At 36.1% G+C, this 72,089-nt stretch overlaps 1 protein-coding gene and 1 long non-coding RNA gene across 4 annotated transcripts; both read right to left on the bottom strand.

The window, feature by feature from the left end:
- Nucleotides 1-3,028: 3,028 nt before the first annotated feature.
- LOC105475525 (Bet1 golgi vesicular membrane trafficking protein) lies at nucleotides 3,029-46,718 on the bottom strand. Of its 2 annotated transcripts, XM_071094842.1 has the most exons (8): nucleotides 46,560-46,718; nucleotides 41,921-42,045; nucleotides 39,165-39,221; nucleotides 37,271-37,304; nucleotides 15,085-15,284; nucleotides 14,253-14,351; nucleotides 4,790-4,907; nucleotides 3,029-3,466 (listed from the first exon to the last, which is right to left on the bottom strand). In XM_071094842.1, the coding sequence occupies exons 1-5, from the start codon at nucleotides 46,576-46,578 to the stop codon at nucleotides 15,136-15,138; spliced, it is 384 nt and encodes a 127-aa protein (XP_070950943.1). In that variant the 5' UTR covers nucleotides 46,579-46,718; the 3' UTR covers nucleotides 3,029-3,466; nucleotides 4,790-4,907; nucleotides 14,253-14,351; nucleotides 15,085-15,135. The 2 variants fall into 2 exon arrangements, with proteins under 2 accessions (XP_070950943.1, XP_011729151.1); XM_011730849.3 differs by lacking the exons at nucleotides 3,029-3,466; nucleotides 4,790-4,907; nucleotides 14,253-14,351; nucleotides 15,085-15,284 and having other exon boundaries at nucleotides 36,172-37,304.
- Nucleotides 46,719-50,209: 3,491 nt separating this feature from the next.
- On the bottom strand, nucleotides 50,210-59,241 carry LOC105475523 (uncharacterized). Of its 2 annotated transcripts, XR_011622147.1 has the most exons (4): nucleotides 59,091-59,241; nucleotides 53,933-54,052; nucleotides 53,402-53,484; nucleotides 50,210-50,523 (listed from the first exon to the last, which is right to left on the bottom strand). It is a non-coding gene; the product is annotated as an uncharacterized lncRNA (long non-coding RNA). The 2 variants fall into 2 exon arrangements; XR_011622146.1 differs by lacking the exon at nucleotides 59,091-59,241 and having other exon boundaries at nucleotides 53,933-54,626.
- Between the last annotated feature and the right edge of the window lie 12,848 nt (nucleotides 59,242-72,089).

Genomic DNA, 72,089 nt, shown 5'->3' on the forward strand with positions numbered 1-72,089 from the left:
TAGGTGATCCCACCGCCTCAACCTCCCAAGGGATTACAGGCATGAGCCACAGCACCTGGCCTAGGGTAATCTTAAAGAAGAATAAGAAGCTGGAAGATTTGCGTGACCAGATAGGGGAAAAAATGTGTGAGTCAGGGCTTTTACATGCAGTTAAGCTATTCAAGTCTGAAGACTACAGGTATATGTTTTCAACATACAAGAGGAGAGTACAATATTATTAATATGATCTTTTTTAATCTTGTAATTTGATCTCTTTTGCACCAAAGAGTAATAAACATTGAATATATTTGGCTGTATGACTATGCCTAAAACAAATGAAGAAAATAGTAGGACAGAACAAAATAGAAAAGTATGTGTATGTATAATATAAAGTACATTTGCAAACACAAGTATAGTATTTGTGTTTGTATGTATAATTTATATATGTATATATGCATGTGTGTGTTTATATATTATGTATATATATACACTCACACACACACACACGTACACACGTACCTATGTTCTGACAATGTAGGTACTACAGGTGCATGAGGGTATCTGTATTTCCATTTCTTCCACCAATGTCTTTCATTTAGTAGCTGTCTAATTTTGCCAGAAAAATAGGGTTTAAGACATTCTAAGTGATGTTCTAATTTGCATTGCTCTGATGTTAGCACCTCTCCTTAAGCTTGTAAACTTGTGAGATTTCATTTTCAAATACTCAATAGCTATATGGGTTTACTACCATATGGAGAGATTGGGGGACCATCTTGGAGGCTGTCTACCACACTAATAATACAAGAGGATAATACTCCTCTTCACTGAGAAAACACTATTTTTATATATCCATACATACATATATGTGTGTTACATGTGCATCTATATGTTTATAAAATTTCAACTCAATAGGTATCAAATGATGGACCAGTGTTATGAAAGTGTTTGATAAAGTTCTATAAAATTTCAAAGATTTCTGAGAAGTTGTATGCTTTTCATTGGCATGTATTTGTTTTTAGAAATTTGTTAACAATACCATAGTTCGTTAGTTGTGGTGAACGTCTTTTTTCACACCAAATATCACTCTTTAAAGTTAGTATGGTGTTCTATGGGAATGATTCGAGTTCTAGTGAGGGTACTAAGAATTACCTCAGTATTTCTAATCCTATTCAGAAATTGTTCCATACAAATGTAATTTTTCAATGATCAATCTCCTAGTCTTTTTATAGATCAGTTACATGCTACTGAGTTTAAATACAAGTTTTTATAATAAGCTTGACCTATGTACAAAATATGACTCATCATCTATATTCTGGATTTATCTTTACCTCAACAGTAGATTTCTAGTCTTGTCAAAAGATTGTCATTGAAAAGAAATCAGAGGGAAGATAAATGATGTCAAATGGAATATATGAAAATTCAACCATGTTACAAAAAAAAGTCTTTGTTTTAGTGTTTTTCTACATTTACCCATAGTCTGAAACTATATCTGAACCATGCAAACCAACTCTGATGAGCCTGGAAGTCCAGTTTCACAATAAACAAAAATGAAACTAAGTTGAATCTCTTGAAAGCTAATAGAAAACTCTCAAGTAATGTTTAATAATACAAATTGAAAATCACCAGTTACTAAGATAAATTCCTAAGACTTGAGCTTATTTCTTTACACACAGGGTTCAAAGCTTTCATAATTTAATGGTAAGATAAACCTTTATTTAAAAAAAAAAAACACACACAGGATACATTATCTGAAGTTCAAAATACTGAGCTAATAGATTCCCAACAGTTCACAGTACAGAACGTCTAATAAGATTATAAACATCTTGGCTACAATTAAAAGTGGACAGGTTAGACTCTTTAACTATTGGAAACGAAACTTACTTTCAATTCTGTGCATTTATGGAATGTTTGGAAAAAAATCCTCTGCAATTTATTTGATCTAGTATAAACAATAGTTTCAAACTTATTTAAAGTTAACATTGGCCATGACTTCCTCAAGTCCATGTCAAAAATGCTCATTCCCTAACAAGTCAAAAGGCATAGTTATTGCCAACAAAAAGACTAGAGGCAGTTATAGATGTATTTTTTTTTTCTTTTAAGACTAAAACTGAAACTCTGTCTTGTCTACTTTCATTTCGCATTCCACCATAGTTGTAAGTTTTCTGAGGCCTCCCTAGAGGCCTAAACCTGTATAGCCCCAAGAACCATGAGCTGGTTAAACCTCTTTTCTTTATAAATTACCCAGTCTCAGGTATGTCTTTATAGCAGTATGAGAAGAAAACTAATACAGTAGACATTTCCTAAAACTCCTAAAATTTAAAGAGCAGGTCAGGATCATGCATGCCGAATCTAGTAGTCATTTTTTCTTTCATAGCACTTATCATTTGACATACTATGTATTTTATTGGTCTAATTTTTGTTCTCTCCACTCAAAGTCAAGTCCTCACTGAGGGAAGGAACTTAATTGACTACTATATCTGTAGAATTTAGAACAATGATAGCTATGTGGCAGCCAGTTAATAAACATTTGTTGAATGAATAAATAAACTGATCTTTAAGTTGCCTTCAATTTGTTAAAGGTATTTTTGTTAACTTAAGCTCCCGTGTGAATGGACAAGAAAAGGCACCTGAGCCTGGTTGGTTTTAGTAATGACAAATTTCCTTTTGGGTTTCTATTTTATTTGTTTCTGTTGCTCTGTCGAGAATTAGACTTTAAAAAATTTGAAAAAAGGCTTTATATCAAAACATACTTTTTTAAAACAACTTCAAACTCCTGACCGCAGGTAATCCGCCAGCCTCAGCCTCCAACCAACATGGTGAAACCCCGTCTCTACTAAAAATACAAAAATTAGCTGGGCATGATGGTGTGTGCCTGTAGTCACAGCTACTCAGGAATCTGAGCCAGGAGAATCGCTTAAACTCAGGAGGTGGAGGTTGCAGTGAGCCGAGATCGCACCACTGCACTCCAGTCTGGGCGACAGAGCGAGACTCTATCTCAAAACATAAGTAAATAAAAATAAAAATAAATAAATAATACAAAAATACAAACAATTTCAACTTTTACTTTGGACTCAGGGGTTACATGCGCAGATTTGTTACGTGGTTATGTTGCATGATGCTGAGGTTTGGGATATGAATTTCTCACCCAAGTAGTGAGCATAGTACTCAACAGCTAGTTTTTCGACCCATACCTTCCTTCCTCCCTTCCCCCTTCTACAGTGCCTGTTGTTCCAATTTTTTGGCTATGGGCACTCAATGTTAGGTCCCACTTAAAAGTAAGAACATGCAGTATTTGGTTTTCTGTTCCTGCATTAATTCGATTAGGAGTATGACCTCCAGCTGCATGCATGTTGCTGCAAAGGATATGACTTCATTCTTTTTTATGGTGTGTAATATTCCATGGCATATATGTACCACATTTTCTTTATCCAGTCCACCGTTGAAGGGCACCTCAGTTGATTCCATATCCTTGTTATTGTGAATAGCACTGCGATGAACATATGAGTGCATGTAACTTCCAGAATCTTTAAGGAACTTAAATCGATACACAAAAAACAAATAACCCCATTAAAAGGTGGGTAAAGGATGTAAACAGACACTTCTCCAAAGAAGTCATTCAAGCAGCCAACAAACATATCAAAAAAATGCTCATCATCACTAATTACTAGACAAATGCAAAGCAAAACCACAATGAGACACCATGAGATTGCACACCAGTCAAAATGGCTATTATTAAAAAGTCAAAAAATAACAGGTGCTGGCGAGGCTGTAGAGAAAAGAGAACACTTATATACTGTTGGTAGGGATGTAAATTAGTTCCGCCACTATGGAAATCAGTTTGGAGATTTCTCAACTAATTTAAAACAGAACTACCACTCAGCCCAGCAATCTCATTACTGAGTATCTATCCAAAATACATCATTCTACCAAAGAGAATGAGCTTTTTAAAGAGTTTCTCGGCCGGGCGCGGTGGCTCAAGCCTGTAATCCCAGCACTTTGGGAGGCCGAGACGGGTGGATCACGAGGTCAGGAGATCGAGACCATCCTGGCTAACACGGTGAAACCCCATCTCTACTAAAAAATACAAAAAACTAGCCGGGCGAGGTGGCGGGCGCCTGTAGTCCCAGCTACTCAGGAGGCTGAGGCAGGAGAATGGCGTAAACCCGGGAGGTGGAACTTGCAGTGAGCTGAGATCCGGCCACTGCACCCCAGCCTGGGCGACAGAGCAAGACTCCGTCTCAAAAAAAAAAAAAAAAGAGTTTCTCATCTCTCAATCTAACTGGAAATCCTGTTAACATCCAGTGAATACAATAACACATGCCCGAAGCAACACATGTTGGCTGGTTGACTACGAATTACGGTCATTTTTGCTCTGCCTCGTTCATTTCTGGCCTCCAGAAGCCTAAATGTTGATCCATGTACTTTGAGGAATTACAGATTTGAAGATGAAGATTCTGGAAACTTCTGTAGTGTGTGAAGCATAGAAAGAGTGTAGTGCTAATAATTATACTGCTCATTCCAGACTAGTTTCTTGCAGCAAATCAGGATAAGAGTTAGTATTCACCATTTTGTGAATGCTAGTTCCCAAAGATAAAGATTCAAGTGACTTTAACAGTGGCAAAATTGAAAAAAGCTCAAGTCCTATTTCTTCATTTTTATAATGATGTATAATATCATATGTTAATATATAACCTATACAATTTTAATTAATCTATAACTTCATCCATAATAAGGACATGTTTGTATTTATAAGTACAATATCATTGACAGGAATATATAGTGCTAGAAGTGTTGGAAATACAATTCGTACCCAAAGCGAGCTTGAAAACTTCTGAGCCATCACCAACAGATTCTTGAATAGAGTGTGTGTCCTGGGGTCTGTGGAGTCTGGAACTGATTGTCCAACTGGGAGTTCTCTGCATTAATTTCTGTGTAAAATACAGTGTTTATGAAAGTATAATAAAAATATACTAATTTGAAGCTTAAAATATATTATTGAAATTCAGCAGTAACCAAAGCAATTTAGAAATGAAATCAATAAATAACTTTTTCTAAGAGAAGTACTTTATTACCAACATCTAAAATATTTCTGGCGGATAGTGATGAGAAAACATCATAGACCTTTACTTAGTTTTCTTATTGCTTTTAAATTTTTTACAGATGGTGTGTACTCTTAAGTCTGCACCTGGAGTAGCCTGCTACCACTACTCTGACTTCCTAAGCCACCACTGACTAAGTACTCATCTTATGATTAGCAAAAATGAAGTCATTTTTCAAAAGTGAACAGGGTCAAAATAGCCAACAGGGGAATATTAATGGTGGTCACTGAGCTTAAGAAGTCACTTAAGCTACCTGGAATCACTAAAATCACTGATATGATTCTGATATTTACGAAGAATCCACATCTCTCCTATGGAGAATTGATTGATTGGTCCCAAGTAAAAGAAGCAGAGAGAAGGGAATGCTTCTCAACTCTTCATATCATCCCTCTTCTCTTCCAAGAAGTGCTTGCTTTGAGTTTTTATTTATGTTTAAAATTTAAAACAATAAAAGAATATAAACTGAGAGATGCATGTTTTTGTTCTGAAAATGCAAATTTTGGTTCATACATGAAATACATCTAATGAATTTGAACAATATTTAAATAGAATTAAAACCTGGCATGTATATATTGCTTCTATCATAGAGCCTCTCTTTACTTGCAGGGGGCAAATCTTAATTCTTTTCAACAAATGAAGGTCATGCCATTTCCTTTTCTAGTGCTTGTTTTAGAAATAAGCACAAAATGCAATTCTAGCCAATGCCACTCAAAAATCTAATGGAGGTACCGGGAAAAATTCCTCTTTTTTGGGGGCAGCTAGGGGAATAAACTATCTTTTAGTCCTTTAGTTCCTTTTAAGAATGTCATAATTAGTTTGTGCAGACTTCTCGAGGGCACATTAATATGACAGAGTTATCTGGATATCTACCCAAAGGATTGGCAGTTTCGCAATACAGAGGGAAAAAAAGAATTTTTGGTAGCATCCTTGGACCACTGAATCAACCTTTCCTGGGACTTTTCTACCTCTGGACTTTGGGTTATAGCTGGACCATCTGGAGTTGGTTCTTCTGTTTTAGTCTAAAGCATCCCAAATGAGATGTTTCTTATGCTTCTAAATATACTCTTTTTAACCATGTTCCATTTTGGGTGGGCATTGTAAGGGTAATATATACAGACTTACAAAGAATGTTCCTATGAATTAGGAAGCTTTAAGCAATGGAAACTATTTTTCATTCACTGCCATTCCACTATGGTAGCAATTCCTCCTATGGTAATTCCGTTTGTTACTTCTTAGTAATAGGAAGAACCATTCGTACAATTGTGTAAGGTACTTTTAACGAATACATATCTGTATTCTCAAACCATATGGCAACTTCTGGAATGCTTTAGATTTCTATCCCATCTTCATAATCTCTTAAAGAGTCTCTTGTGCCTTACTCAACATTGCAGTAGATATTCATAGACTGGTAACACTTTCTTCTAATTGATCCAATGTGGTTTGGTGGTCACAGTTATTTATAATAGTGGTAGTCTTCATACTACAAGAGTATACCATATTGTATTTAAATACCTCACTATTGAGAAACTCTTAATATAGGGCCATCAACTTTAGCTGTGAAATTCCGGCATCATATGATATTACCGAGATCAATTCTCTTAGGAAGAGATCTAAGAATTAATAAGACTGAAAGGAAACTCTTAGAATATGTAAATGACAGGTTTTTTTGTCTTTATAATTGTTAAGAAACTAAAACTAGATTTTATATCTATTTTGAAAGGCTGAAATGAGTTTTATATTATGAAGTCTATTAACAATTCAAAGTGTCTATTTTAAAATCTTTAACAATTTCTTAAAAAATATCTTGTACTAGAGGACAAAAATGGCTCTGTTATTCATAGATGATTAAGTACTGCATTTCTCACTTCAGTAAAGTAATTCCATATAATTTATTACATAAACCATCAGAATAATAGAATCCAGTTCTATTTGTGACATCTCTGCAGTTATCACAGTGTATTTTGAAAACCCAAAGTAACAATGGGCATTTCCATTGAGTGTGTTTCTTTGCCCATAAAGGAAACAACCAAATTTACTTCTGGCAGAAACTCATTTGACACATTCTAACCAGAATATATTAAATCAATTATTTGTTTCATGTGGGATGTTAAAATGACATCACATTTTATCCTTCCATTTTCTTAACATAATAATGAGCACATTCAATTCACAAACATTTCAATTTGGTTATGAGCTCACTTCCTCCATACTACTCCTACCACCTCTACTTCAAATTTAGCATAATCACTCTCTTGATGATTTATGCAATTTCTAAACATTAGCAAACATAACTAACAAAATATAATTTATTAATAAGTCTTCAATTATTTTTAGAAGGAATTGCAAAAGCGTTGGCATTGTCTTACAGAAATACACCTAATTTTAAAAGTAGATTTTTTTTCTAATTTACCAGACAGGAATATCCAAACACCGAAACGTATAAATATTTCAAAATCACACATACAAAAGTAGTATCTAATTTGTAGTGACTTATCAAGGCAGGGAAGTAGGAATTTAATATTCATTAAGTCATTTGACATTCTTAACAATGTGCAGAAGGTCATGCTTTGTGCAGAGTTCAAAATAGATAACAAATGCCTTCTTCTGTGGGAAAAACATGAGCATCAATGTGTCTAAAGGGCTGTTCAATACATGTTTTGTGTGCACCATTATTTGTATGTTTTATGATAATCCTCAGCATTAGGCCCATTTTATAGATAAAAAGACTGAGCCTCAAATGTAACTTAGCCGAGGACTTATATACCTAGTAAGTTGCAGAACTAGTATGTGCACCCAATTATCTAAGAATCTAAAGCCCACATGCTTTTGTCACACTACACTATCTTTCTTTTGAAATTTATAATCTATTATCAAGGAGGGAGAACTTATATACATATAAAGTTCAAAGAAGCTACATACACTCATACTCATACATACACACACACACACACATATATACATATATATAAAGTTCAAATAAGGTGGAGATGAGTAGAACATAGACAAATGTAATTGAAGAAGTTTTTGATTCTTATGAGTATTATACATGTTTTAGGGGATCTGTGTTTTACAATATCTATGAATTTGACCGTCTTTTCTTCTCACATTCTTCCCCATCCTTTCACCAGTGACTTCACCCTTCTGTGAAGGATGAGAAACAGCTACTTTTCTCTAAGAGCATGATTTATCTAATTGGTGTGATAGCAAAAGAATGAAAACTATTGGCCTGCAATAGGCAGATTAAGATGTGGAATGCTTGTGTCACTGGTTGCCCAACGACTTTGCCCTTGACTGGGTGAAAAGTGAGGAGTGAGAGGGGGAAGAATGAGAGACACATTTTTGTTCTTAGGTCCAAGGAAATGCTCTAATCCAGTTTTAATGAAATTTCTGTTTTTATCACCATCTGACTTTTGAGTTCATTTATCAATTTGTTAATAACACAGACAGGAGAAATATGTGATTTATTTGTAACAGGGTAGTCCAACAATGAACAGCTCTGGGAAGGATCTGGCTTCCCCGGGGAAAGTGTTGCTTCCTTAAAGAACGCTCCCTGTCTAGTGAGTAATTGTAACTTGGTAGTCACTCTCAAACTATCAATTTAACCAGTAAACTCACATTTTTCTACTGTATGCTGGTGGATATGAATGATCGAGAAGGAGACATAGACGCTGGACTTTTCCCCTAGGAGAGGAAGGTTCATTTATGACCTGCTTTATTTTTTAGAAAAGCAGAAGAAACCCAAATTATTATCCATAAGGCATTCACCTGAGCACATGTGGACTTCATGTAAGTGTTTTTGTACTTATTTCAGTTTACAACAGTTAGTGCAATCTCACACGGCATATATTTCTATATTCTTTATTAGTGGCTATTTAAATTGTTCATATGTTTAATTTTTAGTCTCTTCATCCTTGATTCTTCAAGATTCTGGAAATGACAATTTGTTCTATTCTCACCTGGCTTATGATGATTTCAAATGCCCTACTTGGTCTCATTGAACTTAGTTATAAATTTCAACATTGAATTGCAGAAAACAATGTGTATTATTTGAAATCAATATTGGATAAGTCATAATTACCCAAATATGTATTAATTTGATGAATTTCTATATGCCTTTTTTGGTCTTCACAGAGAGAGTATCAATTGCTAAATGTTTTCAGTCAGTGGCTCTTTGTAAATGAAATACCTAAATTCACAATACCTCATACAAAATGTATTACATTAGAGTATTTGCATTAAAGATATTTTACTCTGAAATAAAATTTTGTACAATCTAACATTCATGAAAGAGGGGAATAAGTGGATTTTGCAAAGAATATTCACCAAGACCTTTGTTTAATAGAGGGGAGAAAAAGAAATAATTAAATGCTGGCAGAAAACAGGGTTGCATCTTTGGGAAATGTACCCATTCAGGTAGCCCCTGGAACATTAGGTAAGTATCTCCTCTTGTCTGGGTAGGTGACAGTGTGTGGAGAAGCTAATGAATGCAGGGCCAAATTGCACCTCTCTGTTTGGTGGATTTTTCTCCATCTCTATTAGCTCTTGAGAAGAAAACACTTTTTTTGACCTTTTAAGTAGCTAGACTTCAAAATAATTTAAGAATTTGCATATTTTACACATTTTTTTCCTGAACCCTGAGCACGTATAATGTAAATATATAGTTGTAATTCTTACTCTGTTACCTTGTTCTAAATCATGAAAGTATTAAAGTCAACTCTTTGAGACCAGGCACATCTTACATTGACATCCCAAAAGTGGGAATAGTGTACAATAGTAAATAGTTTAAAAATATTATTTGGATTATAAAATGAATTAATTATATAAAGAGAAAATGTGTTTACAAATGTAATTGGGAATAAATGTGTTAAATATTACATAGAATCTGGTTTTAATCCAAAAACAACTCAAACTTATTCGATTTGTATTTTAATTCAACCATTTAGTTTTTTCTTTAAATATTTCAGAGTCTTAGTAATATACTAGCTGGAAGATGTAGCTAGATGGTGAATTGTCAGAATGAACGTAGACATCTTGGAAAAGACAGACACAGATGAAATAAATATATCTTGCCTGGTTCCTGAATAGGGGGACATGCTATTATCAAAAGTTTTAAGTAGCTGTGAATTACTTATAATAGCAAGTACTGAAGATTGTAATTTATGTTATTATGTTATTAAGCAAATTGCCGGACAGAAAATACTGCAGTATATTAAAACAACTTCTACTGCACCTAACACAAATTCAATAGATTAAAATATATACTGTAAATACTTAAGCAGAAATACCTATAGAATATAATATATAAATAGGCACCTTTGTTTCCCTTCATACTTCATTGAAAAGCCCAGACATACCTTTTAACAACATATCTTGCTAAAAGCAATATGCCCTTTTTGGTGAAACAGGTACCATACAATGAAGCTCAAATCTAATAGTCATAAGTTGACTTACTGTTGTTAATGCAATAGCAAGTGATAAATCCAAGTCCATGCAATCAACGCAGGAATTCTGTTCCTGCCTTAAAATTTGAGGACAATTTAAGTGTACAGAGTTTTTCTTGGAATAACAGTTAATGCTGAAATGAAAGTGGCATGCAAATCTCCCAATTCAGGAAGAAAAATAATCATACTATGCTTCTGCTGAATCTAAACAGCTCTACTTCCTTTCACAGAACCTTGTGATCATTCTTCTTAGGTATCAGTAGTAGGCCTAGTAAACATTTTCTGTCCAAGGCTGTCCCTATGTGGCCCCACTTATGTTCCATTATGACCTCAGGATAATAATTAATAAAGCCCACTTTCACTCTCCAAAGTGTCTCAGTCTACATAATAAATAACATAGTTATTATATTATAGGTTAAGGTAATACATATGAAATTGTATTATGATATGGATTCATTACTAATGAGATTTAACTAAGAAAGTTTAAATTATATGGTAACTTTCCATGAAGTAATCTGACTTTTAAAGGAGCAGATAAATGCTTTATTAAATGGAATGCTTTTTGATACTGTGCAGTTCTTTCCAGAAACTGCAAGTTAAAAAAAAAAAAAGCCATTGGATATGAAAAAAGAAGCATACTTGAGAAAATTCCCTAAGGAGAATTTGTTTTTTTCTTAAAAAGGAGCTTTATTTGAGGTGTCAAGCTAAGATTGTGCTCCTTCCCACCTGGAGAATAACATTCAACATCAAATATTTGGCCAGAATTTTGCTATAGACATTAGCAAGTCATTCCTTTCATTTGTGATTGTATATGAAGTATTAGCTCTACAGTGTGAGCAGCCATCCATCAGAGACAACGTTTGCTTCTCCTGTGTAACAATGTCACAACACTGTAAGTTCAGTAACATTGCCTAAGTAGTTAGGCAACGAAACCAATATGCACGAAATGCTATCATTGTCATTGGCTTAAAGGCAAAATATGTTGAACCACGGCTATTTTCTGATTCAATTAACATTTATGGAAAACCTATTATGTGCCACACATCTTGACACAATTTTTTTATTTGTTCTTAATAACAACTTGTGAGGTATGTGTTACTTTCCAGATGGGGAAATAGAAAGCCAGAGAGATTAAGTGACTTTTTAAAAGTCACTTAGCTGGTAATTGATGGTAGGTTGATTCAAATCAAGGCTGATTGATTCAACATGTGAGCTCTTTCTGCCCCATTTCTGCTTACATCTCTGGCTCCAGACTTTGATGTTTGGCCAATAAGAGACTTTTTCAGAGTGGTAGAAAGCCATTTTCTACTAATCTAAAATAAGGATTCCTGCATGGAGATAAAATTGAATATTATTTTTTCCTATTATTTTTGATAGAAAGTCATTTCCTACTAATCTAAAATAAGAATCCCTGCATGGAGATAAAATTTAATATTTTTTCCTATTATTTTTGAAACATCTTCGACACTTTCCTAAGGGAAAAATGTGGGTAGACAGCATCATTCTTATCTTTTTTTTTTCTTCTACCATCTGCCCTTCACAATTCAATGAAGGAAACTGTACATTTCAGTGGGAAGATTCTATTTTTCTACTACTACAAGACAGCCTTATCTTCTGCATATCATTCATTTTTGAAGCTGTAAACTGGCTGAATTATTTAGTCTTTTCAATGTTAAAACTAGAAATTTTGCTCCCAAATTAAAGAATATCAGGAATACAAAGGAGAACAGGAAAATCTGAGATTCTTTTCATTTAAGATCAATGAATTATTTGGTTATACAGATATTTGAAATATAGTTAACAGATATCAAAAAGAAGTCCTGGGTTGCATTCAGTCATGGCTGCCACAGATGTCAAAACTTCACATGTAGGATTAAAGATTGTCCACAGTAGGGAACAAGAGAGTTTGGAGTTCTTTAAGGATTCTGCGGTCTTACTATTAAGCAAAAGTCTGGCATTTTAGAGCTCTTATAGCTGTTGAGAAGAATTGAACCATCATTCTTGAATCATATTTGCTACAGTACTACCTGATGACTAAAGTAAAGGCTCAAAACTTCAGCTGTATCTAGGAAGGTTTTGGGATCCTCGGTTCCTTGAACTTTTTGAACTACAAAGTGCATATTATTCCCATTCACCAGAATTTAGCTCTGGGGAAACAAACACGGGAGAAGGAGTTTTCATGAAATAGATTTTCCAGGTTAATTACTTGAACTGTTGTATAAAGAACTCAGAAAAAAAAAATGTGTATGCATACAAAGCATACATTTTAAAAACCTAGTGACTACTGATCATGGAGCAAGAACACAGAAAGAGAGAAGACAGTTCTATAGGCTTCCCACATATACCTCAACACCTGGCCTCTGGGCCCTGTGATGAGAACGCTGAAACACAAATGAATCTGAACAGGGACACTACATACAAATACTGAATTATATGCTACATAAAGGTTTTTAAATGCACCAGGCCTGGGAAGAACCCCAAATGAATAGAAACTGTAGCAAATGTATCTAACTGTATTAAAAATGAGTAACAGAACACTATAGGAGGTGTAAAAGAACTAACCTAAGTTATTTTGGAAAGCAATATTTTGATTGAATAGTATGAGGCTAAAGACAAAAAGAACTGCATACAAATAATGTACTTTCCTTAGTAAATTTGTTCCTAAATGGGTACAGATTCATATTTCAGAAGCTATTTTCTTTGTATGCTAGGGTTGAAAAAATACATGCATGTACTGAAGACCATGAGAGCCAGTTTTCTCTTAGTCTATGATAGAAGTTATATATAAGAAAAGGGATAGCTAGAATAAACCCTGTAGTATTGGATTGGAGTTGTAGATATCAATATGAATTCATAGTTGTTAAAAATAAATGCAGATATAAACAAACATATGTGTATACGTGAACCAGTGTAATATACGTATTCTGAAATCATGTTCACTGACAGGTACTAAAAGTAGTGACACTCTGTTAGTAGTAAGCACACCTACACCCAGATTTTTGTTTCTAATGCCATTATATAATAAAAGGAACCAGAACTCCTTGGAGATATAGTTGATTCCAGGACTGGTACAGAAAATATACAAGATAAGACTTTAGCCTCATGCAGCAGCAGGAAGTAAGACAGTACTCAGAAAAGAATAGGGCACGTTGAAAGGGCACAGAGCCAAATGGAAAAGATCCCAATGCCCAAAGCTAGAAAAATTTACAAAAGGAAAAAATATAATTGGATTATAATCCATAGAATAAAATAAATATCTGTGGTGTCATAGTGATAAAGATAAGTATTTGAGTAGATACATAAATACAGGAGAAGAGGCAGCTCTTCTTTAGAAAAAGATTCCAATTAATAAGTAAAGAAGGAATGAGGGAAATAGAAAATCACCATTAGAACACCATTAATGAATACTGAAATTGTTGGCTAAAAGTATGAGGAGAAATAATATTTGCATTTGAAAGGAACTCTTACAAAATATTTATTAATTAAAAAAGAAATATAGTAACTTTAGAGTAGAGAAAACTGGGAGACGCCACTTTTAGAAAGTGATCCAGGTCAACACAACCAATAATTAGATATATTGACATCATACATGCTATACATACATTGACCTGATACTACACAGAGAGGGGCACATTACTTCTGTAGTATTCTTGCCAAAAATGCATAATCTCAATCTAATCATGAGAAACATCAAATAGAACCAAATTGATAGAAATTCTACAAAATAGCTGACCTGGACTCTTCAGAAGTATCTGTTGTATCTGATGTCACAGATCAGAGGAAACCATAAAGACATAACAAATAAATGAGACGTGATATCCTGATTAGGACCCTGGAACATAAACATAACATTAAAAGAAAAATTGATGAAATTTGAATAATGTCTGTAATTTAATTAATAGCAGTGTAACAATGTTAACTTTTTGGTTTTGACCATTAAAGCAACTGTATTTTTCTATTTTTATAACTTTTCTGTAAGTAATGTTCTTACAAAACAAAAAGCTTTTAAAAATTGAAATAAAATGTACCAGAATATTGAGAATAGGTATCTTTGGAAAGTGAAAGTGCAGATGATTCTTATGTTTTCCTTAATTTTGTTTTCCAAAATCTCTACAATAAGCATGTAATATTTAGAAAATGCATTACTATTTTTATTTTAGGCCAGAAAATCCCTTATATATGGCTTTAGTTGTAAAAAATTAACAAATTGTGTTTTAATTTTAAAAAATAATGCAAAAATGTTTATATGACATATTAGAAAGTGTCTTAAGCTTTAACAACAAAGGAGATTCCACTCCAGTTAATGCTATTTTTTGCATAGATACTTAAATTGTCATTAAGTCTTCCTTTATGTTTTAATTTTTACAAGCATACTGCTTACCATTTTTGAAAACCAAGATGATCCCAGATATAATGGGTATAAATGGAAAATGCTACTTTCTGTTGAGTAATTGAAGAATGTCATGATGTTCTCTTTTAATATCATGCTCAATCACACCTACCAGATATGATTTTTAATTTTCAAAATATTATGAGACTATGAAATGTACTTGTTAAAAACTTACTTCTTTCTTGGAAGATTTGGAAGGCTTCAGAGTCATTATTTTGACATGTCATTATATAATTCTGCAGCTGTGATAGATGGCACTGAAAGTAAGCCTGCTTTTTTTTTTAAAGCTTCTGGACAAATGCTGAGCAACAGTCAAAATTAACAGAAGAAGACTTTCATTGCTATTGGTGAAATCCCTGGAACCTGAAGCATTCACTGTAAAAACAGATGGAGATCTTAGTTTCTAAATAATTTGGAAAAAAATTAAACTTGAAGTAAATGTACTCTCAGAAGAGTTACAGAAAAACTGAGCAGGTATTCAGAGAATTAATGGAAGGTTTATGTGATAGAAAACTTTCTAAGTCATTATTTTATCCTTGCTTCCCTCCAACCCCTTCACATCCAGAACTACTTTTCACAGGATACATTTTAAAGATATCTATTTAAAGTGTGTGTCTGTGTGTGTGTGTGTGTGTGTGTAAACATACATTCAGCATCTGCAAAGCACAATAAAGCAAAACATAATAAAATGAAGTATACATGTACTCACTTAAAGTGGCACAGTGACCTTTTCAACATAAGTATGTTTGATACTGTCATTTTTATTTAAACTAGTAAAGCTTGAAAGCCGGCAGGTTCTCCGAACAATAGTTTTCAGGTAAATAAAAAATGTAATTTTATCGTTCTTTAAAAATAGCAATGAACATAGCATTACAGTGCTGCTTTTTTGCCTCATATTTCATCTCACCTCGACCACATGTGTTTAACAAAACATTGCCACATCAGAATCATAGTTTTATTATTTCTAATGAGGACAGCTAAACAAAAATGTTAAGTGTGACCCTAACTCTTGCTGTGAGATTTTTGGTTGTTGCTTTGTTTGTTTGTTTTTTGGGTTTCATCATGTTAGGAGTTCAATATTATAGTTAAATGAATTACATCTTCTGTAGTAATGAGTAGATAATATTTCATTATTGTATATTGACACAAATTTATTCAATCATCTCATCGAATATTTAATTTTTCATGTCATAGGACTATATATTTCTTCTGCATTTTACAGTGGTTAGAAAAACCTGACTTTAACAATTATTCACATAAATATATTTTCTAAGGAACTGTGGTATTTTCTACTGTTTTTAAATTTTTAGGTAAAAGAGGTGATAAGATTTTACTATTTGCGTCCAATTATGGCTCCAGAAATTTCTGTATGGAAGGAACTAAGGGGAACCCATCTGACTGGAAAGAGGGATTGAGTGAGAACCTGAAACTATGTTTGCATAACACTTTAAATAAAACTGGAGAAATACCAAGTGCCAAATTTAAAAATTGGCTTCTGATATTTGGAAAGCTTCCATAACTTGTATAAGGTTAAATTCCTATCTGGGCTCCATCCTTATAACTGTAAAACCTATGAGCTTATGTTCCTAGTAGGATGTTAAGGGAATGTTGGAAACCTCCTATTATTGCTGGAGGAACCCGTTTCCCACCCTATGACTACAGGAGGGCTCAAAGGAGAGCTTCTCGGAATCTGTTTAGAGCTGTGACCCCTAAGGAAAGGCCCCATGAGGCCAACATCATCCTGATACCAAAGACTGGCAGAGACACAACAAAAAAACAGAATTTTAGACCAATATCCCTGATGAACATCGATGCAAAAATCCTCAACAAAATACTGGCAAACCGAATCCAGCAGCACATCAAAAAGCTTATCCACCATGATCAAGTGGGCTTCATCCCTGGGATGCAAGGCTGGTTCAACATATGCAAATCAATAAATGTAATCCAGCATATAAACAGAACCAAAGACAAAAACCACATGATTGCATTCCCTTTGAAAACTGGCACAAGACAGGGATGCCCTCTCTCACCACTCCTATTCAACATAGTGTTGGAAGTTCTGGCCAGGGCAATCAGGCAAGAGAAAGAAATAAAGGGTATTCAGTTAGGAAAAGAAGAAGTCAAATTGGCCCTGTTTGCAGATGACATGATTGTATATTTAGAAAACCCCATCGTCTCAGCCCAAAATCTCCTTAAGCTGATAAGCAACTTCAACAAAGTCTCAGGATACAAAATCAATGTGCAAAAATCACAAGCATTCTTACACACCAGTAACAGACAGAGAGCCAAATCATGAATGAACTCCCATTCATAATTGCTTCAAAGAGAATAAAATACCTAGGAATCCAACTTACAAGGGATGTCAAGGACCTCTTCAAGGAGAAGTACAAACCACTGCTCAGTGAAATAAAAGAGGACACAAACAAGTGGAAGAACATACCATGCTCATGGATAGGAAGAATCAATATCGTGAAAATGGCCATACTGCCCAAGGTAATTTATAGATTCAATGCCATCCCCATTAAGCTACCAATTACTTTCTTCATGGAATTGGAAAAAACTGTTCTAAAGTTCATATGGAACCAAAAAAGACCCTGCACAACCAATACAATCCTAAGTCAAAACAACAAAGCTAGAGGCATCACACTACCTGACTTCAAACTATACTACAAGGTTACAGTAATCAAAACAGCATGGTACTGGTACCAAAACAGAGATATAGAACAATGGAACAGAACAGAGCCCTCAGAAATAATACCACACATCTGCAACCATTTGATCTTTGACAAACCTGACAAACACAAGAAATGGGAAAAGGATTCCCTATTCAATAAATGATGGTGGAAAAATTGGCTAGCCATAAGTAGAAAGCTGAAACTGGATCCTTTCCTTACTCCTTATACGAAAATTAATTCAAGATGGATTAGAGACTTAAATGTTAGACCTAAAACCATAAAAACCCTAGAAGAAAACCTAGGTAATACCATTCAGAACATAGGCATGGGCAAGGACTTCATGTCTAAAACACCAAAAGCAACAGCAACAAAAGCCAAAATTGACAAATGGGATCTAATTAAACTGAAGAGCTTGTGCACAGCAAAAGAAACTACCATCAGAGTGAACAGGCAACCTACAGAATGGGAGAAAATTTTTGCAATCTACTCACCTGACAAAGGGCTAATATCCAGAACCTACAAAGAACTCAAACAAATTTACAAGAAAAAAACAAACAACCCCATCAAAAAGTGGGCAAAGGATATGAACAGACACTTCTCAAAAGAAGATATTCATACAGCCAACAGACACATGAAAAAATGCTCATCATCACTAGCCCTCAGAGAAATGCAAATCAAAACCACAATGAGATACCATCTCATACCAGTTAGAATGGCAATCATTAAAAAGTCAGGAAACAACAGGTGCTTCAAAGAGAATAAAATACCTAGGAGAGGATGTGGAGAAATAGGAACACTTTTACACTGTTGGTGGAACTCTAAACTAGTTCAAGCATTGTGGAAAACAGTGTAGCAATTCCTCAAGGATCTAGAACTAGAAATACCATTTGACCCAGCCATCCCATTACTGGGTATATATCCAAAGGATTATAAATCATGCTGCTATAAAGACACATGCACACGTATGTTTATTGCAGCACTATTCACAATAGCAAAGACTTGGAATCAACCCAAATGTCCATCAGTGACAGACTGGTTAAGAAAATGTGGCATATATACACCATGGAATACTATGCAGCCATAAAAAAGGATGAGTTCGTGTCCTTTGTAGGGACATGGATGCAGCTGGAAACCATCATTCTCAGCAAACTATCGCAAGAACAGAAAACCAAACACTGCATGTTCTCACTCGTAGGTGGGAATTGAACAATGAGAACACTTGGACACAGGAAGGGGAACATCACACACCGGGGCCTATTTTGGGGGGGTGATAACAATAGGAGATATACCTAATGTAAATGACAAGTTAATTAGTGCAGCACACCAACATGGCACATGTATACATATATAACAAACCTGCACGTTGTGCACATGTACCTTGGAACTTAAAGTATAATAAAAATAAATAAATAAAATAGATAAATCAAAAAAGGAAAGGCCCCATGCCTTGAACCAGGATAGAATCTCTCTTCACAAAGCCCACAATGCTGGTGGTGCATAGTAGAATTGTGCTGGGCAACTCTGCTGCCTAAATGTTGCCTAAATGGTAAACTCTAGGGTGCATGCTTCTTCTCTCTCTTCTCTCTCATCTCTTTCTTTTCATACTGAATTTGAAAGCATATATTTGCTGAGTTTTTTGCCTGCCAGTCTAAGTCATTGTTTAGCCTTCATTGACTTTGTTACAGAATGCATTCTAATTAGATAAACCCCAAACAGATGTTACAGATCACGAGTAATAGCTCTGTATAAGTGTAACTAATTTGAGAAAGAATTAAAAATTGGTTAATAAATGAATCCTCATATTTTAAATTACTTACTTAATAGGATTTAAGGGTTAGAATAAAAACCCTATGTTTTGGTCATTTACTCACTTCTGTCTGGCACAAGATTCAGACCTCAGCTCTCCATTCCTCTCTCTCTAGCTCTTATTCTTGGCCATGAGACCAATCCTCACAGGTCCTTCCACAATTTAGGAAGGATGCAGAAGCTTCCTTCCTAAATTGGAACTCCCACTTTGACCACTCTCCTTTGTAAACAGAAATAAAACTGAATTCTGCATGTTGTCCCAGAGGCCAGATGCTTGTGTCAGTCTTCCATTCTTCCAGCTGGAAAACATCCCTGAAACTTTCTTTACTGACCACCCCATCAAATTTATTGACCAGGACCTGTGGAGTCTTTCTTTGTGATGGTTTCATTGACTCCTTTACATGATTATATGCCACTTGCCCACTTAGGAACCTTCAATTCCCCATGTGTACAGGCTCAAATTCCAGCTGATTACTAGTATGGGAGGCCATAATCGAATGTTTCTTTTACTCAAACTCTCTGTCCTAGACTCTTTGTTATTGTCTCAAAATGTAGCATGTGCAACTTTGTCTCTTTCTTTCTTCCCCGCCCCCAGGACAGGGTGTCACTCTGTTGCCCAGGGTGGAGTGCAGTGGCATGACTGGCTTACTGCAGCTGTGACCTCTGAGGCTAAATGATCCTCCCATCTCTCAGCCTCTCCATAGCTGGGGCTAAAGGCGTGTACCATGATGCCTTGCTAATTTTGTATTTTTTTGTTGAGAGAGGTTTTGCAATGTGGCCCAGGCTGGTCTGGAGCTCCTGGGCTCAAGTAATCTGCCTACCTTGGCCTCCCAAAGTGTTGGGATTACAGGCGTGAGCCACTGTGCCTGGCCTGCAATCTCATTTCTAAATCTTTGCTCAGACCAGCACTTCCACTTGGAAAGATCTCTCTGGTTCTCTTCATCTATCTCATTCCTGCATTTCCTATACAATACTGCCCACGTTTCATTTCCCTCTTGATGCATTTCTCGTTACATTATCATACATTGTTAGAGTTTCTGAACTCTGTAAGAATTTGCCTTTACTAGTCTGCTGGCTTGTTTGACTGTATTCATATGCTTCCTTTTTCTATTTAATATCTTGTTTAAATTTTCAGTTTATAACTTATTTAAAGTAAAAAACCATGTGCCCATTTCTTGAGTTTTAGTAGTTTAAAAATTACTTTAATATGCGAACTTACATCATGAAAATTAAGGGATATCAGTCAGAGTTTGATGTTAGAAAAAATGGCTTTGACAAACTTTTACACAAAATGAATCTGTCTGAAGGGAGTCCACATATTCATTCTGGAAGCTTGCAGATCAAGAATAAAAAATGGATAAGGACAAATGAAGGTTGGCCAGAGAATAAGAAGCATAGATGGCCATGGCTCAAGGCCACCCAATCACTGGAGCTTCCACTAGTGGAAACTTAGGATACTGTCTTCTCATGTCTGCCAGACTGTTCAGCACTAAATGCTCAAGGCCTCTGCCACTGGATGCCACACCTATCCCTGCAAAATAATTGATGCTGCTCCTTCTGCCATTGATAGTTTTTCAGATTCCTGAATCTTTGGAAGTACAGTTGGTGGTATCCAACTGGTCAGGTCTGCATTCTGAGCCTACATCTGGCTTTCAGGAAGACAGGAAGGGAGGATCTTCAATCCCTTTGGCTTCTGGAGTGGGAAGGGACACACACACAACCAGGAAATGTCTCATAATAGGAAGGATTGTCTGGATGCTGGGTACCTAAAAATAGCCAATGTCTAACACACAGGCCTAGCTGTGCCACTGTTCAGTGCAATGACAGGGACTTACCACCAACTTTAAAATGTTTTATACATACTTTTCTATAAAAGTATATTTTTATTTACTGAAAGCAGTGACATTTTCCCAGTAGTGTCATATAATAAATTAGTGAACTTTAACATTCTATCCTAATCTTCATAACCTTGTCTGCCTTTAAACATGACTGATAGATGGGAATGGTAATGTCAGCAAGAACCTTCCTTCTCCCCATGGCACATCAGCAACCACATATGAACCAATTCTTTTTGTGAGAACTTCAGAAACTAATTGAAGGGCTCCTGCACTCCAGGCAAGGATGAGACCAGCACATTGAAGCCAGTAAGAAAATTTGACTCTCCTTCTCACCATAATCCCTACCCCCAGCATACTGCCATATGATTGGGAGGAAGTTTCCATCTCCCAGCTTCTCCCTGGGGAGTTAAGGAAAGGACTGGATCATATATTCAATGTTCTAATTCTTCTGAGGGTTGCTCAAGGAACTGGCTTCTGTATCATTGGTCTTAAGGTTCTGACCAGACCCAATGTACTCTAGATGCCTGGGAACCACTGAGAAAGAACAAAGACTGTGATTCAGTGCAGCCCACATGCACTTGCCATAGCCCCTCCACCTGGTTCAGTGCAAAGCAAGTGATAATAATAAAAAAAATTTAAAAAAAAACAAACAAACCCAGATTCCACCTTCTGCCTGAGGAGGGAAAGAGTTGGACCATGTGAGCAATATTCCAAATTTTCCTACCTATAAGAAATAGATAAATTCCTAGAAACCTACAACCTACCAATACTGAATCATGAAGAAATGGAAAACCTAAACAGATCTATAACTTGTATGGAGATTGAATCAAGAATCAGAAACCTCCCAACAAAGAAAAGCCCAGAATCAGATGACTTCACTGGTGAACTCTACCAATATATAAAGAATTAATGTCAATCCTTCTCAAACTCCCTCAGAAAATTGAATAGAAGGGAAGACTTCCAAATCCGTTTTGCAGGACCAGCATTATCCTGACACCAAAGCCAAAGACACTACTTTTTAACAACAGCAAGGAAAAACAACTATAGGCCAACAATCTTGATGATCACAGATGCAAAATTTCTCACCAAAAAACTAGCAAATTAAATTGAACAGCATATTAAAAGAATGAATCATACACCAGGATCAAGTGAAATTTATCCTTGGGATACAAGGATGGTTCAACATACAAAAATCAATTAACATGATACACAATATTACCAAGATGAAGGATAAAAATCACATGAGAAAAGCATTTGATAACATTTAACACACTTCCATAATAACTCTCAAAGAACTAGCAGTAGAAATAAATTACTTCAACTAATAAAGGCCATACACGGAAAGCCCACAGCCAGCATTATATTCAATGGGAAAAGTTGAAATATTTTCCTTTAGGATCCAGAACAAGGCCAGAATACCCACCATTGCCACTTCTACTCAACATGATACTGGAAGTCCTAGTGAGAGCAATCAGTCAAGGAAAACTTTTTAAACGCATCCGTATCAGAAAGGAAGAAGTAAAACTGTCTGTGTTTGCTGATAATGTGATCTTATATATGTTGGAGTTCTCGTTTTACCATTTTTTTTTCTTTGAAGTGAAAGGCAAAGAAGTTTTTACTGCAATGCGAAAGTACACACTCAAGAGTTCAAGTGTAATTGAGAAAGTCGCCATTTACCTATCTTAGTATCACTTTTAGTTTTCTGTTTTTTGTCTCTGGGTTTCATTTTAGATAGTTTCTTCAATTCTGCCACCTGGAGATGTCCCCTTCTTTCATTTATTCCTATATGAATGTTTTGTTAATATTTGTAGTATTTTATCTGTCACTTCTGTGTGTTTGCTGTTGGGGGTGTAGACACAAATTCAGCCTACCTTTGTAAATTTCTCCTAACTGCTTTTCATAGTGACCAACTCTTCCTGGTCTGTGCAGGATTTTCTCAGTTTCAGCACTAGAAGTCACATGCCCTGGGAAATCTCTCAGTCCTCTGCAAACTGGGATGATTGGTCATTGAATTGCTTCTATCATTCCACATTGTGAGAGAAGCAAAAGGTCATTAATTGTTTGCATTACTTCAGTAGTGGATTGTCTATGAATTCTTATAAATAGCAAAAAGCTATCATGTTCTCTCAAGTAAAATATTTTCCAAGTACTGCTTTGGCCCACATTTCCTGAAAAACAAAGCCTGATTCAAAAGCTTATTGGGAAGTAAATCTCGGAAAACAGCAGCAAGGCAGAGAAGAAAGGGGACCAAAATGCAAAGAGAGCATACTACTAAGCTGTCCATAGCCTCAAAGGAAACACAGTAGGTTTCTGGTTCTCATATAAATTCTCCAGAAGGGCAATTCCTGGAATCCAAGTAATGTATCAACTGGCTGCTGCCTGTCTCTTTGTCTTTCATTGGTTGAAGTCCTCCTAGAAGTCATTAAATCCATCGTACTTCCAAGTAGCATTCCCAGGCAGCCACTGGAGAAGTAACACCTTCTCTTTCCCCAGTCTGGTGATAGAGCAGGTGTTGCCGTCAGTAGTGACAATGGGAACTGATCCAAGGGTGTGCATGGCAGTGGCAGAAGTCACAGCATTAAACTGTAAGACCAGTGGTCAGTGCCAGGGTCCTTCCAGCTGGGAAACAAAGGAAGTGAGGGATTGTGGGGAGAGTGGATAGGCGAAGCTGAGTGGCTGTGGTATGACTCAGAGTCTGGATCTGATACAGATATTAAATAAAAACTACTCCCTCTTTATCCCACCACACATCTATTCGCATCTGCTGTATTGCTTAATTGTAGTGATGAATGTAAACATCTTCAGCCATGTCACAACCTGCTAAAGGCAGGATTTTATATATATTTTTCTATGATATCTAGTAGACTATTGACAGAAGCTTAATAAATATTTTATGAAATCATGGCACACTGCTTGAAATATGACTCTATATAGATCAGTCTATAATTATGAAGCTCATTGTAATATGTGACTTTCTAGCAAATAGAAACATAGTATAAGATGATAGTTCCAATGGTCTTGGAAGCCAGGAATTCTCTCTCACTCTGGCATCCCATTATAATTGACAACTCTCAGTCATAAACAAATTTACTTACCTGGGTGTCTAGAACTCTGTAATTTGGTGATTCTGGTTCAGCTGCCCCTTACTTTATGAATTTATTTGTTCATTCAGTCCACTGGGTTTCTACTATGTGCCAGATACTATATTGGGCTTGGATAATAAAGATTAAATGTGTATACATCCTGTCCTTGCCCTCAAGAGACTGAAAGTATAGTTGGGAATTTATTCTCCACATGGAATGCTCCGTGTCTTTGTGCCCATCAAATGTCCTTCTTCTTGTAAAGATATTAGTCGTTGGATTAGGGCTCACCCTAATCCAGTGTGGCTTCATCTTAACTAGATTATATCTGCAAAGACACTATTTCCAAACAAGGTCATATTTTGAGGTTCTGAGGACATAAGAAATGAATAAATAATACAGAATTTTGTCCCTTGTCTCCAAGAGAGGGGATAGTTTTGCTTGTTTATTTAAATTGTGCTTAATACTATAAACACCTCTACATATTTCAGTAAGAATATTTTTATTACTTCTGCTCGAGAAAAGAGTATATATATTTCTCATAATATGAAGGTTCTGATGTTCTTTAGCACTGACGTAATTGAGCCTACATTAGGGAAAGAACAGGGCAGATAAGGCATTCTTCAGACAATTCCCTCTTCTAGATCCAAAGTTGGTCCTGATGCCAAAAAATCAGTACCAGAAGGCCAGAGGTGGCCCAGGCCAGGAATTAAGAGAGTCATGGGGGATTCCCCATTTAGCATTCACTCAATGATTAAGGCATGACCCATGGCTTGATGATTATTTTTGACCTGTGATTTTCTGTTTTCCTATCACTAATAGAAAAAGTTATTTGGTGTCACGTTATTCTTCCCAATTCTAGTTGGAACACATCCTCCCTTTCACTTCTTCATGGAGTACATCTCTATTAATTATTTATTCATGCCATGGCAAGATTAACTCTTGTCTTTAAAACATTATTGCATTGGTAGTTCACCTCAATATATTGAATTCCCTAAAAAGACGTGAACTGGTCTCTGATTCATGGGAAAAAAAATCGCCAAAACTTGCAATATTGTAGGGGACTAAAATTTATAATAGTTCCTCTACATTTAGGGATATATAATATGTTTTCTGAATCAGTGGCTAAGTTTGATATACATTCATGGACCTAAAAAAATTTAAGATGAAATTAAGATGAGCCATGACTCTGTACAAAATTGTAGTAGAAGAAAAATGCTTACAGAATTACACTATATCATTTGGAAAGGGTTAGTGTCTTCTTATTAGTGGGCCCTCATTTCAGAATATTTTCCTTGATTTTAGCCTCATTTCAGGTTCTTGCTTCTACTAATCTGGGTGCATTATTTACCCAATTCAATTCTTCAGTCACGCATTGCAAAAATGAAAAAAAAAAAGGAAAAGAAATAAAGTCTTTTGAGAAAATATTCCCTAGAATAGCCACAGAGCTGACTGCATTGGCTTTAGTTGGCACTCAGGAGAATGTGGTAGCCAGAGCCGTGTATTTTGCTGTCCAGAATCTCACTCTTGTGCATCTGGATTTTCATCCCAGGCACTCCTAGCCAACCCATGATGCTGCAATGACTGATGTCTTAGTTTCCTAGGGACTCTGACAAATTGGTGGCTGAAAACCACAGAAATTTATTATCCCACAGTTCAGGAGGTTAGAACTTCAAAATCAAGGTGTTGACAAGGCCATGCTCTTGCTGAAGGCTCATGGGTAGGACCCTTTCTTGCCTTCTCCTAGCTTCTGGTGGTTGCTGGCAATCCTTGGTGTTGCTTTGCTTGCAAGCATGTTGCTCAGTCTCTGCCTCTGTCTCCACATGGCATTCTCTGTGCCTCTGTGCCCATCAAATGTCCTTCTTCTTGTAAGTACATTAGTCATTGTATTACGGCTCACCCTAACCCAGTGTGGCTTGATCTTACCTAGATTATATCTGCAATGATGCTATTTCCAAATAAGGTCATATTTTGAGGTTCTGGGTGCACATGAATCTTTAGGAACCATTATTCAACTCAGTACATCTGAGAAGAGTTGGTGGACAACTATGTCAAACCTCTCAGTACTGTTAAAATGTCATTCTGCCAAATAGGTGAACATTAATTGTAACTTATTTGAGACGAAATTCCTTCTACTGAAAAAGGCCACTTCCTTTCCTGGAAATTGGATGAATCAGAAACAAAGATAAATGTCGTGGGTTAAAGAAAAATGTTGTAATTAGAGTAGCAAAACATAGCACTGATTAGCTTGTCATTCTTTCCTTTTGTGCTTCAATATGCCTATTTGTATAATGAACTACAAAATAGCTTCCAGATTGTGTTTGTAAATGCTTGATGGAAATTTAAATCAGAGCACTATAAAGCATTGCACGATTAAAAAAAAAAGTTTTCAAAGAAAATCCAGATATAAATATGGCTAAATGAACAAATTTTTCTACCTAGAAAACTTAGTCATGTATTAGTACTATATTGCCTCACAGGACAAAAGAAAATACCAGGTATCATGGAGTTATACAGATTTTTTTGTGCCTAGTACAGTCTCTAGCCAAATTCAACTACTGATTTACACATCAAATTCAGAAGATAGGAGATTAAAATAGTTTGCTTTTTTCAGAAGCTATAAAGAATAGATATTCCCACTGTATATTTTGAAAATTCAAAATTTTTAATCAGGCTCAATTCCTAGCAAAATAGTCTTACTATCCCATTCTCTCACCTCTATAACTCTGCCCTTCCCCACACTGTCTCTGCCACCTTCCCCAACCATGCTCCCAACTCCAGAAAGTTAGAAATATGGCTACTGTTGCTGGTCCTCTTTCAACTTTATAATCTACCTTGAGTGTGGGAAGACTTTCTATAAAGTTTCATGCTGAGTTACAAAAACTGTGTGTGATTAAGAATGCAGGCTTTGGAGATAGACTGCCCGAATTCCAAACATTATGTGACTTTGAGTTGTTTAATGGCTCTGGGCCAGAATTTTATGCGCAAAATAAGGCTATTACTAATATTCACCTTAAGGATATTATGCAGGTTAAATGAACTAGATTACATAAAGTGTTCAGAACTGTCTCTCACCTAATAAATTGTTATTATTATTATTAACCTGTGTGATGCTGGTTTATAACAGAATAGTTCAAACTAAATAATGTATTCAAACTAAACTGTATTCAAGCTAAATAATGGAGAGTTATATTCAAACTAAACTATATTATAATGTATTCAAACTATATTGTAATGTATTCAAACTGTTTTATAATGTATTCAAACTAAATTGTATTCAAACCAAAAAATGGAGAGTTTTAAGTACAAAACATCACCTCATATACTTAATATAAATGTGTTTTTAACAGAGCAATGATCCAGCTCTTATGAATGTTAGGTTGAGCTCAATGGAATAGGACTCAATGAATATGGACATGCCAACTAAATAAAAGACACAGTCATTCAAACACCACCCTCCAAACTGATAAGCAACTAAGGGATCAAGGCAGAAACACACAGCCAAGGACCTAGAGCATCTTAAGAGTTGGTGGTTGTAAAGTTAGCAATGGACCACAGTGGTCCTCCTGTGATATTGAGATTTAAATGTTTTATCTTTTTTCTTGCTCCCCTCACCCTATTATTCTGTCCTTACCATTTCTGTTGTTATCTTCTCAGCTAAAGTTAATGGTTAGAAATAATGAGAGTTGATGGTAGCCAGACAAGAAAAACAAATCTGTTCGATTTTGTTATTCTACCTATGTGCATCCTCTTGATTCAGTTTGTCCTCAGTTATCTCTCAATTATACCTGTGAACATGTGAAGGCCAGAAACTTGAATTTATAAAATAATGTTTGAATTAAATAGTGTCTCATTTTCAATTCAAAATTCTATAATCCATTGCATAGACTGGAAAGTTTTAGCTCTGAAAATCCATGGTAGACCTAAAGAGCTGAGTTTCTAAGTTGTTAATATTTGTTACTTGCCTTTCACAAACGAGAATGGATTGCCTGTTCTGAAAGTTGAAAACTGAAACTTTTTTCTCTGATTCCCTTTTATCAGCATAAGAAATGTGAAGAAAGGTGATGACTGCATCATCAATGGCAGCAAAATGTGAACTACTCACGGATGCTAAGCTAACTGGGTATGCCTAATTGCCAACACCAGGGATATGACCCGCCTGTTGCTTGAATACATTCTTAATTTATGTGCCACTGAAATTCCCTGGTAAGATGTCACCACTTACATTGTGGGCTAAGTGGATTACACATCTTGCTGTAGGGCTTTGAGTAAAATGCAGACTTCTTGGCTAAGGTCCACAATGGACAACATATATGATGGTGGTCCCATAAGATTAATTGGAGCTGAAAAATTCCTTTCCCCTAGTAATGTTGTAGCCATTGTAACATTGCAAAAATTCCTATAATCTAGTAATGTTGTACTCATTGTAACATTGCAAAAATTCCTATAATCTAGTGATGTAGCCATTGTAACATCACAGTGCAATGCATTACCTTTTCTATGATTAGATGTGTTCAGATACACAAATACTTCCCACTGTGTTACAATTGTCTACACTATTCGGTATAGTACATGCTGTACAGGTTTGTAGCCTGGAAGCAATGGGGTACACCTCATAGCCTAGGTGTACAGTAGAACATACCATGTAGGTTTGTGTATGCACACTCTAGGATGTTCTCATAAGGACGAAACCAATCACCTAACAATGCATTTCTCAGAATGTGTTTCTGAAACAAAATAGAAAAAAAAAATAGTTTTGTATCCTGAGACTTTGCTGAAGTTGCTTATCAGCTTAAGGAGATTTTGGGCTGAGACGATGGGTTTTTCTAAATATACAATCATGTCATCTGCAAACAGGGACAATTTGACTTCCTCTTTTCCTAATTGAATACACTTTATTTCTTTCTCTTGCCTGATTGCCCTGGCCAGAACTTCCAACACTATGTTGAATAGGAGTGGTGAGAGAGGGCAACCCTGTCTTATGCCAGTTTTCAAAGGGAAAGCTTCCAGTTTTTGGCCATTCAGTATGATACTGGCTGTGGGTTTGTCATAAATAGCTCTTATTATTTTGAGATACGTTCCATCAATACCAAATTTATTGAGAGTTTTTATAATGAAGGGCTGCTGAATTTTGTCAAAGGCCTTTTCTGCATCTATTGAGAGAATCATGTGGTTTTTGTCTTTGGTTCTGTTTATATGCTGGATTACGTTTATTGATTTGCATATGTTGAACCAGCCTTGCATCCCAGGGATGAAGCCCACTTGATCATGGTGGATAAGCTTTTTGATGTGCTGCTGGATTCGGTTTGCCAGTATTTTATTGAGGATTTTTGCATCAATGTTCATCAGGGATAATGGTCTAAAATTCTTTTTTTGTTTTGTCTCTGCCAGGCTTTGGTATTAGGATGATGTTGGCCTCATAAAATGAGTTAGGGGGGATTCCCTCTTTTTATATTGATTGGAATAATTTCAGAAGGAATGGTACCAGCTCCTCCTTATACCTCTGGTAGAATTCGGCAGTGAATTCTTCTAGTTCTGGAGTTTTTTTGGTTGGTAGGCTATTAATTATTGCCTCAAAATCAATGTGCGAAAGTCACTATCATTCTTAAACACCAATAACAGACAAACAGAGAGCCAAATCATGAGTGAATTCCCATTCACAATAGCTTCAAAGAGAATAAAATACCTAGGAATCCAACTTACAAGGAATGTGAAGGACCTCTTCAAGGAGAACTACAAACCACTGCTCAATGAAATAAAAGAGGACACAAACAAATGGAAGAACATTCCATGCTCATGGATAGGAAGAATCGTGAAAATGGCCATATTGTCCAAGGTAATTTATAAATTCAATGCCATCCCCATTAAGCTACCAATTACTTTCTTCACAGAATTGGAAAAAGCTGCTTTAACATCCATATGGAACCAAAAAAGAGCCTGCATTGCCAAGACAGTCCTAAACCAAAAGAACAAGGCTGGAGGCATCATGCTACCTGACTTCAAACTATACTACAAGGCTACAGTAACCAAAACAGCATGGAACTGATACCAAAACAGAGATATAGACCAATGAAACAGAGCAGAGCCCTCAGAAATAATACCACACATTTACAGTCATCTGATCTTTGACAAACCTGACAAAAACAAGTAATGGGGAAAGGATTCCCTATTTAATAAATGGTGGTGGGAAAACTGGCTAGCCATAAGTAGAAAGCTGAAACTGGATCCCTTCCTTACACTTTATACGAAAATTAATTCAAGATGGATTAGAGACTTAAATGTTAGACCTAAAACCATAAAAACCCTGGAAGAAAACCTAGGCAATACCATTCAGGACATAGGCATGGGCAAGGACTTCATGTCTAAAACACCAAAAGCAATGGCAACAAAAGTCAAAATTGAGAAATGGGATCTAATTAAACTAAAGAGCTTCTGCACAGCAAAAGAAGAGCTTCTGCACATCAGAGTGAACAGGCAACCTAAAGAATGGGAGAAAATTTTTGCAATCTACTCACCTGACAAAGGGCTAATATCCAGAACCTAGAAAGAACTCAATCAAATTTACAAGAAAAAAACAAACAACCCCATCAAAAAGTGGGCAAAGGATATGAACAGACACTTCTCAAAAGAAGACATTTATGCAGCCAACAGACACATGAAAAAATGCTCATCATCACTCGCCATCAGAGAAATGCAAATCAAAACCACAATGAGATACCATCTCACACCAGTTAGAATGACAATCATTAAAAAGTCAAGAAACAACAGGTGCTGGAGAGGATGTGGAGAAATAGGAACACTTTTACACTGTTGGTGGGACTGTAAACTAGTTCAACCATTGTGGAAGACAGTGTGGAGATTCCTCAAGGATATAGAACTTGAAATACCATTTGACCCAGCCATCCCATTACTGGGTATATATCCAAAGGATTATAAATCATGCTGCTATAAAGACTCATGCACACGTATGTTTATTGCAGCCCTATTCACAATAGCAAAGACTTGGAACCAACCCAAATGTCCATCAGTGACAGACTGGATTAAGAAAATGTGGCACATATACACCATGGAATACTATGCAGTCATAAAAAAGGATGAGTTCATGTCCTTTTTAGGGATATGGATGCAGCTGGAAACCATCATTCTCAGCAAACTATCACAAGAACAGAAAACCAAACACCACATGTTCTCACTCATAGGTGGGAATTGAACAATGAGAACACTTAGACACTGGAAGGGTAACATCTCACACCGGGGCCTGTTGTGGGGTTGGGGGAGGGGGGAGAGATAGCCTTAGGAGATAAACCTAATGTAAATGATGAGTTAATTAGTGCAACACACCAACATGGCACATGTATACATCTATAACAAACCTGCACGTTGTGCACATGTACCCTAGAACTTAAAGTATAACAAAAAATAAAAATTTTTAAAAAATAGTTTTTTGTTTTTTTTTTTTAATCTAGGCTTTCGGGAATGAAATGCCTGACTCACTGGATCAGCTTGGGTCAGAGATACTGATAAACCTCTTATGCCTTGAAATTGTAATGGAACGCAAGTTCAGACATTTGCCACTTGAGAAGCCGAATACACAAGAGGTGAGGTATAGTGGAAGGAAAGCAGCTGTATTAATCAAATGCTGGCAGTTGAGGAAATGACTGGGTTTATGCCTCTACAAAACCATTTCAAATTTTTGGGCTGACTGTGGGGGTTTAAAAAAAGAAACTTGCAGGAGTTGTGCAAGGTCCAGGTCTGCACGTCTTGTTCCAATGACTATCTTGAATTATTGTCTACCTGAACAGAATCCAAGCTGGTATCATCTTCACTGTGGCTGGGTCATAGATTATCCCCTCTGAATTAATTTCTAGATGGGGGAGAGTTCTACAGCTGGGTTTCCATATCTAGTTTGCTTCTAGAGTAGTCCCGGAAGTTTCTAAACAAGCATATCATTAAATAAGTGTGATGGTGCTAGGGAGCATCTGGTGGGAAAGGGAGAGAAACAGAGTTTTAAAGTCATTTCAAGGCTATGTTCTGAGTTTAGAGAAAAAAAGGTTTTTAAGTGCATTTTAAAACTAAGATACTTGATTACAAAATGTGAATTTTGATGGAAGAGGAAGAATATTAAACAGCTTTCTTCAATTGTTCTTCCACTTGTGCCTGAGTAAGTGGCATCCATACTTGACCCTATAGACATGGCATTCAATTTTAACCCATCTTCCCTCAGCTTTACAGTAGGGAAAATCGTAAGAAGAATTTTAATTTAGCAATAATTTTTGGCCCCCAATTAATCGAATGGCTAAAATATTGTACCTCTAATACTCAAAGAAGCTCAGCTAGTAAGTAAACTTGGTATGTTATTAATCAAGCCATACATTTTTATTCAGGGCTTTTTATGGTCTCAGCACTGGAATTTTAATGAGAGGTGATTAAAAAGATATGTTCTCTAGTAGAAAAGATGAAAACCAAAGCATCAATTTATTCAACAAACACTTGTTGGGATCTACTACTGTGCCAAGTGCTTAATGGAAAACATGGGTGTTTAACATAAGGTCCTTTATGTTGGTACACACCAAATATGTCTTTCCTAAATGAATTAAACACAAACATTTTATTTTTTATAATAAAAATGTTCTTTTCTACATAATTGTTATGTTCTTTATTAGGAATTCATATCTCTAAAAGAATTGAAAAATTGTTTATGTGCATATGCCATCAAACACCGTATCTTCAAAAGAGATATCTTTTGAAGACGTTAACAGTTTAAAATTCCTCACTGGTGAAGAAAAACATGAGTTTTACATAGCAGATGTTACATTTTAGGATGGATGTATGTGTATAACCTCTCTAGGGAAGTCCTAGAACAAAAATTTAACAGTCATGAGTAAATATGCATGCATATATATATATGCATGCATATAATATTTGCATGGCAAATGGATTATTAAATAATGTAAAAGCTTACTAAATTACCAGCTGGTTGGACTATTTATTAATTGAGATAAACTTGAGGAGAAAGCAATAATTATAAATATTCTTTTAAAATGTAAATTGACGACCTAACAAGGTTTTCCATTATATATTAATATCTGTGGTACATTTTTATGCTATGTATTTCATTTTTTTCCTGCTCATTTCTAAATTAATTACAGGCATTAGAGAAGCCATAAATACTAAAAGTCAGATTCAGCTGTCTGCTTTCAAGTGTATCACACCACAATCATAGATCTTTGAGAAAGCATAGTAGGAACAATTCTTTACATAATTGTATAATTATAACCCATGTTGAAATTAGCAAAGTTAGTCAAAAGAAACGTTAAACAGGTTTTCTTTTCTAAGTGTCACAAAGACTTTGTAGAATACTTATATTTATAATGGATAATATGGTTACATTTTGCATTATACTTTAGCTACTAAAGTTATAAATGATCAAGCTTGAATGAATTTTGGAGTCTCACATCTAGTATATGCTTGTTTTTCTGGTCAGAAACATTTTATGTTTATTTCTTTCTCTTCATTTTGAAGATTAAGGAAAGATTACTTTAAGAGTTGAACTTGGCACTTTGCATATCTCTCTGGTTTTTGTAAGAGTCTTTCCAAGTTTTGTGAAAAATTCTTCTAAAAGGACAAGGTGAATTACTTGGCTAAGATATAGATGCCAATATATGTACAAAGAGAACAAAGCTATATGAAATGCACAGAAGGATCCTGCTCTCCTGCTTGAACATTTAGCCGAAGGGAAAAGCACGGAGAGAGCCAGAGTAACAATAACCACGTGCCTTTTTCATATATGATTCTTAGACAAGATTTCAAACACCAGAAGATGGAAGGTCAATAAATGTAGGAAGATTTTATCCATACAAGTTGAGAAAAAGTTAACATATGCAAAATGTGTAAATGATCTTCTAAGTGTCTATTGCCTTTGAAAGGTATCATTCTCAAGTTAATTCACCAGTTAATTTCATGTCATCTGAAGTTTCTCTATTAAAATTTAAGTAAGAGGTTCTCATTTAGGAAACAAATAACTTCTAAATATTTCTGAAGAACATTTATCAACATAACCACAGTGTACTGAATTTAGTTTTTACCAACTCATGAGAGCCAATTGTGCATGTATTTTCACAACTCTTGTGTTTCAGTGCTGTCACAATAGTGCTTGGAATCAAGTGTGGTGGGAGATTTTACACCACAGAAATAAAAAATTACTATTTTTTAATATTTAATTTAATTATTCCTATCAGCCTATGTGTGTATTTTTATATTTTTATACACTTTTTATTCCTGTTTCACAAATAGAGTAACTGAGACGGAGAGGTCATCAGCCCAAAGTCATACTGTGAATGGTGGAGCTAGGATTTATGCTCAGGCAGTGTAACTGTACAGCCTTCGGACTTAGCCACGATGCTACTCTGCTTCCCAGTAAATATTTAGTCAAAGTTTATTCATCAGTATAGAATGATGACATTATTTACTGACTGCATAAACCCAAATTATCAAGCACTTTTTCAACATTGTCTCAAAGAAGTAAATTCAATATATCTAACTTGAAATTTAGGAGCATTAAAAAATCAGGAAAGCTATTTTATAGAACCAGAGCTTTTCATGGGGACAGGTGCTAGTGTTCTCTGCTCCAGAATTCTGATGCTTAAAATGTTGCATATTTGTTTTAGATGGGAAAGGAGGGTGTTGGCAGAAGGATGCCTGGTGGGCAGGGACATGCCAATTTGCCAGGAATCTCAGCAGACACAGTGATGTGAACGAGCAAGACAAAATGCCAGGTAGAGACCTACTTTACATAGTACTTAGAAATAAAAATCATAAGAAATGTTGAACCATGCGGTGATGAGAATCACTTTTATACCACCCCAAATCCCTTTTCCTGAAATCTCTGTTTGATGATACTATCCACATTTAAAGTTTTTAAATATTTTACAAAGTACTTCCATAAGATAGCCAAACAATCCTGAAATCCATCCTTCTCTTGCCATCATTGGTTTTCCTAAAGCTTTGATATCCTCTGCTTCCATTGTTGATTATCCTGTTTTCATCTTTAAGTCATTTTCTTTGGCCTTCTGCTCTTCCCGTTTTTCACAACTTTAATTATTGACAGTGATTTCTGAGTCTCCCCTGAGCTCTGGTGTCACATACTTGGCACAAAGTACAGTTAAAAACTTCTTGAATGAATGAGTCACTCTCCAATTGTCTGATGAAAATACCTACTTGGAGGAATTTCATCACCTCAAAGCCTGAAAACAACCTATTGTCTTGTCCTTAAAATAACTACCTTTTCTGAGAATTTCTGTTAGTGAGAACCAACATTTATTGTGATTATCACATGCCAGACACTTTACAATACATTATCTACTTCTCACAATTATCCTATGAAATAGATGGTGTAATGAAGAAATCAAGGACAAAAGCACTGAGCAAGTGAAGGAACAGAGATGTGAACCCAGGTCATGTAACTCAAACCAGTGCCTCTCCCATCACACCTCAGGCTTGTCTGTTTAAGTCACTTAACCACACTCAATTCCGTTGGTTTTAACCTGTCAGGTAGAGGCCCAAATAATGACAAATGCAGCCAGTAAAAACAGGACCCAAATTGACAGGTTATTGGGGATGAACAAAAAGAAATGAAAACTCAACAAAATCAAAGAAAATACATTCATAACCAAAAATATAAAGAATTAAAGAGATTTTTGAAATACAGTCAAGATTTGCTTATTTGTTTGAAGCAAATTCCAACAATACACATATTAGCTTTGCTTGATTTGGGTTGGAATCTGAGTTTTCAGGACCATTTCTCAGATCCTATTAAGAATGTAAAAGAGGCTTAAACAAGGAAGCAACACAGTCAACTAATATATTTTATTTAAAAATTTATTTTCAGAGCCTATAAATGGACAAATTCCAAAATAGTAATACAGAATATTAACAATATTTTAATTTTTTTTTTTTTACTCAACAGTCTGCCTTTATGTTTTTCTTTCCATTAACAAATACACTGGATTAAAGCAACAATATTCTTATCTTCAAGTTCAACGTCTGAGTTTCTTGCATACTATTTCCATTTAGAGTTCAGTAATTACTTAACTTCACATTATTCTGTCACAAATGATAATCAAATATCCTACCTACATAGTAAAAATCATAAAACTATTATAAGCCAAGAGAATTTATAAAGTTAATATGAAACAATAACTATATTGATACACATGTGCAATAGGCCCTACCAGAAATATGCCAAAATAACAAGCTTTATTTAAAGAATGAGGTCTTCGGGCAGAAAGAAATGAGGGGTCATTATCATCAAAAATTATTAGGAAGATTGTAAGTAAAAAGAAATCAGCCTACGATTTTAACTAAATAAAGGAGGAGAGGGAGTATATCATTAGAGTTGATGCAGTTAGGAAAATTCAATTACCATTCTACCACAAACTGGTTGACTACTTCATGAGCTCAGAGTTAGGCTCTCCAGGTATTCTGTTACTCTCCCACTAAGTTTCCTTACATGGAACATAAACCTGCATTTATGCTTACAACAAAATATTATAATGCTATTTAATCTGACAGTTGGCAAATAATAGAAAAACAAACTGGAAATCAGTGGAGCCATACCATCTCACTACCCCTGAAAATAGGGGCTAAAATGAGTCATTAAGAAACAGTATTCAAAGAGCCCTGTATTAACTAATGTGATTTGTAAAATAAGCAAAATTCAGCAATTTTCAATGGAAAATGCCACAGTATTTGAACACAAGGAATGTTTTGATGCTGATTTTTATCAAAGTGGTACTCCAAGCCATTAAGTTGGAACAAATTCCAAATGCACAATTACATGCATCACCTCAGTTTAATAATCCAATAAATGATAAAAAAGACAAATAAAGAAAACAGCATCATATAGCACAGCAGCTTTGTTTGGCTCCCTCTGGATAAAATCTTCAGTTTGCCCATAGTTTTACCTAGAAATCCAGTTGTGGAATCAAATTGTGAATCCTATCAGAGATAAAGGCAAATAAAATATAATAGTTAGATTTTAAGTCTACATATGCACATCCAAGTAACTGAATAACTGTTACCATAGTACATTTGTAATGACAGTTTTGTGTTTAATTAATTCAGGAGCCTGTTGATAACCTTGGATAATCAGCCTGATTTCTCCATGCAAAATACAGTAATACTCTCAGTGAATAAAAAGCTCTTTCACTGTCCAATAAACACTTCCTTCAGCCCCACAGAGTAATTCAACAACTCAAAACTATTTAGGTGTTATTCCAATTATGTGGATAAAAAAGAATTAACAATAAATGTAAGTACTTTGTGCATTATCATACAGATTTTTCTTCCCATTTTTTGTTGTGTCATTGCTCCCCAAGGTCAAATGGTTGATTGCTACCCAAGTAGAGGAATTCATCCAAAATGTAATAGGGTTAGCAGTTAAATGTACCTTTATTTATTTATTTATTTATTTATTTATTTATTTAGAGATGCAGTCTCGCTCTGTTGCCCAACCTGGAGTGCAGTGGTGCAATCTCAGCTCACTGCAACCTCTGCCTCCCAGGTTCAAGTGATTCTCCTGCCTCAGCCTCCCAAGTAACTGGGACTACAGGCGTAGGCCACCACGCCCAGTTAATTTTTTTGTATTTTTAGTAGAGATGTGGTTTCACCATGTTGGCCAGGCTGGTCTTAAACTACTGACCTTGGGTAATCCGCCCACCTCATCCTCCCAAAATGTTGGGATTACAGGCATGAGCTACCGCGCCCGGCCTTGGACCTTTACTTTTAATATCCTTTTGTTTAGACAGCTGACTTTGAAGTAGTCTATTAAAAGTTAAGAGAACATCATATAGAGGTAGTAAAATGTGATAAGGACTATAAATATGGATGGGGAAAAACTACCATATTAAAACATAGCTGGAAAATCCTAAAGATGAGACAGGCCTAGGTATGGACTAGAAATATTACACATACTTTCACAGAAATTTTAATATCCTGAGATGTAAAGGCCCTGGCATAATAATATCCTTTGTACAGCTCAGTGTCTATGTGGCTCATACACTTTAGATCTATGGTTCTTCACCACAGTTATGCATCAGAATCACCGGAGATGCTTCTTTCAAAATATTTATGTCTAGATCCCTACCCACAAAATTCTAAATCAGTGTATTTAAAGACAGAATACATTGTCTCTTCAATACCTTTTTAAAGAGGTCCCTAGCTGATTACAGCGCACAAGCTTAGCAAGAACATTGCTTTTGATGCCAAATTCATTTTTGAATAGCACAATTTTAAAAGCACATGGAACCAGAGAAGGTTCAGAGAAGCGTGACATTCAAGATAAACATTAACAAATGGAAGAGGACTCTAACAAGAAAAGGTATATGTTGTTAGAGAGAAAAGGTTCCGGGCTGTTCAAATTTATGAGCACCTTTTTCAGACGTGATCCTTAGGAAATCAAGCAAAAGAGTAAGTTTCCATTAAGTGAACGACATTTGGTTGGTTGGATATAAAGTGCTTTTTGATTGCTTGGTTAATAAATTACTAGCAGTCTCTACTATTGAGATTTCTAAGACTACTCAAAATAGTCATTTGTCTTGAGTTTTTAACAATCTTTCTAAAAACAGGATTAAAGATATATTGGCTTCCACTTGTTCCTCCCACTTACATGTGTGAGACGAGATGAAAAATGCAAAAGCATGGCAAAAAATAAACCTTATAGTTATTCCAAACACATTATATACAAATGGATGGGAATCAAGGACTTAGGATCTCTGTATCTATTTCAAAATGAATAAAAGTTGAAATTTTATTATTCACAAATATTAGATCAAATTTCTTAAAAACATAACCACTTACCATTTCAGATAATAATTTATTCTGGGTTTTAACTTCATGGCCTATTTCAATGGAAAGCTGTAAAGAAGAAGGTATACACATGATTACTCACATAAACGTATTCAAGATTATAAACTAAAAATAATGTCATTCTAAGCATACACATTTTCTGAAATGAAATGGTCTTCTAGACACAAACTCTCTTCTTCTGATACTCTTTCCATCAAGCTCAATAAAAAATAAATTTGGAATTTGGAATTTCTACTCCTCCCAAATTATGGACATTTCCTCTTTCTTCTTTATTTTAATTTCATCTTAATATTCAATTCCATCTTTTAATTTGGTATGTACTACTTCTCTCTGATTCTCTTACACTTGCATGCTTTTATATCTTTATTATATTCCTACAAAAGCTACAAATTCCTACAAATATCTGTATATTTCCTTCTTACATTTTATTTATTATTTATTATATTTTATAAATTACACATTTTTTATTTTTTTTAACTTTTATTTTAGGTTTGGGGTACAGGTGAAGGTTTGTTATACAGGTAAACTCATGTCACATGGATTTGTTGTACAGATTATTTCATCACCCAAGAATTAAGCCCAGTACCCAACCTTCTTACATTTCAAAAGACTGACAAATACCCATACAACCAATTCAAATCTAGACAAAATTATTTAATATTTTCCTAATGAAATGTTACATTACTTTAAACATGTCTAAATTGATTATTTCCTTAGATGTTAAAGGTTTTTGCTTTAAAATATGATAATAAATTGAAAAAATATATATATTAGTGTTACTTTCTGAAGCTCCACAGAAAAGAGCCATAGCTTACAAAACACAATACTATAGGTAATTACGACAGCTATTCAAACTAAAATCTATCTAATACTTTATAGGACAGATTCATCAAAGGCTTTACTTCCAAGATATTTAAATAAACAGAATCATCTACTGAAAATCTTGGTAAAACACTGCAAATATTGTTCTTCATGTGTCTGAAAGCACATGGGATAATACTGACACAAAACCATACTAGAATTCTGTAGATCAGAACATGAGCTTTCCTGCCAGATTTAACAACTCAGAGATAATAAAGTAACTATAAAGTTAGATTGTCCACATTACTCAACTTCTATCACTGTCATTTATGCCAAAGAAAAATATTTCCAGGACATCACAACTTTTTTCTAACAAGTAATCTAAATTATCTACATTAGGGTTTTTTTTTAAGGCATTTAATTCTTAAGTCCTTCCAAGTGTTGTATTTTTAAAATTGGCATTATACAATATTACTCAGTTCCTAAATCAACTTATTTTAGTTTAATATGACTTTGAAAACAATCCTGTTTCAAAATCTAAAGGTCTCCAGCTGAATGTAATTCGATTTTCCAAAGATTATAATGAAATGCCAATTAAGTTTTATCAACATGGACTTCTACTGAATGCTTTACAAGTGAACGTCATGTTCATTATAATGCAGTATCAATCACATATATTATTAAAATCATCTTTGTGTAATTCCTTTGATCAATACAAATTTACTTAATTAACACCACTGATAAGGAATTATACTAGGTGCTATATAGAATATAAAGTAAGTACAATAGAAAACCTGCATTCTGGTAAATTCCTTTTACATACAAATAAGGCCAATGCAAATCAATATGAATAAGTGCTGCAGAAATGGCACAAATGGTCTTATGTTCATAAGAAGAAAAGTTACTTTTTTGTCTAGTAGAAAGCACACACAGATTCTGGAAGTGTTGAGAGATAAGCTAAGGCCAATTTTTGAAAGATCTATCTGATTTAATCAAGCTATGAAGCATGAACTTTATTAAATCGTGGAAGGACACTGAAGACTTCTGGGAGTGCAGGATGCAAGCTTTAAAATATTCTAAAAGAGGACTGTGGCAATGATTATATAACTCAGATCACAATGTGCAAAAAACCAGGAACAGATAGGTTAAGAGGTTCTTCCAATAGTTCAACTAAGAAAACCAGGGGATAGTCCGGGCACAGTGGCTCACACCTGTAATTCCAGCACTTTGGGAGGCCAAGGTGGGCGGATCACCTGAGTTAAGGAGTTCAAGACCAGCTGGCCAACATGGTAAAACCCTGTCCCTACTAAAAATACAAAAATTAGCCAGGTGTGGTGGCGGGTGCCTGTAATCGCAGCTACTTGGGAGGCTGAGACAGGGGGATTGCTTTAACCCAGGAGAGGCAGAGGTTTCAGGGAGCTAAAACTGCGCCATTGCACTCCAGCCTGGGCAACAAGAGCAAAACTCCATCTCAAAAAAAAAAAAAAGAAAAGAAAACCAGGGGATAGTATTAGAAATAGAAGGGCAAAGATAGAAACATCAGAAAGATATTGTAATACTCAGTGACCGAAATGGAGTACAAAGGTAGAAATAAGAAAGACCAAGATTTATAGCTTAGAAGACTGGATTAAAAAAAGCAGAAGAGCTACTTGGGGGTGGAAGATGGACAGCTCTGTTTGAGACATTACAGCAGACAGCACACAGTATATAAAAAACAGCTGGAGATTTTTCTTAAGTATTAAAAAAAAAAACCTATCTTTTGATGTGTCACATTTTCTAACTTACTCAAAGCACAGTCTAAATTTTGAGTGTACTTTGACCTCACAAAACCACAGTATCTGAGTAAATGAATTCCTTAGGATGACGTCAATAAGAATATAGTTTATAATTATATATGTATAGAAATAGATGAATTAAAACACATATAAAATTTGTTATACACTTACAGATTTTATAGCAGTTACTTTGCTTCTCAGACTTTCAGTGAGCCTCTCATTTTCTTCTTCACAGGCACTATACCCACTATTAGCATAGCCATAGTTCCCATAGCTGCCAGGAGGTACTCCTTCACCTGCAAGGATCAGAGTCACAAAGGGGATTGTAGAGAAGCCACTTTCGAAACATAGATAGTTAGGAAAGAACTGAAAAAGACCCCTGGTGGGCGTTGCAAACCACATATGTCTCTAATATTCATACTCCAAATGAATTTAAAAAATAAATAACCAAACAGAGATCAGATCAATTCTTTCCATTACCCTCTGTTAACCAAAGAAGATTCAGTTCAGTTCATTTTAATACACATTTCTGGACTGCTTATTGATTGCCCAGAAGATACAAAAATAGGTACTAATACACAAGGATATTCAGGATACATTCCCTGCTCAAGAGAAACATATAGTTTAATAAAAGTTCTAAAAGCAGTAACATCATCTACTGCTAACATTGAAGAAGCATGGCTATGAAGAGGAAGGGAAAAGTGGTTAATACAGCAGGAGGGGAGCTCATAGCAGTGAGGGTCCTTTACTGGCATCTCTTTCTCTTAAACAGACAGTTGGACAGGAAAGAGCCAAAGCAGGGAGGGGGCAAATTGAAGCTCTAGGAAAGAGATGGAATAACTCATGCAGAATGTTAGCTGAGAGTCAAGAAGGAGATTCATTTATTCTTCAACATATATTTGAAGAAGTACCATGTATCAGATCCATTGTTCTTTCTAGGTGCTACTTTTATGGAACTCTAAGGGATAAGAATGTCCACCACCCTGCCTAATGTAGTACTTCACAGTCATCAGGCTATCAAACAACAGATGGAGTGGGCCTTAGACAGCGAATACGTACATAAATATGTTGGGCGATTGAGAGGGAACAGCATAGTTCAGGGTGTTAGTTAACTACACTTTTTTTTTTTAAATATAATTGTTGCCATCAATTTTCTCAGTAAAGGGAGAAAACGGGCTAACTGCTGAAGAATGGATGATCATTCAGAATATACAGTAAGGAGAATGAATGGAAGAAAGGGACCGGGACTGCACAGGATTACTAAAGATAAAACAAACTTGTTTGAGGCAATATACTATGGTGGCTTCAATCCTCCCAGGTGTGTGGTTTTTTTCCTACAGAAGAGTCATCGGCCTGAGCTAGTCCAGGAGAAGATGGATGGTTGGACTAATCTGTAGTTGGAAGTTTATAGTATCGGGGTTGCAGAAAAACAGAGCCCCAAGAGGTTGGGACTGCCTGCCAAAAGAGTGGTAGAAGATCTGGATTATGGGGATTAGACTGGACAGATATTGAAGTAGATTCAACAGTGGCTCGAGAATGTGGGGAAAAGGATGATATCGAAACTAAAGGTCTCAGAGCCTGCTGGGCACAGCAGCTCACGCCTATAATCCCAGCTACTCTGGAAGCTGAGGGAGGCAGGATCACTTGAGGCCAGGAACTTGACACCAGCCTGGGCAACACAGCAAGGCTGCATCTATTAAAAACAAAACTAGAGGACTGCATATGCTCAATGAGCGATGCAGCAGCAATGACAGGAGGTAACAGCACTGATCACTGAAGGACAGTCAAGGTGAGAATAGGAAGTTCTTTCAAGGCACAACACAAATTTCATTTTCCCTATAAAGCAAAACTCTCACTGATTTCTTACAGCTCTGATTGTATGTAACATTAATATTGCACTCTGTACAGTACTATAAGGGCAGAGACTAAGTTTGTTTGACTCAAGACTGTACGTCCCCCCATAAACCTACAAACACATACACACTGTAAGGTACACTCAATGAATACACGATGTGAACTAATTAATGAAAAGAATCTGAGTTCACTGTTATTGAACTTTGAATGTGCACACCTTTGTCCAGAATGGAGTCATATGCTTCTCTGAAGGCAAGGACAGTATCTCATGCTTCTATATCCTCCCTGTACCTAATGAGTACTTTATATGCAGCAGATACCTATGCAATCTCCACCACCACAAAAACCACAACAAAATATTGGAGAAGTATTGTCCAAACAGAAGAGAGTTGTACTATCTGAATTTTCCTGCTGACACACTATCCATGAAGCTCTCCACATGTGTTATTATAAAAGAACTCAAGGAGTGGGCATATTTTTTCCCCCAGTCAACAATTAAAGTTACCATTTAAAAACGCATTCCTACTCTATTAATCAATGATACTCTGTGCAAACTGTAGTTTAATAAGGGCCAAGATACTTAAAGAAAAGGATAATGTCTTCTTATTTTGTGTGGCTGAGGTTCTGAGTATACAACATTTACCCAGTAAGTAATTACTGACTGGTTGAATGGAAACATTTGACAACTTCACCAAGGAATTCATTCTAAATTTTTTCTTTCCTATTTTCTTTCCTTTGTTTAGTTGCTTTTGCCTATCTTAATTTTAATTTTAGAGTTCTTCCATGCTGTTCCATTTATTCAAAGTGATATTCTTGTTGTATTTATTGTCAAAAATATATCAATGCACATTTCTATTGAAGAGTTGATCTTCCCTCAAACTATGACCCATCCCAAATACAATGAAAAAAGTAAAAAACAAATAAAATGCTAGAATTGCTATTCCAAACAGAGCCACTTCCCTTCTGGTGGTGTACTGCTATGAAAAGTTGTAAAAAAGCTAGTGATTACTGAAGATCATCCTCAGCCTTTGTTTATTTAGATAAACGCTACTTCTTTTGGATGGGTTCTATCAGTAAGCTAACAAAACCAGTTAGAGATTCATGTGAAGTGTGGCAACTTCTGCCTACAGATATCTATCAGATTCACTATGATCCCAAATTTAAAATTTCAGGTCAATATACATTCATACTTTAAAAATAAGAAAAGAAAAAATGTTTTTGTTTTTTTTTTTTTTAAAGAGTAGGTAGTGGGTTCTAAATTAGTGAAATTCTAATTTAACTGGCTGAGCTGAGGTCCAGGAAACAATACTTTAAAAATTTCCCAGGGGATTCTAATGTACAGTCAGGGCTGATAATCATTACTCAAGTCACTTTCCTGTAATTTAACATGGCACACTGCAGCAGAAAAATGCTCAAAAGGGCCTAGGGGCCTACTGATGAAATCCAAACTCTTTGGCCTCGCATGCGAAGATCTCCACAGTGTGATCCCGCATCACTTACTTCACCCAAACTGGTTTAATCATAATCCCTTATTTCTTTTTAGTTCCTCCTATCTGGAACCCACTTCCCCTACTCTCCATTATTCAAGGTCTACTTCAAATTCCTATGTCTCCACAAAATACACAAGGATCTTCTCCACAAAGTACACAGTAATCTGTCTCTGAAATCTCTGAGACCATCCCTTGTATGTAGAACCTATCTGGTATTTGGATGTATAGCGACTACTTTGTACTATAACTTATCTTTGCACATATTTCTACTCTCCAACTAGACTGGAAGCTTTGGGGATCGCAAACCGGGCAACAAACAATTGTATACCTAGAGCTTACTCAAGCACACAATAAATCTTTTTTTGTCATTAATGATGATGAACAAGAAAAACATTTAGACATATAAAACCAAACTTACTCAAAATTCTTTCTTTTTTTTTCTCATCAATTTACCTGGCCCCACTTTCTATGATCCAAGTATTCATAAAAACTTCATTTAAAAAAACAAAAAACTTTTTCATACTACAATTTATTAATAAATAAACAAGTCTATGGTTATTGGCAACTTTCATTATATCTGACACATTGGGGAATTTGTTTTTCTTTCTTCAATCTTATAATGACTGAGAAAAGTAACACTATCTTTTTTCAAAAGTTTCATTTGTTTTCTGAAGTATACTGCACTCTTAATTTAGCAGGGTCTTCTTTAAAAAAAATAAAAATAAAAAATAAATCGTGTCCTAAGAGAAAGCTTCAGAATCAGAAAATGCTGTTCTAGTAGCTGTGCGTTACTATAAGGGCCCATTAAAATTCCTTGGGTCTAACTTATTCTTGCTGATGAGCCACTTTACTAACCCCAAAGGTAAAGATCAAATGTTAAGTCGCCAAACCTTATCACGTTCTACTGCCTTAACCGTGGCACAAGGTTCAGATTAAGAAATCGCCTTTGACCCAGAAGTTACAGTTCCAGGACCTTTAACAATAATGACACGTACATTTATTTACCTTTGTAACTCACTGTTACCAGACTAACGACCACTACTACTAGTGTGTTTTGCGTGCAACCACCCACTCTTCAAATTCCACTTCTGAAGAAACTAAGATCCAGGGCCAGTAGAGGAAGAGAAACCGGAGTCGGGCTTTGGAAAACATAGCAGTGTCCATAACCACGCTCAGGCAGTAACACTAAGACACTCGACCACTGAGATGCCACCTGTACACACCCACCCCCAGTCCACTACTTTCTCTAGCCTACCATCCAAACTTGAATCTGACTCAGACTTAAGGAAACTCCAAGGAACTGGGACAAATGGTGTGTTTCCATTCGACTTGGCCCACAAAGATCCCCTCTAGACAGCCTGTTTTTTGGACCAAATGCCAGGAACAGAAGACAGGTTCGATTTCTTTCCGCGCCCAGCATGGCCGGTTCTAGGGCCCCGAACTTCGAACCTCAGCCCTCTTCTTACCCAGGCCTGCACGCCTCATCCTGCCAGAGGAGAGAGAGAAAAGGCGGGCGCGGGGGGTTGGGTGAGTAGGAAAGAGCTGTGACCCCGACCGCGTCTTCAGTACCAGGGCCGGGCGAAACACCAACTTCTTCCCCTAAAGCGCCACGACATCAGTATAGTCTAAACACCGCGCCTGCTGATGGCGTCACCAGGGCGCTCATTGGAGCCCTGGGAAGAAGGTTGAATGGCATTCTGGGAAATGTAGTTCACCGACGCATAAAGTGTTGTTGAGGGCGTGGTGTGAGCCAGGTTCCAGGGGCGGCCGGGGCTTCCGGTAAAGGGGCCGGCTTCTACTGCTGCTCCGACAACGTTCCAGCTGCTCCGCTCGCAGCTCCAGGTAGCTGCTTTCAGTTTGTTAACCACCAAGATTAACCCAGCAGATCTGCTCCTCCCGACCCACAAGAGGGTGGTTGGGGTATCTTTCCTGATTCAGCCTCGTACTCCCTCTCACCTCCAGAGGCAGTTGAGGGAAAGTTAGACAAAACTTTGTTCAGGTTTCTCAGTTTACAAACAAGTAATCCGACACCCACAGAAGTAACCGATTTGTGCCTCGTAGTATCCGGTAAAGGAGAGAAAACCAGGTGCCTTTGAGTAGGACTCCTGCTCGGATAAGAGCCAACTAGGAAAGGCGCGGGGTCTCGTCGGAGGCACTGAATAATTTGTGAATAGTTAGTTTCCTGTTACTGCATCTGTTGTACTTCTAGAAGGAACCAAGACTTTTAGTTGTTATAGGGACCAAAGGACCCCTAAACTCCCTCCCACTTAACTTTTTACACAAGGCAGTGTGCCAGTTTAGGGGTTTAAAAGCTTGCTGGCGAGTTGGAGGTGTTACTGGTATCGGGGTTAATCCTAGAATTTCATTTTATCTCACAGGATTATTTATCGTGAGAATACGATGAAATCATGGTTTTTGAAGGAAAAAAAAAAACCTGATACACAGGAGGCCATCAAAATCCACTGGGTGTCTGCGGTTTTGTTGTTGCTGCTGTATATATGGCAGTGGAATCGTCTCTACACTAGAGTTTCCGAATATGTGATCTCTGATCACTTAGCGTTTCCTCATAGTTTTTCCCAGGACATTATTAACATTGACTATAACAGTGGCATAAGTCTCTGCGTTAAGTTGCTTTGGTAAAAAACACACGAAAACAATTTTTGATAAGAGTTATTAACCTGGGAAGGAAGCTTTATCCAATAGTGTTTTGATAGAAAAAAATCGCCATTTTCTAAAAGCAATGGAATTAACTGAGCATAATATCAGGGACAATTATTACAAATAAAAGATGAAGATTCAATAAAAGAAATGATAGCTAAGTATCCCTTTATGAGTTAAAATCTGTGACGTCCTCTGGTTAAAAAAATTGCATATTATATAATTAAAACATGTTTAAAAATTGTCTTACTGAAAGTTTGCTGATAGAAATGTAGAAACCGTTATTTTTGAAAATATGTTAATATTTACCAGAACTAACCATTTAGATACATAAAATATACTCTTTCCTTTAAATGATAGGAAGACATAGAATGAAATGTAGTTACAAGGAAAACATATAATGTGCTAAGAATATAACTGAAGTAAGGCAAAGCTAGTTCATATTGAAGTTGTTACCTAAAAAATCCAAATTATTGTTTTCAGTTACCATTGCCAGTATCGAATTTGGATAATCTCATCTGAAAAAAAAATTTGCACTCAAAAGATGAGGCAGGAAAAATGAATTTAATGTGCAGAAAAAGAATTATTCAATGTGACCATAGTTGATATTAGTGATCAGGGGAATAATTTTCACTTTTCTCGTTGTGCTTTTTCCTTTTTAAATTAAAATACTAACTTTTCTTACTGATTGAAGGCAAATAAAGTTCATAGAGATGAATAGCATTTAGAACCTCTTCTCTATTCTTGTAGGATAGTCTCACAGAAAATATCTAATGTTTGTAGGTCTCTAGGAGACAAAGGACTAAAAATTACCTAAAATAATATTAAGTATTCCTTCTAATAACTACAAAAGCAAGAATATAAGCAGGAAATGTCTGAATTGAGGAGCAAAATTGGAACTTTTCTTTCTCCTATCTGTCTGCTTCCTGCCTGCCCATTTGTCCTACCTTTTCCCCGTAGGACAAGTCCAATCCAAGGGGAAAAGAGCATACCAAGCTCTCAAAACTGGTTCAATAAACATGAACAAAATTTCCAATCATGAAGCAAATTCAGTATCTTGGGCATCATATTTGAACTGTCACAAAATGTAAACTAGAAACAAAAAGCTCTTGATTTACAAACAAGCTATGGAATAAAGCTGATTTCTAAGTTGGTTGCTTGGTATTTAAAGCACATTTTCCCTGAAGACTGAAATGATGGTCAGGTTCCTAACTCAGCCCAGAAAACACATGGCTATTAGAGTTACTATGCTGGCCAATCAAAATCTGTGTAACCCATAGGACAGCAGAAATACTGCGTATTTTCAAGACCAATAGAAGAAAAATAATGTTGTAATACTTGTGATAAAATAAAGCCATGCCATTGAAGAAGAAATAGAGTGTTAAAAAATTATTTTGGTTATTCATGTTTGAGAAAGAATGAGTTTTACTTAAAAGTTTTAAGAATGCAAAGAATATTTTCAAGGAGTTTCCAAAAAGTCACCAATTTGATCTTTCTTTTCCATAATTTGGGATTATTACTGGCACTGATGGCAGGCTTCTCAGTCATAGTAAGTAAAAATTAGGCACACAATTCCAACCTTAAAGTCTTCAGCAGAGCCAGACACATAATTTGTGGGGCTCAGGGCAAATGAAAATGTTGTGCCTCTAGTTCAGAAAACGGGAAAAGTTCAGTTAAAGGTATTAAGATAGAAAACTTTTCTTTCTTCTGTAATCTCCCTACCATCCTTCCTCTCCTCCCCACACCAACTTATCATGGTGTTTTTATTTGCTATTTAATATTCTTCTGAGTAAAGAAAAACATAAATTATTAGCATTAATTTTACCCTTGATCTTTATATTTTGCAATGACAGTTTTAAATGCAAACATAAGAGCACGCTACTCGTGAAATCACTAAAATTACACATTTTGTATTTTGTACTTTGATATGGTTTGGATATTTGTTCCAACTAAACTTCATGTTGAAATGTAATCCCCAGTGTTGGAAGTAAGTCCTGATGGGAAATGTTTGCATCACGGAGGCAGATCCCACATGAATAGCTTAGCACCATCCCCTTGAGTAAATTCACACGAGATCTGATGTCTAAAAGTATGTGGCACCACCTCCTGTGTCTCTTGGTCCCACTCTCACCATATAACCTGCCCTCTCCCACTTCACCTTCTGCTATGAGTAAGAGCTCCCTGAGGCATTACCAGAAGCTAAGCAGATGCTGGCACTATGCTTCCTGTACCGTCTGCAGAACCATGTGTCAATTAAACCTCTTTTCCTTATAAATTACCCAGTCTCAGGTATGTCTTTATAAAAATGCAAGAATGGCCTAAATAGATACCTCACACCTGAATCCGTATTTCATTCTTAACCATGACAGAGCAGTCAAAACACTGCATCAAAACTAAGTCAACTGTTTTTATTTCATGTCTTGATAGGCACATATTCTACAAACATTCTACCTTCAGCCTGCTGATGAGTTAGGAGGGACTTAAAAGAAAGAGAGCAAGGGGTTGCCTTATCTATTCTTTTCCTTCTATGCCATCATTTTTAATACAATTGGCTAATACAACAATGTAAGATAAAAAAGCATGTGATAGGGTTCCTTGGTCATTTTCTTCTTTCTGTGGAAGAAGTTCTGGTTCAAGTAGAACACGTGGCCTTTTGGGACTGTCAATGTCCATACTTATTCTGACACAAACTTAACACACCTTGTACTCTCTTCGAGTGTTTCTGAACTGCCATGCATCATTGGTCCACTGGCATTCTGTGTTCCTGGGTCACTGCAAATGTAATATTCAAATGAAGTGGCAAAGAACAATGAAAATGCCTATTGTACATATCTGCTGCAATCATGGGCATTCTCTCTTGTTCCGTAAGACTTTATGTACAAAACTTAAGGCCAAAGGTAAAATTATTAGGAATTTCAAGACAGTGACCACAGAGCATTAAACCAAGCTTGGGGGCCTTCTGATCAAGGAACCTTATGCAACTGCAAAAGTTGCATGCCCCTGAACCTTGCCCTGGTCTTCAGAAAGAAATTTTCAAAGGAAATAGGGCCATAACTGGTAGAGAAAAAGGAGTGAATGAGTGAATACAGAGGACATATATATCCACAGATAGAATTAAAGTAAAACATTTAAATTGGGCAGTGAAATTCACAGGGAAGCAAGAGAGTAGAGTATACAGGTACTGCCCTAAGAGAAAGGAAAGAAGAAAGGGAAGAGGTGGTAAGTTGCACACTTCTCTCAAACCACAGACCAAGCCACTTTCAGTCTAAAGTAAGTTATTATTGTGATTGATGAGCCATAGATGAGTAAAACTCTAGTGTGTATATGCAGTAAGAAAAACTGTCCTCAAGGTGGGCATGATGCCAGCAAAACTGAGTGATGGGGCATGACTTCAGGGATGAGGCTTTTTCTGTGTTTCATGGCAAGATGTTTCACTCTTCCAGCAATTCTAATGTATTACTAAGTTCTCATTCTGGGAAATGATTCCTTCCTCAATATCAGTTAATCAGTAGCTGTGATTTTTTTTTTTTGTCTGAATATCCGGCCCCACAGCAGAACAGTACTGTAAAGCTAAATTTTAAAATGAGTACTTTGCATAGGTTGCCCTTTTAATATTCCAATTTTGAAGACATCTTTGACATTTCTAAAACATTATTTTAGATTAAAGAAGATAGGTTTAATTTTGATTGCCTAGAATATGTCGGTGTTGTATGTTTTAAAATTCTCTGCATTATCTATCATTCAAGACTAATTTAGTCAAGTTGATAGTCATTTTATTTCAATAGCATTTATTATTCAGTAAGTATATCGAATTATAGTGATACATTTAAACTACAAAATGAAAAATGAAGTATACAACTTAGTTTTATTCCTACAGCACTGTTAGACACTTTGACAGAAAAACATGTTATTTCTCCACTACTGACTTGTTTTTTTTTTCCCCACTGGTGATTAGTTGAGTTTATATCATAGACAAAACACTTCAATATGTTATTCAGATATTAAAATATGCTATCCATTTTTATGTAGTAGACATTCGCTTCACCTAATTTTCCTGTTTTACTAAAGGTAGTGGTCTCATGACTTTTGATTTCTAGAATCAGGCCAAGACACTGTCACAGATGTATGCAAGTCATCTCATTTCGATTTGCCTTGGCTGTTGACACAGAAGCACTCCTTGGAGCCCAAATGATCCAGTTTTCTCACCTTGTGTGTTAACCATAATCCCACACTCAGCTGAAAAGATCCAATTTTTATATCTTTAGTATTTTTGTCTTTTTTCTTATAGGTTGAATTTAACTGCTTCGGAATATCAGACAGCATTAAAATGATTTAATTATTGTATCAAGAATCGTTATTATTTTACATCCACATTCCAGGAGGATAGAATCTGGTATATCCTTTAAAATACATTTGTGCTTGAGTAAAGTTTTCCTGTAACTAATTTATACTGACTTCCTCTTCTTGATTTACTTTATGGGACATCTATATCAGGATATATAGATTGCATTACTTTGCTCACTCATGGGCAGGAATTCTGAAATCAGATATGTGCTTCAGATTTTAATGTACTAGAGCATTTTATTAATTTAAAATTCTTCTCTAGCAAGGTTTTGCTTTTTTCTTTTCCACAGGGAAACCATTTCTGATGGCACAAAACTTGAGTCATAATGTATAATCTTTGCAGTTATAAAATAAATGCTATCTTTGTTTTATGGTTTACTCACCTGTAAAAGCTGTTTATTGCCAAATAGAAGACACTATGGATCTAATTTATTCTCTTGCTGAAGTGCTTTCCTCACTAAAAATCTCTATTAATAGGCCCCCTCCTCCAAGATCAAAAAGGCAGTTTGATCACTGTTAGCAAGGAGTTATGTGGAAATAAGAATTGTTACAGGGAGAATTAGAAAACTGGTTTTATAGGAGCAGAGGGGAGAGAATTTGCCACCACTGCTCTGGCTCCTCAAACTTTATTAAAGTATTAATATGGCACTTTTGGACACTTAGCTTGGATGCCTCATTCTAGGCCAGTGCGAATTTTATGGCTCAGTTAGAAAACTTTGCAAAGAGAAAAAAAAGTTTTTAAATAATAATATGTGACATTAATATTCATGCTTATACAATCTTATGAAATCTGGGCTTGCTTGCTTGCCGGCCTGCCTTCCTTCTTTCTTTCCTTCCTTCCTTCCTTCCTTCCTTCCTTCCTTCCTTCCTTCCTTCCTTCCTTCCTTCCTTCCTTCTTTCCTTCCTTCCTTCCTTCCTTCCTTTTTTCTTCCAAGTGCCACCCACAGAATATTTATCTAGTGCCTTAACACTGTATTATAAAGAATTTTAAAAAACAAAGCAAAACAAAACAAAAAAACGAGTTGCAAAGAGGCTTTTTTTCCCTACCAGATCATGAATGTCCTCCCTTATCCCAAGTGAAAGAGTTAAGTAGATGGGTCATCAAGTATGTCATCATAGTACTCTAGTATTCTAATGGGTGAGGGTTAACTTTACTGATGAAAGAAACAGCCTGACAGACTCTAATGCTAGTGAAATAACGGAGTAGCTTGTCAGAGTATATTGAGACATCTCTTTATCTAGAAGTCCTTAAGACAAGGTTAGTTCAATTTTGCTCAATATTCTGTTTGACTTAAGAGTTACTCACACCCATGCCTCAGCAGAAGTTGTCAGTCTCTATTAATATCAACACTTGTTCCTTCTTCTTCATTCCAAAGCCAGCTTAGTGACCTGTTAAGAAGATGGCACCACGATTGTAATGCAATGAATGGATGTGGGAGAAATGAGACAGACAGTGAGTAGCCACATGTCATTTATCTGCAGATGCTACTGACATCCTGTTTATCACTCTAGGCCTGCCTCCTTTCTTCACTTCCAATAACTTATTTCTACCATTTCTTTGGACATTCCTGTTTAGATATGTCACCATAATCTCAAACTCAATAATTTTCACTCCTAAACCAGCTTGCCTTCATGGGTTTCTTTTTATCCATGTTAAAAATACCATTAAGGCCCAAAGCCTCTGGGTTTTTTTGGATTTTTTTTTCTACTTTGCCTATTACAACAACCCATCTGCAAAACCCTATTGACACTTCATTTGAAATATCATTTTTGTCCTCTTTCTTTCCATTCCAAAACTAACAATATTAATACAAATTTCAAATACCTTAAATCTTACCAGAGCTTCTTGACTTCCTTGTTCTCAGGTCCATTTTCCCCAAACACACCAGATTAAAATTTCAAGAACTCTAATCTCATCTGATTACTATTTAAAGGCATTTAATGAATTCTCCATGACCTGTGTGAGGAAGCGTGAAGAGGTATGTTTCAGTTTCCCTGAAGATACCACAGAAATGGTGGTTGTGTTGGGTACAGACTGTAGACTTGAAGTTGGCCAGGGAGTGCCTCCTATAGGGCATCCTGCAGATTCCCTGTTAGGGACCCCTAAGAGGCCAAAGGATGCACAGAAGGCAACAGCAATTGGCTTGGAAGCCCATGCCTATCACTTTCCCTTTGATCAGGATCCTCTGGATAGGATCACGGTTCTATAGGGTGTAGTCAACCACTCTTTTCCACAAGCTTTCTCCAGTTTCTATCTTATTAGGATCCTACACTCTTCAATTTAGACACATTAATCTACATCTTGTTTCTCCCACATTTCAGAGAGGGTACCAGTAGGTTAGCAGTGCAGAAGGACACAAAAGTTTCTTTCCACTATTTTTTTTCAGCGATCATGATTCTTTCCCTTGCTGCAATTATATACTTCACTTCTTCCTTTTTTCTTCTCACTCTTCTTCTCACATCCCTCCATGTCTCATAATCTACAAAAACCCCTAAGTCTTTACTATGTGATCATTTCAATTAAAAAGTATAAAACCGTTGCACAGTGGTCTTAAATTTCTTTAGACTTTACCATAGATGTTGTCCATAGCAATGACCTGAAAAATACTAATATGTTATGAATGACTTCTCCTTTCTTCATTCTCAATATTTCTTAATTCACATATCCTTATTTGACTGTTTTAAGTAAGAAGTTTATCTTGCTCTTCCAATTATAGTCATTGAAGGCCTCTCTTCTTCTTTGACTTCTACAGAACAGATAAAGTATGCAATAAATATCTACTGATTGACTGTTCACAAATGAAGTCTCCTCATTGTGAGTTGTTGATATTGTCACTCCTCCTTGAGTAAACACATGGTTGTCTTTTAATATATTTTTAATGAGGTAAGTACATGGAATTTACTTAGGGCTTAGAGAGGCAAATCTAGGATCATTGAGCTTTCTTAGAGAGAGGGAGGTAGATTTGTAACAAAAAGGCAACTATAGGAATGGAAAGAGTGTGGAGTAGTTTAAGGATTAAAACAAAAGATAATGAATACAAGCGTACAGATAAAAGAAATAAAAGAAGGGAAACAAACATAGAAAGGCTTTATCTAGGAGAAAGTGAAAGAAAGTGTGGAAGAACGGTTGGTGGTATAAGAGTTGTTAAATAAATCAAAATATTTTGTTTCCTGTCACAGGACCATTGTGTTCGGTCTTCTAAAGGTTTATGGTGCATTATAGTTGTTTAGTATTCTTTGTTTCTGCCAGAATTTGAGAATGTCTGTGAGGCTAAGTTGTGGGAAAAGTAAATTTGAAACAGCAGAGTTACTGTAGACCTTGATTTGGACCCTTGTAATGGTCTTGCCTCCTCCACTCTTTCTGTATTGATACTGCTAGTCTCTAGACCTTAAGTGAACAGCCTAAACAGCCATTCCACCATTCCTGTTTTTCATACCTTCTCACATTGGAGCAAAGTGCTCCATTCTGAAATGTTCTAGAAGGACCATGCTCTAAGTTGTCTTTGTTCTACAACTTTTATTCATCAGCTAATTTCGAAATTATTCTTCCTTTTTTGTGTGTGTGACTTCAAAACCAAATTTCTTTCCTTCTTTTTTTGTTTTCTTTCTTTCTTTCTTTCTTTTTTAAGATGGAGTTTTGCTCTTGTCACCCAGGCTGGAGTGCAATGGTGCGATCTCGGCTCACTGCAACCTCTGCCTGCCGGGTTCAAGCGATGCTACTGTCTCAGCCTCCCCAGTAGCTGGGATTACGGGCACCCACCACCACACCCAGCTAATTTTGCGTTTTTAGTAGAGATGCAGTTTCACCATGTTGTCCAGGGTGGTCTTGAACTCCTAACATCAGGTTATCCACCCGCCTCTGCCTCCCAAAGCGCTGGGATTACAGGCATGAGCCACTGCACCTGGCCCGAAACCAAATTTCTATTAACCGATGAATAGGTAAATAAAATGCGGTATTTCCATACATTGTAAACCTGCTGATAATGGAGATCTAATGCCATTCTTATTTTATTATGCCAGAGAGATCATTGGGAATTTTCCCTTTGATTTTGGAAACATGAGTATGACCTTTACTTGTCACACTTTCAAGGAACCAAGGACTAGATATCTGAATTTCTTCAGCACTCTCTTTAATTTCAGAACTGTTCTCCTTATTTCATGTGCCCCTGATTGGATTGTCGATCAAGTCACTCCATTTGTGTCCTATCTATAGGAGATACCCATACACTTAGCACAGTGATTGCTCTAAAGCCTGAGCACATAACACAAGCAAGTCCGGACATCTTCCATAAGAGTGCTGTATGGACACTTTGAAAGAGTTGATCTCTTCCTTTTATCTCAGAAGCTGTTAAGGTAAAATCTGAGGACTGCTGGAAGACATTTTTCCTAACTCAAGAAGAAAAGGTCTCCATAGTAGGATAGGATGAAGCCAACACAGAGAAGCCTTGACACATAGAACTGATTATGATGGAGATAAAAACAGGTGGAGATGGAGATGGAAATAGAGGAATGAGATAGAGGATTATAATGATATTGTTTGGACTCTGAATCCAGCCATGCCTAACCTCAGATTTATACTAAGTTATGTGTCAGTAAACTCCTATAGTTTTGTTTTGGCTTCAATTGCCATTAAATTGGATTTTTAACATTTAAAACCAAAAGAGTGCTCAATATTCAATCAGGCTGAGGAAATTTTGCTGATAGTACTTGTTTCTAGGAGTTTATCCACCCTAAGTTAAGTGTAATTTCCTGATTGTTGGCAAAAAAAAAAAAAAATTCACTTTTTTTTGTAGTTCATGAATAAATAACCATGACATGGATGGATAAATGGTCATGGATAGTTTAATATAAAATAATGATGTAATAGGCTGAAATTTAAAGTGGTTCTTGAGAAGTAAAAGGCTGCTCCCATATCTAATGCATCAATTCTGACATTTAAAACAAAAACGCTTAAGTAATGCAATGCACTACTCATTAATTTGAAGAACATTTTTGCAGTCATCATTTGAAATATTTCTTTAGAACAAAGGATGAAAGATAAAATATGCTAGAAAAAATAATTTTTTGTGTGTACAATCCACCATTTTCCTTCTTACAGAAAATTATTTACTGTGGTTCTTTATTTCAAAAGAAATTATTATTTCCATTTCAAAAGGAATTATACATACAGAAAAATGTCACATGCCCCAAACCTAGTCAAATACATAATGCAAACAATCAGTATAACTTGGGAAAGAGATGTATTTATTTTTGGATTAACTACACGGAATAATATATTTCCTAATATTTTTATTCAATGTGCTCATTGATTACAATAATATTCTCCAGCTAGAAGTGCCTTTCTGGGCTTTTGCGTGCCCAGAGGATATTCTTGAACAATTAGGGGATTCTTCAAAAAGTGTCATATGTGGCAAGGAATCTAAATGTGTGCTCCTCAATCCACTTCTATCAGCAGTGTAGTATCCCGAACTTTCACCTGTGGTTTTCTCTTCTCTGTAGCATCCACTACTATTGATAGTTTTATCAAATCATTTTAGTCTCTATAGCTATTTTAAAATGTGAAATAGGACTTAATGCATATTTCATCTTCTAGTCATTTTAACTTTAAAGATTTTTGAATTCACTTTCATGGCTGTATTGAAAATTTGTTCAATCAGTCCCCATTGGAAGAGTTGAGAGAGAAAATGGAGATGGTTTCCCTAAGGTGGTCATTTGTATGCTTTTTAGAGGCAGATAATTCTTTGATTAAAGCAATTGTCCCCCTTCCTCCCCCAAAAAAGTGAGTATGGAATCAGGAGTTTCAGGCTACCTAGGAACACCTTCTCTAGCACAGAGAATTGTGTTTAGACTCAGAACAGTACTCCCTCATAGACACTTTCCAAGGGCAAAATAGATTATCTTATGTACTAATGATGCTCATGGGTGTCTCTCAGGACATTTAGATGTCAGAAAGAAAAAAATATTTCCATGTAACATTTGCTGATAATGATAAGTTATCCTTTAAGAATTATCACATCAAATAGATAAAACTAGTTTGCCTGGGTAAGAAAAATAATGTGGAATCCTTTATGTTTCCTACTAAGAGCTTTCCATCTATTATTGTAGCCTTCAGGAGCACTGACCTTCCTTCTATTGACAGTTCTGGCAGAAAGCTAGGAAACCTGAATATAACTTTAAGCATCCCCAGAAATACATGAATTGTTATTACAAAGCAAAATAGTCACTTTAAAATTGAGGGTTGAATATGTCTGCACATTACTTGGATGAAAAGTTTTGAGTATATTTGCTTTGATGATTCCAGAATTTTTTATTTTAAGTTCTGGGATACATGTGCTGAATATGCAGGTTTGTTACATAGGTATACATATGCCATGGTGGTTTGCTGCACCTATCAACCCATCATCTGGGTTTTGGGCCCGCATGCATTACATATTTGTCCTAATGCTCTCCCTCCCATTTCTTCTGGAGACCCCATCTCCAAATCACCACCCTCATCTTTTCTCAGACCTCAGGGAATACTGGCCTCTGTAAGTCTTCTTAATTGCCTTGCTCTTGTCATTCCCTGGGTCTCTACATATGTTGTTCGTGGAACAGCACATGCTTGGAATATTCTTTCCCTTCTTTATACTCTGTTAAATTCATAACCTCTGTAGTAGGCAGAATACTCCAATGATGTTCGCATCTTAGTCTCCAGAGCCTGTGAATGTGTACATGGTAAAGGATAATTACAATTGCAGATAGTATTACAGTTGTCAATCAACACATTAAAATAGGGAAAGTAGCCTGGATTATACAGCTGGGCCCAATTTAATCAGAAGGGTCCTTACAAATAGAAGAGGGAGGTAGAAGACGAGAGTCACAGGATAGTGTGACTATGGGAACAAGGCACAGAGAGAGATAATGTTGCTGGTGTTGAAGACGGAGGAAGGGGACCATGAGCCAAGGAATGAGGGCAGCTCCTGGAAGCTGGAAAAGACAGGGAAACAGATTCTCACCTAGAACCTCCAGGAAGGAATGCAGTCCTGCTGACACCTTGATTTTAGTCCAGGGACCCCAATGTTGGAATTCAATGCGTGATCTTGACCTCAGAATTTGATACTATGGAATTGTAAACTAAAACATTTGTGTTGTCACGACCACTAAGTTTGTGCTCTTCACACAGTCACAATAGAAAACGATTACATCATCCTTCAGATTGGAAGTTAAAAATCACTTATTAATTTCTCCAGATATCCATGTTTCTCTGTTAGACCTTTTATTAGCACAGTACTTATTTTAAAAAAACTTTGAAGTATGTAAAATAGCCATAACTAAAATTTACCTTAGGTGTTTATGGCTGTTTTTCCCTGCTAGTCTGTAAACCCCAAGAGTATAGTTCTTGTCTGAATGTGCTTTCCACAGTGTCAATAAATGTTTATTCAGGGATTGGCTCTCCCCTTTCTCTTCCTTACATACATATGCTTCCAAAGGAAATCAGAGAAAATCACCCAAACAAAATCCTCACAGGGACTATATGGAATCATCAGATTCCATATAGTAACCCATTTAATTCTCATAGTGCTTAACTTTCCTAGGTCATTAATTCTCAGAGTGTAATCCCCTGACCAAAGCATTAGTATTACCTGGGAACTACTAAATTAGGGGTGGATCCTAGGATTTGTATTTTAATAAGCTGTTTCTGTGATCTGATGATGCACGCTGAAGTTTGAGAATTATTGCTTTAGTCCAGATTGTTGGGCCCCACACACAGCATTTCTGACTTAAGTGTGGAGTAGGGCCTAAGAATTTGCATTTCTAAAAATTCTAAGTGATTCTGATGCTGCTGTTCCTGGGACTTGACTTGGAGAATAACTGACCTAAACAACGTGTAGGCCAGGGGACTTCTAGTGGAATTTGGTCAACAAAATCTCACAGCTTATAGGTCTTTGTGGTTTATGTGTCATCCTAAACCAGAAGTCTGTATTTATTTTTAGAGCAAGATTATTATGGCCCTTTATGAAATCCAGCTTACGTCTATATTACAGCAAATGGCAGTTAGGTTGAGCAATCCAGTTAATATATCTAAGACTATTTAGTTTTTAATCGTACATATTTAAGATTGCATGATTTTCTGAAACAACAGTCTTTGCAAAAATGGATTAAAAGTGATTGTAAACCAGTTTGCTTTGCACTACAACCTACAACCTATTGTATGATTATTTTGAAATGAATGTAAAAAATGAATGTAAAATTTCCCGATGTTATTATATTCTGACAAAGTGACAATTGCTCATAAAATATTTAATAATGTGCTTTAAAAACTAGGAAAAATAACTTGCAGAACATATATTACATTTTAAATAATGATTTGGTTTAATGCAAGATTGATGATGTATGGAGTTTATAAATCATTCTGTAACTAAGAATGATTATGTCACCACTCTTGTGGAGGGAGGGTTCTCATGGGAAGTTAAGTTATTGTCTTAAATCAACATGCCCGGTGCTTGTGACACTGGTAAGGCAACACACTTCAACACACACAGTGACAAATGGTGGCCTCTTAAGCTGATTTCAAGGTGCAAATAGAATCTGCTTTTTATCCATTTGCCTTCTGTAGAGAACAAATCCTTACATTTCACAGTTGAGGGATACAACACTTGAAGTATCAATGACCTGGGACAGGTATCACATTGCTTTCCATTCTCTTATAATAGATTCCATTATTAAAAGAAGATAAGGATGAGAGCCAAAGAGGGGAACACACCTCCAGGGGAAGCTGAAAGCCAGAAGACAGAAAGCAGATGGAGGGAGAATAAAAAAACATAATGAGGCATGAAAATTCTAGGGAGTGAGAGGACTTAGTTGACAAATTTGAGCATTTTGAAACAACTAGCAGTTGGCTTATGGTGACTGTAATGAGGTAATTAAGAAGGGAAATTAAGGATAGGTTTATTTAAAACTACGTAAGTTAAAATGAGGCAATTATTAACGTGAGAAAATATAAACATAATAAAACATCTGTCTCTAATGAACAACATTCACCAAGTTACATTAATGTATAATGTGATTTTCTATAACTGAAATAATGATATAATTAAACTGGGTAGGAAGAGACAGGGAAATGGTCATGTGCAATGAGGCTGCATCTACCATAACGGGAAGTACACAGTTAGTATCCAAAAATTACAAATTTAGAAATAGCAGCATAAATCATTTATTTAGAAATATGAAAATAAGTACAATGACATAACCAAGAATAACTACACAGCTAAAAGTGTTAAAAGTGATTTCTTTCCAAAGCAGAAATAGTGTGGGGGTGGGGCAGAGTTGAGATGCTTTTTATAATAACCCCTTTTAAATATGTTCATGTATTACTAATAAAATGAAACAGGTAACACCTAAAAAGAAAGACTATGGTGATTTTTTTCTGACAATTTAAAAAGTGATTTACAAATTTATTCCATTTTCATTTTGAAGAAGTATTTCATCTGTAAATTAAAATACATATATATCATCAGCAAGACGACTCAATTGGATATCTTTAGCATTTGGGTGTTGAGTTCTAGTTCTGCCTCACAGAGTTGCATGAGCTTAGGCAGGTCATGTCATCTTCTGTGAACTTTAGTTTTGAGTTACTGTGAGAACTTAATATGATTATGTCTTAATTTAGGAGGTGCTTGACACATTATTTCTTGCACAACTTCTCAGCAACATTAGCCCCAACTTTATTCTTTTCTTCATGTTCATAGTGTCTATTTTATCACAATCTTTGGCATTTGTTTGTATCACTATGACCACACCTTCTCAGTTTCTTTTGATGGTTTCTCCTACTGGAAGCACTTTCCTAGAGACCCATCATTCTACAGCCTCACACCAGATGACTACAATTATTTTCCTGGCGTGAACAGCCACATGCAAACAACTCCTACATTCATATTTCCAGCACAGATCATGCCTGTGACTTCCAGACCTGTATGTCTAACTGCCTTGTTGACATCCTTTTTGGGATTATTCAGGTGTGCTTCAAACTCAACCTATCTAAACCCAAACTCATAATCTATTTCCTCCAAATTTTTTCTTCCACTGTTCCTTAATTTCATGAATAGCACCTTCATCCTTCCAGTTGCACACCCAGAAATCTAGGAGTTCCTTGACATCTCCTGCATTGACAGTTAAATCCTGCTCACACCCAAAATGCAATCCATCAACATAGACTGTGGATTTTACATACTAATTATCTCTCAAATTGGCCTCTCCTCTCTTCTTCCACCACCACTATAAACACAGTCTAATTCATGCCATAATCATTTCACACCTACGCCATAAAAGTTTTTCAACTATTCTTCCCCTATCCATTCTCACATCCTATAATCCATTTTCCATAGATAATCCTGAATTGTTGGCCTTTTATCACTGTCCCTTCCTCTGGCATATCACGAATTTTCAATGCATATTTTTTTTAAATAAATGCCTACTTGCCTGAGGTCTATTTAAGTAGTTTTGAATGTCAAATAAAATAATGTAAGTGCTGTAAATGAAATACTGTAAATGAAATATTGTGAAGCAGGATTTACAATGTTTGGGAATATTGACTTTGATACCTTAGAAGTAAATTCCATTAAGTGTAAAAAGCTCTACCACCTTTTAAGGGAAAATAAATTAGATTCAAATAGATAGAAAAGCAGGGAGAAAGATGAGATGTTTGAATAGAAGAAGGTCAACGTTTTGACCCTTGCTATTTGTATCAGTGTGTTTGTTTTTTTGCTTTTTGTGGCATCTATTTTTTCCTCTATTTCTTTGGATTTCTGGGATAGCTAGTGATTTAAGACATTTGATGTCAAGGTAAAAATTATCATCTGTGATAAAAGAGGGAATATGTTTATTAGTTTCACTTTGGAGGGGATTACAATTCAACCACACATTAATGAGTTAGCAAAATGGTCAGAATACATAGTGTAAGGACCAATTTGAAAGCATAAGAAAACAGAAAGAGAAGCCACATATGAAAGAGGTCAGGGGGTGAGAACTGGCCATGTGAGACAAGGGCAAGGAAGAATCTCAGAGCCTGGTTGTACCAGGCGACTGCAAACCACTGCTCCATGTGGGGGCAGAGTCTGGGGGACCCACTTGAAAGCAGAGTTGTGAGGACTGTGAAACAATTATTTTCTTATGCTTTACACTGAACAGACCTGGAATATTCTACTTTTCAAGGAAAGCAGGTTGTGGAAAATGTGTGTGGAAGTTTGAAGGAAAGCCACAAACATGAGTAAATGCTGAGAACATTAAATCTGTGTGGATTACTTTCACACAAAAATCCTGAGAAAGTATAGAGAAAGGAAGACCAAGTCTTTTGTAGCTAAACCTCCCTTTTGGTGCAAATGTAGAATTTCAGTTAGATTTCACAAGGAATGTCTAAAATCACATCTAAAATCCCTAAAGAAGCATGGCTTCCAAGTCATAGTCTGGCAGATTGTATGGGTTGGTTTAGGCCTGTAGCTTTGCTGAGGGACTTCATGGAAGGATTGAACACTACAACCCCTCACTGTGAATGAAGAGCTTCTATTACAGGTATAAGGCAGGTGTTCAGCATGGCACCTGTATATGAAGCATCAGGAAGTTGATAATATAGAGTGTGAGATTCTCCTTGTTCATTTTGCTGGTACCATTTGAAAGGCATGGCTAAGAAACTTAGTGTTTTGGTTAGTCATTCTGTGGATCCAGAGAATTCAAGAAAATATATTACTCACAGACAAAAGTTTTGGCCAGAATCTGACTTTTCATGATATCTCTCTTCATGCTAGTATATTATATTGACTAGGATTGGCTAAAGGGTAGAAAAGTTGTGACTTTCTTTGCAGGGCTACACAGGGAGCTTCTGAGCAGAGACATAGGATAACGTGAAAAAGATGAGAGAGTGTATGTGTAATGAGTGATGTGAAATGAGTGGTTGAGGTGAGGCTCCTCATTTCTTTTTTAATTTTTAATGTCTACTTCCATCGTACTTTTCAGTTTTTTACACTATGGCAGAATAAAATATGACTTCTTATTCAGATTTTGCAGCTATTCCTCTGTCTTATCAGTTTTCTTATTCTATTAAATTTCTGATAAGTAGAATCCAACACAACTCCCATCTGCAGGACATGGTGATCTGTGATGTTATAGTAGGCTTGGAGAAAGCTATGCTATAATGGAAGGCCACGGTGTCACATAGGGTATGTGGGACAGAGAGCAAGAAGGATGATCCATCCCTGGGACCCAGATACTATTCTGTGCTTTTTGGACCCCCTGTTTTCTTTCGTGGGGTTACAAGTGGCCATCTTCTCTGGCCACATGGAAAAAGCTGCCAGCAGCAAGAAGTAAAGAGACCATTGTGCAGAGAAAAGAGACAGACAGACAACCTGGGGAGTAAGAGATACTGTTAAAGAGAGAATATGAATGCAGATTCAGTCATCCCTGAAGGCATCATTTCTGGCCTTTAGTTAGTAAAAGAAATGTCGTGACAGCTTTTCTTACTAAACACATACTCATGTAGTATCTGTGAAATTAAAAATTGACTAAGGTGTTAATTCATAGAGGACTTCACAGTGCCCTAGAGTTTGTTTACTCCAGTTCGTATTTCACATTTTGCCTTTCATTATACTTTGCAGAGGTTCTGTGTTATTCTTTTAGACATCTTGTAAGGAAGAGACTTACTGGATCTCTAGTTAGTATTTTGTGACCTAGAACTGCTACTTGAGAAGGAATGATCCTATGTCATTCCTCCTGTAGCTTAAATGTAGTTTTCATTGACTTATGGCTTTTAAAAGTCTGCAGTGCAGGCTGTGTTTGTTACAGACTTAACCTTTCTACCATCTTGTTGCCTGACTCTCAGATAGGTCATTTGGCTGTAGTATTGCCAACCTACGGTTCTCCAGGACTGGTTCAACTGGAAGGCCAATTATTCTAATCCTTTCTCATGGTTCTGTGTGATGATCCCCAAAGCTGTCCATTTGGCCAACAAGGAAAATCTACCTATACAACAGACATCCTTTAGTATGTAAGTAGAACCATCAATATATTATTTAACATAGACACACAGTCTGTATTAGTCAAGGTTCTCTTGGTTACAATTCAAATGAATTTAAGCAAAAAAAGTAATTTATTGGTTCACTTAACTAGGAAGTCCAGAAATGATGCCTTCAGGCATGACTGAATCTGCATTCATATTCTCTCTTTAACAGTATCTCTTACTCCCCAGGTTGTTTGTCTGTCTCTTTTCTTTTCTTTTCTTTTCTTTTTTTTTTTTTGAGACGGAGTCTCGCTGTGTCGCCCAGGCTGGAGTGCAGTGGCACGATCTCGGCTCACTGCAAGCTCCGCCTCCCGGGTTCACGCCATTCTCCCGCCTCAGCCTCCGAGTAGCTGGGACTACAGGCGCCCGCCACCACGCCCGGCTAGTTTTTGTCTGTCTCTTTTCTCTGCACCATAGTCTCTTTACTTCTTGCTGCTGACAACTTTTTCCATGTGGCCAGAGAAGATGGCCACTTGTAACCCCAACTATACAATGTCTCACCTTGACAACAGGCAGAAAGAAAGCAGCACTCTTCTCTGTAGCTCTGTATCAATCTGAGACAAGACTCTTATTGACATTACATGCAGCATGTGCTTATGTTTGTTCTACTCAGTATATTCAGGGGAATGGAGTACTGTGAGTGACTAGGCCTAGGCCATCTGCTTAGCCCAGTTACAGAGGTAAAGAAGCAAAACTGATATCCCATCAAAAGCATATAGAATGGAGGAAGTATTTTCTTTAAAAAATTCAGAGGATAGGAGAAGGGAAGTGTGCTACATAATAGAAATTATGATTGCTATAGTTTGGCACATAAGTTGTTTCCTGTTAGTAACTCTTCTGAGGTTGAATACTGCTATGGTCTAAATGTTTTTGTCCTTTCAAAATTCATATGTTGAAACCTAATCCCCAATGTTATGTGTTAGAGTGCAGGGCTTTTGAGAGGTGATTACGTCATGAGAGAAGAACCCTCATGAACAAAATTAGCACTATTATAAAAGAGACTGCAGAGAGCTAGCTAGCTCCTTTCATTATGGGTTATAATGGTTATAATGGAAAGGTGTCCATCTATGAAGAAGCAAGTCCTCTCCAGACACTGAATCAGCTGGTGCCTTGATCTTGGATTTCCTAGCCTCCAGAACTGTGAGAAATAAATTGCTGTTATTTATAAGCCACCTAGCCTAAGGTATTTTGTAATAGCAGCCCAAATGAACCAAGGCAAATGCTAAAATTTCATAAGCTATCTGACAACCATTATCCTATTGTGTTTGATTAGGGAAATTTGGATGGCCGAGAAGAGAAAGGATATCTGGACTATAAAATCAAAGTTGATGTTTTATCATTTAGCTTCAGTTTTCTGTCACAGGATATTTTTTTCTGACCTTCTGATTTCAGAAGGTACTACACTGTTATACTGTTACCTGCTGTAAGATGATTATTAAATATCAAAGTCAGAGATTTTTGTTTTATAAATTCATGCCCTCCAAATGTAATTTTAGATATTTTACCAGGCAAAGGAATAAACATAAAATAACATAAAATCTCAAAAATTTTTCATACATTTTTTGTGTTGTGGTCTTATTAAAATTCATATTTCCTTTTATAAGAACTGAAGATAAACCCAGAGGAGAAAAATTCAGTACATTAATATTCCATGAATACTGGGGATCAGTAAATCTAGCAATTTTCTTTCAACTACGTGCTAGGATTGGAATAATATCATGTAGAAAAGACAATTACTTGGTTTATACTTGTAACTCATGAAAATACGTACATTACAAGCTTGGCAAACTACATTTTCCAATTTCTCAAAAATATGTTTAGAAATGAATTCAAAAGGGCATCAGTGGAAAAATAGAGGAAATACTCTTACCTTGTGAAAAACAGGAGATAAATGACAATTCTAAAATGTCATAGTGCCACATTACCAAAATCTTTTTCATGCCTCTTATTCACATGCCCCAGTGAATGCATCTATATAAAGTTTCTTGGAAGTTGGAGATCTGAGGATCAGATGTAATGTCGTTCTAAAATAATCCAGGAGCTGGCTGAGTCTGCTTAAATTTTGTTTTATTTTAGTTTGTTTTTCAGAGAGGATGACTTGAGTTTTTTTATCGCCTCCCTTTTAGGAGATAAAAACCAAGCATGCTTTTTGGAGCTGCAGTAACAAAATTAACCATATATCAGAAAAATTACGGTCTTAGATTTTCTGTTGCAATTCTTAGAACATGGCTATGCAATGTAATAATTTTGATTTTAGTTCCTCACACTAATTACAATTTTTAGGTGTACATTACATTGCAGTTCTAATTAATTGAGAGAATACTGGGTAGAAGAGTTTTTACCATACTAACTTTGGTCGTCAGTTAGAATTAAAGAGAAAAGGAAACAGGCAAACAAACTTCCTGAATGATTACAGAAAGTGATATCTGAGTAATAAATGTCAGATCAGGCTCTATTAGACCAAACAAATCCATAAATTAGGGAATTATCTAAAAAATTCAAACTGGACTTTATATAAATGGAATTTGGGGTTTGAATTTCTCCAATCAAAGTTGCACTCTGATCTGTACTGCCTGACATCATCAGATTGAGTTCACTCCACCTTGTGCTCTGTGGCCCTGACAGAAAGGGCGCTCTGAGGACACATATTCTCATTCAGTATTTTACACTCCATGATGATGGTCTCATCACTGTAAAAAGCTTAATGGTGGCTGCAAGAAAAGGCACCATAAAATGCATGTCAGCCCCTTGGGTTGCTAAATTTACTGAATTTGGAATATAGAAAAAGGTTCTTCCCACTTCCATATACGGAAAAAAACAGAGAATGGGGAAAAAAAAAAAAAGAAAAAGGAAAAGAAAAATAATAAGGTCAGGGAATATAAAAAGGGAAAAGTTCCTCCAGAATCATCTAGGACGAAAGCTGCCCTGACTGATTGAAGGATCCTGTGGCTGGGAAAGGGACAATAGCATTCCACATAGCATTCCACATGTTCAAGACCCAGCACAATAATGATTGGTCTTCCATCAGTTGATAGAGATCTTGAGCCCAAGACATCAAATCTATTAGACCAGGAACTCTATACTTCTCAAATGACTGTCTGCCCTTCTTTTCCCTCCTGCTACTTTACCAAATTTTGCAGTACTATGCCAAAGATTAAATTCCCTTGGATCAACATGGAATAATCAGCTAACATTTTTTCAAGCAATTACTAAGATCATCAACTTTTTTTAAAATATCAATTTTGCCAGAAAATTTTGGAAAAAGTTAAATAACTACATAATATACAACATAATATATTCTGTGAATCTGTAAGGTCCAACCTTGAGACTAGAAAGATGGTTTCCTTCTATAGGTGTGTCACTTCTGGTAAACCTCAGCACGCTCTGGAGTGCACCTTAATTCTCTGACCATAAGAGATGTATTAATGAATAAATTGAGAAGCACTGTGAAAAAGACACCTACAATCCTTCAGCTCTACTTTTACAGATAGTTATACACTTTTGTCTCTAATTCTCATAACAATTGGGGCATTTCATGTTTGAAAGACCCACTGGAAATCTATACTTGCATATCCTCACTTAGAAATAAGTAAGTCCTAATAATGCCTTATATATCTAGTCAATTTCAGATGTTCTTACTTGAGATATTTCATATATATATACTAAGATAAGATAAAAGAAAAGCAGTTTTCAACAATAACTAGGGATGGTTTATTCTTCAGTAGTTTTGTTTTGAAAGGATTTTAAATTTACAGAAGAATTGCAAAAATAGAGCAGACAGTTCTCATATACTCTTTGTCTGATTTCCCTAATGGTATCATTTTCATATTCATGGTACATCTATCAAAACTAAGAAATTAGCATTGCTATAATACTATTAAACTACAGACTTCATTCAGATTTCCCAAGTTATTTCCACCTTTTTTCTGTTCCTGGATCTAACTGCATTCTTGCATTTTAATTTTGAGTCACTTTGAGGCAAGGACCTGTTCTTACTCACTTTTGTATCCTGAACATTACCTTAAACTTGATAAATGTTTGTTGAATTAATGAACATATGAAATTTCCTAGAATCTTCAAGTTGGAGTGAATTTGAAAAAACTTGACACTTCCAGGTTAATTAGACTCCGGAGCCTTCACCTTTGACTGCCTTTGGGATGTTTTGGTGTAGATAGTGTCAAAGAGCTTGATAGGTGATGTGTTATAGACAGCTTCATGGAAATGTCATGAACCTGTGTAGAATACTGCCAGAAAACTCGCCAACTTTTCAATATCTAATGTCTCTTTTCTTTTTTTTTTTTTTTTTTGAGACGGAGTCTCGCTCTGTCGCCCGGGCTGGAGTGCAGTGGCCGGATCTCAGCTCACTGCAAGCTCCGCCTCCCGGGTTTACGCCATTCTCCTGCCTCAGCCTCCTGTGTAGCTGGGACTACAGGCGCCCGCCACCTCGCCCGGCTAGTTTTTTGTATTTTTTTTTAGTAGAGACGGGGTTTCACCGTGTTCGCCAGGATGGTCTCGATCTCCTGACCTCGTGATCCGCCCGTCTCGGCCTCCCAAAGTGCTGGGATTACAGGCTTGAGCCACCGCGCCCGGCCTAATGTTTCTTTTCTAAGAGAACTAACAAGAGCCCTTTTCTTCTCATAAATGTGCAATCAACAGATTATAGAGAAATATGTCCATAGCACAATGATAAACATCAAATGAAGTATTAGTCATATCCTGCTTGGGTATAAGTAATTTTCTAATAATAAAGCTATCATTCAAAGAGAAATAATTCTAGGGTTCTAAATACTGACATGTGAAGCCGACCAGGGCAGGAATGTGCTCAGTGATTACCCTACTGGTCTCAACATGTTACTGTTTTGCCACAATTCAAATTTAAATCTTGACGGCCTGGGTTTTTTGTCATCTGTCTGTCTGAGTTCTTGAACCCTTACTGATAGACTGGGATAAATGTATGTGTATGGCCGCTTAACATTACATGTCAAGTTGTTTATGTGTTTTGTGAGTTTTTGTTAATAATCTACATTACCAAAAGAATTTGGAATGCCTAAGGGACTTGAAAGTCTGAATAGGTTGTTAAGGCTAATTCTTAAATGTGGTGGGTGTTAGATTTTGTAAATCTATTTTATCCAGGCAGAATTTTAGCTGTGTCATTATATGGTATGGGACTCTGCTGTGATCTGAATGTGTCCCCCAAAATTCATATGTTGGAAACTTAATCCCCAGTGCAACAATGTTGGGAGGTGGGGCATTTGGGAGAGTGCTTAGGTAATAAGGACTTCACCTTGATGAATTAATGCTGCTATAAAAAGGGTTTGCTGTAGTGGGTTCTCTCTCTTCCACTTTTCTGCTATGTGAGAACATAGCAAGTAGGCCCACACAAGATGCCAGCACCTTGATCTTGGACTTCTCTGCCTCCAGAACTGTGAGAGAATAAATTTCTCTTTTTTATAAATTAGCCAATCTCAGATATTCTACTACCGCAGCACAAAATGGACTAAGATAGCTTCATATGTCCTACATTTCCCAGAACACTAAAAAGAGAGCCCTGAGAGAGGGACCATGAGTAAATATTTGCTACTTAAAAGATTGGAGTGATGGTTGTTATTGTAAAACTCTAGGATGTGCAAATAGCCAGTGCCATTACCTCTACCCTGTTAGATGATCTGAGGGAGATTCTACCTGAGATTAGTCAGTAAATGGTGAGTGATCTAGTTATTCACAATAAGATGTTAACAAGCATTGTTTATTTGATTGGGTTTATGTCATAGGATTTGAAGGATAATTGGGCATAATTTAGATCATGGAGAACAAAGTTTTTCTGTAAAGAACTAGATAGTAAATTCTTTCAGCATTGTGGGTCTGTCTATCCTACTCAACTCTACCTTTGTATCTTGAAAACAGATATAGACACTATGTAAACAACTAGGTGTGATAGTGTCCCAATAAAAATTTTATTTATAAAAACTGGTGAATGGGGTTACATTTGGCCCCTGGGCCATAGTTTAACAACTTGGTTTAAAGTCACAAAATGTTCTGGGCCTTTCCTAAGGCAAACTCATATTTAGAACAAAATCATACAGATTTAGACTCCTTAGAATTACAATGATGCTAATCAGACCTTGCAGCATTGCTCTGTACTAACTGCCTTCAGGATCTTTTCCCTCAGAATGAGACACAAGTCAGGTATTTGTAGATGGTCTCCTGACGTACAACAAGCATACTGAATTTGAGAAAGGGGTCTACTTTGGCTCAGGACATAAGTAACTCCATAGCAATTATTGCCATTATAGACAGCTGATTTGTGGTAATGATTAACTCAAATAATCATTTTATTTAAAAATTCACTTGGAAACTGTGAAAAGTCAAACCAATTTCACAAAAAATTGGATGTGAGAAATTGGTTTCTACTATACAAAATTTTTGCTAAATATGGGGTTAATCAGATAGCCATTTATGTCTCATTTCTCACCTGTCTTAGCGAAATGCACCTTAGTTTGACTCAGAAAGCACAATCAAGTCAACCTGTTGCACCATCTTTGCCTACTTGCATTTCATTTCTTTCTTGCTTCGACATTTATTAGATGCCTATTTGAGAAGGAGGAAGAGGAGGTTAAAACTATGAAGCATATGCAAATCATCCACCTTTAAGTGCAGTAATTAAAGATGATAGTTTATATATATTAATATAGTTACTGGCCCTGTTCTTGCTTTTCAAGTGCTGTGAAATGCGTGGGTTGGATAGAGCTGAGACTTCCTCACATAGGTTCCAGCACCTTTCAGGCAACTGCTATTAGTAGGCAATTACTTGATGGTTTCTGTTAATCAGTTGGGTCAGGTTTAACTTGAAGTCGTTTACTCTTATGCTGTGTCTCATAACAGTCGGCATTTGGTATCAATTGCTAAAACATCTTTTCTTCCTCTGGCAGCAATTGAAATTAATTTGGTGTTCTTCCTGCTGGCTTAT

Source organism: Macaca nemestrina, chromosome 4 (assembly GCF_043159975.1).
Source record: "Macaca nemestrina isolate mMacNem1 chromosome 4, mMacNem.hap1, whole genome shotgun sequence".
Classification (NCBI taxonomy): domain Eukaryota; kingdom Metazoa; phylum Chordata; class Mammalia; order Primates; family Cercopithecidae; genus Macaca; species Macaca nemestrina.

Bases quoted from the DNA above. Each gene is read 5' to 3' on its own strand.
- LOC105475525 (XM_071094842.1), bottom strand. The intron at 39,222-41,920 runs GTAAGTGTATAA...TCTTCTTTACAG, and splicing joins AAGTAACTGCTATAAAATCT to CTTTCCATTGAAATAGGCCA. The intron at 15,285-37,270 runs GTAAAACTATGG...CTGTTTTTACAG, and splicing joins TTCCACAACTGGATTTCTAG to TGAATGCTTCAGGTTCCAGG.